This window comes from Lepidothrix coronata, unplaced genomic scaffold (genome assembly GCF_001604755.1).
Source record: "Lepidothrix coronata isolate B3197 unplaced genomic scaffold, Lepidothrix_coronata-1.0 Scaffold269, whole genome shotgun sequence".
NCBI lineage: Eukaryota > Metazoa > Chordata > Aves > Passeriformes > Pipridae > Lepidothrix > Lepidothrix coronata.
The window spans coordinates 439,822-511,757 of record NW_016690449.1 but is presented as its reverse complement, the minus strand read 5'-3'; the positions used below and the strand labels follow the sequence as shown (position 1 = coordinate 511,757).

At 42.5% G+C, this 71,936-nt stretch overlaps 1 protein-coding gene across 8 annotated transcripts; it reads right to left on the bottom strand.

The window, feature by feature from the left end:
• Positions 1 to 14,311: 14,311 nt before the first annotated feature.
• LOC108507803 (core histone macro-H2A.1) lies at positions 14,312 to 56,957 on the bottom strand. Of its 8 annotated transcripts, XR_001878270.1 has the most exons (11): positions 56,835 to 56,957; positions 49,074 to 49,274; positions 37,109 to 37,215; positions 35,479 to 35,676; positions 33,567 to 33,677; positions 28,218 to 28,317; positions 26,686 to 26,776; positions 23,386 to 23,487; positions 22,823 to 22,912; positions 19,467 to 19,641; positions 14,312 to 15,070 (listed from the first exon to the last, which is right to left on the bottom strand). XR_001878270.1 is itself a non-coding variant. In XM_017836072.1 (9 exons), the coding sequence occupies exons 2-9, from the start codon at positions 49,243 to 49,245 to the stop codon at positions 14,905 to 14,907; spliced, it is 1,119 nt and encodes a 372-aa protein (XP_017691561.1). In that variant the 5' UTR covers positions 49,246 to 49,274; positions 56,835 to 56,957; the 3' UTR covers positions 14,312 to 14,904. The 8 variants fall into 8 exon arrangements, 4 of the variants coding, with proteins under 4 accessions (XP_017691561.1, XP_017691563.1, XP_017691562.1 ...); XR_001878269.1 differs by lacking the exon at positions 23,386 to 23,487; XR_001878268.1 differs by lacking the exon at positions 28,218 to 28,317.
• Between the last annotated feature and the right edge of the window lie 14,979 nt (positions 56,958 to 71,936).

Sequence of the window (71,936 nt, the reverse complement as noted above, 5' to 3'; positions counted from 1 at the left end):
GGCTCCTCTAGGAAGAGCAGGTGGCTCTCATGGTTGGATTTACTGCAAAAATCTTCATTTGTGATGTGTTCTCAGCAGAGACTTTTAAGGAGAGATTGACTGAAGAATCTATGTGTTTGTTCCTTGGTTGTCAGGGAGAGGTTGATGTGTCCTGTCCTTGCAGAAGCTGGTTAAGTGAAAGTATTTCTTTATGACCATTGCCATTTATCCTTTAATTTTGGAGCAGCACTAATCTCTCTCCTTTCAGGGTGTGTCAGTGCACTTACAGACCATAAGTTGCCCAGCATTGAAGGTTTTACAACCCTATGTATATTTTTGAATTTTTTTGGGACACATATAGATCATGTTAAAAACCAGAAGTCCATTGTTCAATCAATCAACTTAATCCTGGTGCTCCTTGATAACTATAGCTATCACATTTCAGAGTGATTTTATTGGATATTACTGGGATTACTTGTAGTAGCCACTCAGTCTAGACAGGGGTTTCTATTACAGTGAACACAGACAAAAGGGTAAGAAATATTAATGCCCAACATCCATTAACCATGCACAAACTGCATATCAGAGAGTGGATCCTGTTCCCTTGGCTGTGGGTCTCCCTCCTTTTTGTTTATCTCTCAGGAGGGCACTGGCTTCTTAATTAAAAAGAAGCAGGTTGTCTTAATAAAGGGGTAAAAAAAAAGAGGAGCTGCTTGAAAACTTTGCTGCTTAGAACTAGTGGAAATTAGAGGTCTCTGACCAGCTGTCCCAATCCTGAAAGGTCTGAGTATTTTGCCCCAAGAGCTGTCTCGAGGATGCCTTTCTCTTCCCATCTTTCCGTGGGATGGGGGCAGAGTCATGGTGGTCTTGCTTAAAACTCGTACCTCCAACAGTCCCGTTGTGAGAAATGGGGTGAAGTGGATCTCAAGACTCACCAGGGCTGGATAAAATTAACTGCCCGTGGCTTCTGAAACAAAGCCTTTCAGAATGCCAAGCACTCCAGGAATGCTGCTCCCTGAATGGATGGGATGTGCCAGTGATGGTGTTCCCACCATCCCCTGGAAGACAATTCTGCTGAATTAGGACAGTTGGCTGATTAAAATTAGACCTCGTTAACAAGGCACTGAGTGAGGTAATAAACCCAAAAGCATTTCAAAATCTCTTTTTATGCTGCTCCACACGTTCACAGGACCATAACACACGGGCAAACATCATGTTTGCTGCCTGGGCTGCTTGTTGTGTCAGACTGTATTTTGGATAGGGCATATTTCAGATTGCTGTCAAACTGCCCATCATAACTGGAGGTGCCCCAGGTCTCTCAAAGCACTTTGGCAGTCAAGGGAACAGTAGAAATAATTACTCAGCTTTCACATGGCTTGCTGTCCTGCATCTGTGCACCCAAAGACCTGGATGTCCTCCTGTTCTTCACATCCTCTTGGGATCAAAAGGTAATTAGCCTGCTGATGGGAAGGGTCTGTGGATTGTGTAGAAGCAGAAGAGTCCAAAACATTTTTTGTTGGGAGTGGGGAATGAAAAACAAACAACTTCCCCAGTTATATAAGAAGCTTGCAATTTATTTCAAGATTGCCTTAATCTCTGGGTCATGAGGCCAATTATGGATTATATAGATACATAAATCAAGGTTTCCCTGCGAGGCTTTAGCTTGGTGGAGGCTTGGAGAACATGCTCTGCATGCCAGTGCTCTCAACCTCGTTTTATATGTGACAGCTGATGTTTGTGGGCTTGGACATGTCACAGTGGGAACCAGGGGCTGTGCTGCTGCTCCTCTCACTATTCCTGTCATCCAGGTCCTGGGGCTGAGCCCTGCTCATCTCTAATCCTCCACAGCAAACTGGCCTCTGACTGGGAATCTGTTGGTTGGTGGAGCACAGCAGTGGATCCCAGTTGGTTTGGATCCCTATTTTATAAATGGAAACATTGCCATCCTGGCACTCCAGATTTATCAAAGTGCAAATAACTAATTCTCCTGGATGTTTCAATCAGTAGTTATGCTCTTAACACAGTTATGTCTATGCCAGTAAGTTACTTGCATAAAACCTGTGGAGCAGGGCAATGCAGTTGGGTTCCCTCAGATTTTAGGCTCCCCAATGAACATTTTTTTTCTCTGTGTACATGTTTATCTTGCTCCAGCAGCTCCAGATCTGCTCTCCTCGACAACCCCCCTCTCTTAAACTTTCATTTCATGCTAATAAACCAGGAGTTTCCAGGGTATTTCTCACTGCAGTGGCAGAAAGGAGAGGGCAGCAGAAATTTCTGCCCTCGTTTCCAGGAAGATTCTCTTCCAAGAAGAATTATTGTTATATAACTCGAGGAACACAGTGTCAAACTCTGTCTATAATTTGAGGCTGTTTCTAATAGGCATTGTCTCTGGCCTGTGGTTCCCTCTGGTTTAAATGTTCTCAGCTTTTTGGTCAAATAAATAACAGCCTAGAACAGTATTTTTAGGAAAAGATGATGCTTGGCAATGGTTGGGAATTCTGTGGCTTTCCCCACCCTTTTGAGGGTTTGGGTTAATGTCTATACTTTTCAAGAAAATGAAAAAACCCTCCAACTTGGGAAGGCTGTAGCTGAAACACCATCCAAGAGAACTCACAACTTCTCCTTTGATTGTGTTGCTGATGTGAGGGTTCTTTTCTGAATATAACTGGCCTTTCTGAATCTCTGTAATCCTAGGTGTTTTTTTTTTTTCCTTTATCCTACTTTCCTAAATTTTTCTCTTCCTCCTTGCTGCTCATTAATTCTTTTATTTCTCTGTCTGTTCCTTCTGCAGTTCAAAATTACCTTGTCTTGAGCTGGTCCAACCAGTCCTGGAGAAAGTCAGTTCCTTGTCAAGGCCAAACTGAGCTTGATCTACACCAATGTCATTAATGACAGTATTCATCTCTGTGATTCTCCTGGCAATACTCTTGCTTCAACATTAGCTTTCAGTAAAGCTCTGCCATTTTACATCTCACTTTAAGCAGAAGAAATGGTTTTTAAAGTTTCAGATTTAGAAGCTTTTACAGAGCTGAATTAAAAAATCACTTTTTCAGGGGGGCAAAACACAGTAGACAAGTGTATTGGTACTGCTGGTTTCTATTTAAAAACATGTCCCTTTCATTTTCTGCATCTTGCAGCTGCTGAGATTCTTTGTTTTGCTTCCTCTAAGTTTTTCTTACCATCTCAGAGGCATCAGAGAGGGGAGCAAATGCCTCCCACATAACCAAAGCAGAGAATTTGATTTTATTCTCTCTAAAATGAGTCAGGTTTTTGTACTGGGGAATGATCTAGACAAGAACCAGGGATGCTGGGGAGAAGATGCTCTAATGCACATGGTAAATTGGGATGGTCAAACACTCCACCATGCTTTTAAAACTCCTTAAATGTGTAGGCAGGAGGATGGACAAGAGCACCAGATCTTCTTGTAGGAGAAATAGAACCTTAATCCTCACCCCTGCTCTTTGACCACCAGGTAACTGGGCAAAGTGCTCCCAGAAGACTTGCTGGGATGGAGGTTACTTGTTTTAATTGCACACAAAATCCTGTAGAGACAGCAGTGACAGTGCCCTGGAAACCCTGCTCTTGGGTTTGGACTGGCATTCAAAGGACAGCAAAACAACCCACAGAGTAACAGGGACTATTCCAAGAGAATAATCCGGGGGGGGGGGAAAATCACATATGAATTTACTGAGTGAAATAAGTGTCTGGGGAGTCTGGGATCTGACTCATCCTGCTGTCACATTCCTGGATGTCCCTTGCATCTCTAGGAAGAAGTCAGCAAAGTGAAGGGAAGGAAATACATAAAGTTAATCTCTTGCCTAGCTGGTAGCTGTATCTCTTTACCAGCTTAGCACTTCTGGGCCATACATCCGTGTAGGAACCCCAGTTGTACTTCTTTTTATGTGTGTTGACTTAGTGAAGTGCAAACATGTTAAAAAGTTCACTCTCTCCTTTATACGAGTCTATAAAAAAGGCTCTTAAAATGGAGTCATAGTGTTTCAATGAGACAAATGAATGATCAGCTGAGCCCCCACCAGTCCCTTCCCACGGATTAGGTGCTTTAGTGTGAGAAACTTTAGGATGCTGATCAGCCTGGAGAATTCTCATGCCTCCAGCACTATGTAATGACACAAAATATTGTGATGCCTCCAAGTTCTAATGGGATGCTGTAATAGGTATCACTCCTGATATTTGATTCCACTCAGAACTCCACTTTCAGAGGTCTCCAGGCAGCAGAGATTTCTTATGCATTTCTGGATACTGGAGTAAAACTAAACATATACATGCACCAGCCTGGAAATTTTTCTAACAGCTATTTGGACACAGCAATGTACAGAAATAATTGTAAACACGTGCACAAGTAGATCAGTGTGTGTGTTTTCAGTGCCTGCTTTTAGGAGGAATCACACATTAGCGTGTTTTCTGAATTTTGCAAATGCTCAATAAACGGAACTTTATGTGTTTGTCTGAGCTGATGACACCAGTATAACATCAAGATGTTCTCCTGTTGGGATTTAGGAAGCTGTAAGACATGACAGAAGTGTCCATAATGAGATATTTCATTACAAATTTGAATTTGCATGGAGTGGATCCAAAATCAGCTATTGAGCAAGGGGTGTATCTAGTTAAACACTTATTGTGGAAGAGATTGATGCCAGGGCAGTAAAACACACAGTTGCTGTGATAGCACAGAAGTGGGTCACAGTCTACCAGAAGGAATCACTTACTGTACAGAGCTGTTAGGCTTTATTTCTGTACATCAGGAATTTTTGAGTTATGCCCTGTCACAGTTGCGGGCGTGTAAGTGATGAGTTTATTTTCTGTGTTAGTCCCTGAGAAAATGAAGGAAAAAAAAAAAAGAGAATATTTCATCAGCATGAGGGTGGGGAGGCCCTGGCACAGGTTACCCAGAGAAGCTGTGGCTGCCCCATCCCTGGAAGTGTCCAAGGTCAGGTTGGACGGGGCTTGGAGCAACCTGGGCTAGTGGGAGGTGTCCCTGCCTGTGGCAGGGGGTTGGAACAGGATTTCTTTAAGGTCCTTTCCAACCCAAATAATTCTATCATTCTATATCTTTCTAGCAGGGGTATTGTTGTTTTGGGGATAAAGAGTAAGACTGAAGTGTTTGAAAAGAATCCTCAGGATTGCTGGCTCTCTACAGGCTTCACTGAGCACCAAAGGATGCACCTGAGCTGGTGCTGAAATGGTTAATTAATAGTATGGGGCTGGGAAATCAGTGTTCTGCCTGGCACTACTGCTTCAGGAATCCTGCCAGGAGCCAAAAGCCTCCCTAAAACCAACAGGACAACACTATTAAATGCCTGGAGTCATAACAGGTATGTGGTTTGTCAAGGTGACACACTTGTGGTCCTTGTGGCAGTGCAAGCTGAGAGACATCCCTGCTATTTACAGAAACATGTCCCCAGTGCAGTTTGGGAGTTCTTATGTTGTGATTACAAGAACAAAATGTTATCTGCATAATTACCAAGTTATATTCTGATAGGGATTCTTATTTAAGCCTGTTACATGCTCCAGCAAAGCAGAAAATCCCTTCCTGAGCACCGTTAATAATGGAGCATTAAGAAAACACTGTTTTCTTTTCTTGCTTTATATACATTTATTTATTTTTAAAACAACTGTTTGCTGCTGCTTTCTAGGATTTCTTTCCTGGGGGCTGGAGAGATCATTTCCCTGGAGCTGGCTACAAGAAGGAATGTCTCTACAGTCACTTCTGGTAACATTCCCTGTGCCTTGCTGGGACCAGCCCTCTCCCAGCACAGTCTGCAGCAGGGCCTGGGACAAGGATTTAAGTGGGAATGAAGTGGGGAAGGTTTGCCAGCTGTAGGGAAAGTGCCTGGCCCAGCAGAAGCTGATAATGTACATGGATACCTTTCTGTATAAAGATTAGACTGAAAATTTTTGTGCAAAAGGTAATGATATTTAGTGGTGGGTTGGCAGGGTTAGGTTAATGGCTGGACTTACCATCTTACATCTTTCAAGCTGTACAGACCAGTGAGGAGGCTGGGAAATATTAAATAACATTCTTTGAAATGAAAAGGGAAGGGAAGGAGTGTGAACCCCACAAAAGGAAGCAGCTGAGAAGGAAAGCAAGAGGGAAGAGCAGATGGGATAACTCCTGGCAATTAAGCCTTTCTGGGGTCAACCCCACTCCCTGGGCAGAGCCTGGATGCTCCTTCCACTGCTCCTGCTTGTGCAGGACAGCAGGACAAAAGCCAGTGATAATCAAAAGTGGCCACTATCACTGAGGCTTTGCTTGTTGAGCCACTGGGAATTTGCATCTGGAACTGGTGCTGTCTCCAGCTGAGATATCATGGTCAGTAGTCCAAGGAACCCGATTTCCTTCAGGGATTCCCACACTGCAGAGTCCTGCAGTGGGAGGATGGTTTAGGATAACCCAGACCTGCTCCATGCAGCTTCCTGCTGTGATCCATGGATGTATCTCTGGGGGCTGTGGGAAATGAGCTTGTCTTGCCAGTTTTAAGGCCCAGCAGTAAATTAAGCAGTGCAAAAAGAACAGGACTGAACCCTTTCCTGGGCACTTGTGGGACTGGAAGTGGAACACTGGTGTTATGTGGCTTCACTGTGGGCACCTGCACTCTTGGATTCCAAGCCAGTGTCTAGACTGGGCAAACATTTAGTGTGGATGGGAGGAGGAAAACATCTATTTTCTTGTGTCAGTACAAAGGATGACTAATTGCACCAAGAACAGCTGCAGTGCACTTGAAACTGTAGAAGACCAGCTGATCCCTTCCATGCTCCCCCAGCCAACTGGCAACACCTGAGCCCTGCCAGGTAAAAACCAGGCTCTGTGCTTTGTCCAGGTCATTAGAGTTCCACTTGGAGAGAAGTGAGCAAGGAACAAGCTTTGCTTCACTGCTTTAAGTTGCTCAAAAAGGAAAAAAAAAAAGTACCTGGAAGAAATATTTCAGTCCCGAGTAATATTTACTTGGGTGCTTAAAACTTTGTAAAATGCCCTGAAGGTCGCAAGCCATTCATCCTGCTGTGTATTTCTCTTTAAGAAGGTGCTTGTAAGTACTACTGGAACACATGTGTGATGAGGGGTTGCCATGGCAAACAGGTTTTGGCACTATTTAAGACAGGGTTTTATTGCACAGCAGAATAAATAAGCATGTTAAAGCCACATACAGTAACTTGTTGGCACATACATTAATGCTCCCAAGGGCTGCAATAACTTAAGCACCCTCCCTTTAAACATTTTTCAGTGTTTTTTCTTTTTTATTGACTACATGCATTTAGTATTAGGGCAAGGAATGTCCCACTTCCACCCTCTTTTGAAGTGAGTAATTGAGGCAAAAAAGGAGGACTGTCTAATAAATCATAAAGGGGCATTGTGCAAAGACAAGAGGGGCAATTTTCCCATTCCTGACATGCATGAGGATAAGCCAGTGTGAGACCTGTCTGTGTGCTAAATCCTGACTTGCTCCCTCTAGACCCAGGAGTAGATTGGTGTGGTTATATTTCTGATGGAGCCTGAATAATCAGAAATAGTTTCACCCTGTTTTCTGCAGTTTCTGTCTTGCTCTGTCGTGCCAAGCCAGGCTTCTCCCACATCACAGCCCCAAGCTCATTACTTGGGCTTTACCTGTTCTGTGAACCACCTGCTCTGTTCCCAGTTTGGCTCCCAGTTCACACCAGTGAGTCCCATCAGGTCTGGAAACACTCCCGGTGTTGAGGAAGTGCTGCAGGGAGGCAAGAGGCAAATCTGTGCCTGTAAGAGGGCTCGGGCTTGTGGTGCTCTTAAAGATGAACATAAATTACACTTTATAATGAAAGCTCTGGTTTAAGGAGAGTTATTAGCGTATTAGTCCGGGCTTTATTAGCTCGGAGGTTTCGGAGCCATGTGGGAGGTGTGACACTGGCTCCCTCTTCTGTGGGAACCAGTAACTTTTCTGGGTTGGAGAACTTTGAAGCTGCCAAAAGAAGGCAAAGCCCGCAAAACCTCCCCCATCCCTCCCACCTCGGGGCCATTGGTACAGAACCCACGTTATTTCGATGGGATCAGGCAGTGCCCAGCTGTGAGGCAGGGGCACAGCTGCCTCCTCCCCGGGCAGGGGAGGGTGGCCAGGGCATTCAGCTGGAGCTGGTGGTAACTGTGGTAGTTTAAAGCTGGGCAGTTGGTGAGTGTGATGGACCCGACTCTGTTTGGTTTACTGGGGAGGAGGGACAGAAATGAAATGACATCTCACCCTGAAAGAAGAGTGCAGGCAGTGCTGGCTTCCGTTATACTCAGAAGAAAAATCTGGTTTATTATATTATTATTATATTCCCTATGGTTTTAGGATGAAAGCTGGAACATATTTTATTCTTAGGACCCTTTTTGCCTTTTGCCTCATCACCAGGATTACCCCAGAGCCTTCAGTAAGGGTTGGGCTGATCATCAGAGCTCCTTTTTTCTCAAGGCCAGGTTGAACTGAGCAATTTGGTCTAGGGGAAGGTGTCCCTGCCCATGGCAGGGGGTTGGAATGAGATGGTTTTTCAGGTCCCTTCCAACCCAAACCAGTCTGTGATTCTATTCTAGGATTCTAAACTTCTCTGTACACTCAGCAGTGGCTGAAGCTGCTCAAGCTTCAGGAAATGGGGGAAGAAAAAAAGAGAGTTCATTATTTTATGAGAGGTACATGTTTGTAATGTCGCATCCTGATGGGTTCATTATGAATTACAATTTGCTGAATAAGGGGATTCCTGAGGGAGGGACAGCGCATGGAGAAAAAAGGAAGGGAAAAGGAGGGAGGTGATTTTTATGCCTGTAAAGGTGTCTCCTGGGCATAACCAGAGTGGAAGATGTACCACTTCCTTGGAGCTGTTTGGATTTGTTTGCAATTAAAGCCTAGTGGAGCTGTCAGGGGCTGTTGACAAATATATTATAACCAACTTAGGTTAAGCGAGTTACTTAAAATTAATCCATCCCTGCACAATCCTCCTGTTTCACTTCGGAAGAATGTGCCAGGAGGAACGAGTACAATCCTGACCATGTTGGGAGAACCTCCTCAAGGTGGAAATTTGCAAATAGGGCTACTGTAGTATGTAATGAGAAGCTGCAGGGCTTTCAATTATCCCACATAGTCTGTCTCTTTGCAACTTGACTGACAGCTAATTATGCCGGTGCCATTTTTTTGGCAGTGGAATTTAATCTCCCAGATGGAAAGCAAATCAATCTGCCCATTGCTGCAGCTGAGGCATACTTTGGCTCAAGTTTAATTTATTCTCCTAAGCCTGAGAAGGTTAGTCATTTCAAGGTACAAAAATATCAGATTTCTTCCGTTAACCAGGCCGGTGAAAAAGTGAGGAAGAGTTGGGATTTTCCGGGCTGCGCTGTGAAATGTTGTCGCTCCTTCCTTCGTATTAGGAAACAGCAGCATCATCTCCCCTTGATTCCTGGTGGTGGAATCTAACAAGGAAGGAGCATTTATGAGCAGGTTGCTAGTGATAATGGTTAAACATGAGTTGTGGAGGCATTAAGTGGGATTCTATGGAGGAACAAAGTAAATCTCTGAAGAACTCGACACGAAAAGGAATCGGTGGCAATTTTCAAGCACTTCAGCCAGTGTGCAATAGCCTGGTTCCCTTTGGGTTTCGTGCCAGGGATATAAATACAATCCTCCTACTTACCTGCACTCTTCAGGCCTATCAATTATGCTGCTCCCTTCGAGTTGCTGTTACAACTTCAGGCATTACTGTCCTCTGTAAAAGCAGCGCCGAGCAGAGTATGGGACTAGTTATCACAGGCTACAGTCCTCATCTTCCAGTATCTGCACCTGCAGCTCCTGTCAGTGCTGTCTCTCAGGCTAGAAAACCCAATTTCAGTCGGGATCAAGGGGAAGGGAGCTCACAAAAACTTGGTGCTAATGAATGCTGCAAAACCAGAGCCTTATTTTTCTGTAAAGTTTTGCCTCTTTGGTTGTTTCAGCCTGACTGTGGTTCTGATGTCTGTGCTATTTTCCCTCGTGGGTGCTTTCTCTGAATTCTTAAGCCCTCAGGACTACCCATTCCTGGAGATATTTAAGGTCAGGTTGGACTGGGCTCTGAGCAATCTGGTCTAGTGGAAGGTGTCCCTGCCCATGGCAGGGGTTGGAATGAGGTCAGCTTTTAAGGTCCCTTCCAACCCAAACCATTCTATGATTCTACTGTGATTTTTTTGGAGAGTTTACAAATAGAAAGGTTCCCAATTCCCCCTCTTACTGAAAAAAGCATTTCTGAAAGTCCTTTGCCCACACTTAATCACTCTAATTTCATTTTTCATCACACCTGTACAAAACCAGAGCCATTTCAGTGACTCTTCTGTAGAACATTTAGTGGCTGGAAGATTACAACCTCCCCTATCTAGCTATCAACACCTAACTCTTTATATTTTCATGTTATCCTCATGATTATGTTGACGCTGCTCCTAATGAGCCCTGGAGTGACATTGCACAATTGTGGTGAAATCCTGTACATGGAAGCATTTTTTTGTGGCAAATCTCTGGAGAACAGATGTTCTGGTGTTGTCCCAGTGCTGAATTCATTACCTGCTGCACATGTTCCTGCAAGCTTATGGTTAAGAAGGGAGTTCAGGCAAGAATGGGCAGCAGAGGAGAGAAATCATGCAATAGATGATCAGAGTGCTAATTAGTCTGTGGGACCATGATCAATACCTGGGAAAAAACAGTGCTGGAGCAAGTGAAGGTGGGCTCAGAAGGTAACATCCTGTGTTGTCTCGTAGCTGATGTGTGAGGTCATAATCCCACTTACAGGTGTTTCTTTGGAAATGTACATGTATTAAATGGAAATCCAAAATAACCTGGAAATAACCAGCTGGATGGAGCCCTGTGAGGAAGCTCAGCCCCCTCAGCAGATGTCAGAGCTCTTTGTAAGGTGCTGCAGAATACTGGTGTGTCCTAATGGCCAGAAAATGGGAGCTGTTCCCAGCAGGGCTGGCTTTACCCAGGGGATGAGTTTGGGTGTAGCTGAGGTGTGAAGATGGACACTGCCCTCAGGGCAGGGATGGGGAGGAGACAGTGAGGCTCTGGGATAAACTGAATACCTTCTGTGCTGTGTGATCAGCACAGAAACACCCTGGTGGGGAGGGACCATATTTAGTACCCTGGGAGCAACAGGAGTGGTCAGTTTTCAGATGGTTTGAGTTATTAATCTAAAATGAGATTATTTTAAAAATAAATCCATAACTTATGAAACAATTAGAACAGCTATTAGTTCTCAACTGTGCTATAAGTTTAAATGCTGGTAATAAAATGGAGTGTCAGACCTGTGATCTCAGGGCCAAACATGAGGAAGCAACACAATCCCACCTATTCCTTGCCCACTTGTATGAAAGTGGGAGGCAACAGGGACCAAAACAGGGAAGGTGTCTGCCATGTGTCTGTACCTCCTGTCAGGGTGGTCCTTGCTCAGCCACCTGACTTTTGCTGCTGTCCCAACCTCTGCATTTACCAAACTGCCACATCTAAACTTCCAGTTCACATCCAGAAAGGAGCTGAAGGAAGTGCAGCAGGATTTGCAGCTGAATCTCAAATTAAATGTGAAGTGTACAGAGGATGGATGTCAGTGGGATGTAACATGAGAGTGGAAGTCTCACCTGTCCAGCAGCACATCAACCACCCCAGAAGACACATCCACCATGGGTAGCAAATGATCTGCCCTTCCCAAATGGTTTTAGAACAGTCAAGATTGCACAAATGTTGTTCATTGCTCCCGTTTTTCATAATAATAAAAAAAAGGGACTTCAGGGAAACAAGGATTCAGAGGCAGAAGAGCATGGGAGAAACTCTGCAGAGGGGGATGTCTCCCAAACTTGCATTTTTGCTTTCACTCTGGGACACTGAAGCACTTCTGTCACAGCTGATTGCAGCTACAACCCAGCCTGGCCATGGATCTGGAGGGATAATTAATTATCCCAGCTCAGCAAACCACACAGGCTGACAGCTTACAGTGGGGAAAGCTCCAGGAGGATGGAGGGCTGTAAAATCAGAGGGAACTCGTGAAGTTCTGTGATTTGGTGCATCTTAAGGCTGGTATTACAGTGAATTTTCTGTTGTGGAAAAAGTCATGGGGTCAGAGGCTGGAAAGTAGTGCAGAGCAGGATTTGAAACAGTGAATTGAAAATGCTACTGGCCACAAAATGCTTTTAAACTCTGAAAGCACCAAAAAAAGTTAAGGGGACAACATCTGTTTTTACCTGTTGTGTTCAGGTAAGATCCAGAATGGACTTAGCAGTAAGAGAAGCAGCTGTAAAGGCACCTCACCCAGATTTTTCCATCTGTGGCCTTCCCAAAATGGGATCAGTATTTTTTTTTTCACAAGTGGAGCTTGCATGTTTGGCTCTAACAAGCAAAATGCCAGGGAGATTCCCAAAGTAATGTTGTCCCACAGCACACAAGTTAGCAGGAATTTCTCTTGTTTTTCATGTTATGTTGTGTAACCTGATATGTTACTTTTTAGGTTCTTGACTAGATGCCATAATCTACTTGGGCTACCTGAGCTCAAGCTTTTTCTGGGATCTCTGGCTGGTGGGAGAGCAGCAGCATCACAGCATGCTCTGAACACACACAGGGCTCTGGGATGAGTAAGGAGGAAAAGGATGCTCTGGTGTTTGTAAAGAAGGTGATGCCCCTCGTGAGACCAGTTCTGACACTGCAAACAACATTTTGGGGTTGTATTTTCTCACAAAAGGACCAGAATCCCAGCAAATAAAATGGCCCATCACAGGGGATCCCAAGGAAACCAGCTGAGCTATTTATGGAGCAGCAGCTGAACAAGCAGATGAGATGTGAGGCCAGAAGAAGCAAGTCCATGTGATTTGAATTACAATAGTTTGCTTTGGGATTTTCTAGCTGAAAGACAAAAGTTGGCCCTCCCAGCACAGTGTTACAGTGCAAGAGATCTGCTTAATGCCATTGGAGGCTGTACTTTTAACTACCTAGAAAATACCTGTGGAAAAACACTTCTCCTGTTGACATTAATATTTTGAGACTTTAAAAAAGTAAGAATTTATACAGTATAGTAAATTCTACAGTGCAGAGAGATCAGAAAACTGCAGTATGTACAGTGTTTGATGTGCACTTTCCTTCTGGGCTAAAAATCCCCCTGTGCTGAAAAAAATTAGGGCCCTTCTCACACCAAGTGTTTCCTCAGGTAGCTGCTCACCCGGGATTTTTCCTGTTTTCCAATCCTTTTAGTGACATCTAGTGAAATTTGGGGAAAGTGCAGGTTCAGTTTTCTTTAACTCCAAGGATCAGTGCAACTGCAGTAACAGATGCTTCACAATTAAATACTGAAGTACTGCACCTTATTGCATTTACTGCCCCTTGAGCTGCTGTCTTTGAGGAATGCACCAAATGCATTTTGGCCGTGAAAAAAATTTGAAGTTTGAGCCCATATTCTGGTCAAATACTTTATGTATTGAGGCACAAAATTAATTTACGCTTTGCTCCTTTTAACTTTGGGTATATATTTAGAATTACACTCTAATTTTATATTTTAAATTTTGGCTTCTGTGTTTGGTGCTGTTGCTCCTCTACACCTGAAGGTTCCAAGTACTTGGATTTCTACACAAAAAATCCAAACTATTGCAGGAGTTCAAGCTACACATTTTCAATACTTGGTATTCCTGAGCTTACTGAAAAGTCAGTCAGATTTGCTCCACTCATTGCTCTGGATCAACCCAGAGTGGGTGTGAAATACTCTTTAATCAGCAAATGAAGTTTTCAGCAGAGATGGAAAATGTATGTCCACTACCTAGAAAGCAGTTAAAATTTCAAAGGAAGAGCTGCCTCCCTCAGAGCAGCATCCACATGCACTAGCTTTTAAAAGAGGAACCTCTTTTTTTCTCAAAGCACAAACCCAAGTGGCTTCCATAAAGGTTTATGTTGGTATGGATTTCAGCTGTGCAAAGGATGTGGCCACCAATACAAACAGGGCTCATAAATATTTGGAAGAAACACGAAATGGCTTCAAACAGGCCAATATTAAATGACTGGAACCAGTTCAAAAAAATCCTAGGCCTTGCTTGATCTAAAAGGCTTCAACCTCCCAGAGTGAACAGGCAATTAGGGCACATTCTGAACAGGAGGATCTGAAGCAATAACTGGGGAAGTCGGAACACTCTGTGGAAAAAACGCAGCTGTTTGAGTGTCACTGGGCACACACAAATGCAGCCAGCACAGGGAAGAGGCTCAGCATCTCCAAATTTCCAGGTCACTGTTTGTGATCTGCTCTCATCCCTCTCATAGGTAACTTTTCAGAACTTACTTAGAAAACGAAGCCTTCGGGGAAAAATTAATCCAAGTACAGCAAGAGCAACAGTTCAAACATTTTACTAAATCAATTCACACAGTTTCAAAATTGTAAATATAATTAAGGACAACAGGGTTTCTGTATTTTTTTTTCTCTTCCAGATTCATCATTAAGACAATAAACAAACACAAATTAGGTTTATAGCATCTGTTCTTTTAAAAAATGAAAGGAACGCCACTCGATGTATTGATAAAGCACCACAACACAGTTACAAAATAGGGTTGGCCTGTTTCTTTCACAAGTAAAAGACTACATACTCCTATAACAGCTTCCTGCTTGATCCATACTTCATTAAAATAAAACTATAAAATCTCCTAGATTACACTAAATTCAGACGATGCCTGGGGTACAGTGCATTAACAGCAGTAATGCCAACTATCAGTGCCAACATAAAACAGTTTAGAAAGTAAAAACAAAACAAACAGACAAACAAACAAAAAAAAAATATTCCCAAAACAAAACAACAAAAACCCCCCACCTTTATTCCCCCTAGATGAGCAAAATTTAAAATAAGGGATGCTCTGCTTCTTCACAATGAGTTAAGGATCTGGGGAGGAGGAGGGTGGAGGAGGGGGCTGGTACTGCAGCTTTTGGGGCTTAGTTGGCATCTAGTTTGGCCATTTCCTGCACGTAGATCCCTATACTCTCGCTGTCGAAGAGCACGAAGTACACGGTCTTGATTGAAGAGGACATTGTGGACACAAAGTAGCTGGAGATGGCTTTCAGGATCAGCTGAGCAGCTGTTTGCTTTGGGAAGCCGTTTCTAGAAGGAGAGATTAAAAAAAAAAATAAAAAGAAAGAAAGAAAATCAAGACTTGCTGAACCAGCCTTTGGTGGTTTAACCTTTAAGGCTCCGGCTTTTCTCTAAGACCTTGTGGTGAATAAAGCTGCAAAGCCAGTGTTTACAGGCTGAATTAGAACCTATAAACTTGTTTGTTTAGGCAAGGCTTAAAATGTTCAAACAGAAGAAACACATTCCCAAAATACACCCACATTAATGGGTTGAACCTGATGGGTCAATTATTCTCATTTAACAGACAAGTAAAACAAGAGCCTGACGTGTTCAGGAAAGCAGTGCAGATGTTGGAGCTGCAGAGTTAAACCTGTCCTGAAAGTAAAGCAACCAATAAATAAAAAGGGACAGACAACTTGACATAGAAAATGAAACATGGAAAGACTCAAAGTACAAAATGTTCTTACCATTGTTAATGGTTAATTAAGCACAAGATTGTAAAAGTTACTTGTACGGCCTTGCTGCAGGTTGAAAAGGAAGAGAGAATGAGTTCTGCTAGTTTGGGGGTGAGAAACAGCACTGGTTACCCTGTTATCATTTCAAATGTGGGAGGGAAAGGGAAGCAGGCTGGATGATGGTGAGAATGCTCTCCTGGGTCACAGGGGCCTTGGCCAGACAGGGTCAGTCTGGCTGGACTGGGCTGGGGAAGCCAAAGTTGCTGTGTCGGGTCTGAGGACAGACTTCAGGGACGTTTCAGCAACACTTCCAACACTCCTCACATCCTGTTTAGTTACATCCTGTTTAGTTACAGGCTGCTCCAATACAAGTACAGTCCTAGGAAAATCACACTGACAGACATTGCTTGGTACCAACTGCAGAGATGTGAAACCAGAGGCTTTCCTGCTTCTCTAGCCATGCCTAAAGAAGAGGCTCTACCCCCTTCGTCTGGAGAAGCCACAGACAGAGAACCAACCTTGCTGCTTTCTCAGATGCCAAAACTCTGCATGACTGAATTTCAAAGCTCAGCACCTAATCTGGCAACCCTCCTTACAAGCTTCTTCACATTTTCATCTAACAGCCTTTGCCTGAAAGTTCCATCTAATCTTTAAAATAGGTCAAGTACAAGTAGGATGGTCTGAGCAAAGCCCTGACCTGAACTGTGAGTTTTACAGGTCATGGTAAACTGCTGAAATTACACCTGGTAACCTGAGCTTTGCTGCTGTGTTACACCTGAGTGCTGCTCACCCCCACCAGAGGTTTGCCCTGGACAAAGTGTGAGCCCTCCCCCAGCCCCAGCGACATGTGCTGCACTAACCAGTCTGAGGGTGAGGGGACAAGAACACCCTTAGGAGTAGCACCCAAAAAGAATTTGAGAGAGCCTGTTGAACAGCACCTGGTTCCTTGACATGTGCTTACAGATGTTCGATAGTCAATGCTTCCATTATAAACTGTGTACCATTAATACTGCAAATAATTTACAGATCACACAGATGGCTGAGTTCCTCAGAACTCCCTCAGCAGTTCAAAGAAGCTGGGCTAAATTCTCCTCTGGCACTAACAGGTGAGCATCACTCAGCAGTTGCTCACCAAAGCACCACACTGATAATGAAGCACTGTTGGACTCTCCCTCTCATTCTGGGCCACAACACACAAAATGAGAAGGGCAACTGCCTGTGTCATGGCCCACTTCCTGCACACTGCCTTCCCAGCAAATACTCTCTGAGAGCAATTCTGTGCCAGTCCTGCCTGTAATGTGATATTATACAGGCTGCCTGAAGATAATGCTTGTGGTATTTCAAAAATGATGGCATGCAATAGCTCACGCTGTTTTCTCTTTTCTGAAAATGCCCCATTTTTTTTCTTCTGTTGAAGAAGAAGTGAAAAAAACCTTGTATTCTTCCAGAGTCAAATGAGCTGGTCAGGGAGAATCAGCTGTGTGATAAGTTAATCAGCTGAGAGCAGTTCTGACACAGGAGCTGCTTCCTGCTGTCAGCTTACACAGAGGCAAAGAATCAGACTCAGCAGCCTCCACACCTGAGCACTTGCAGGTCACTTATCAATGCATAGAAATCCTGGCATAGACTGAAGAGATCTTTAGGGGTTTTGCTCCTGAACAGAGACTGTGATGCTGCATCACTGTTCCTGAATCATTCTTGGGGAACTCTGAAGTCACAAAACTTCTGAGTGTTCTGGCAGGGTGGTCACAACAGGGCACATGAAAGAAGAGCAGCCTGGTGAAAGGAAGGCACGTTCCCGGGAAGCTGATGACAGTACATTGCTCAGGACCCCTTTTCCCAAAAGAAATAGGATAGAAAAATCAGCAGAAAGGTGCTGGCCTGATGGCCACGTGTGGGCTGCAAGCAGCAGAAGCCTCTTGCATCGATCTACTGGTCTGAGTTAAACTCCTGTGAAAAGGCAGTTTGAGACTTCAGCCAAACCAGTGTCGATTCAGATCAAAGTCAGAGCCTCAGAATGAAATCCCTACCCCAAGGATGATTTCATGTTCAATCCCTAACTCTCCTTTCCCTTTTCTCCTGATGGCCCAACCAGACTGAACTCCAGGCTACCTCTGAACAGCACCCAAGTTGTGCTTTCCACGAGTTGGCTGTAGCTGAGCATCTGGCCCAGTGAATGCTGTTTTATTTCCCCCTGTGATTTATTTGAACTGCCCTCATGTAATCCCATTCCTCAACTATAAAAGAGAATGAAACTGTTTATGTGGGTTTATTGGGTGATGTCTGCTTGACAGATGTCTGTACTAGAACAGCTGCATACATGTGGTGTCTTTTGGCATTTGCTATCTTTTAAAGCTTTACTTTTATTTTTTTAAATGCTTTAGACTTCATAAAAACAAGTAGAGAGTATTGTCAGAATATAGTCTGCTCCCTCCAAAATTAATTTATGCTTGAGTATCTCTAATTAAGAGAAAGAAGGGAAAATACATACCATCATTTATTACTCAAGGCCTTTTGATTCCTCTCCATCTTTTAAAAGCACCACTTCAACTGGCTCCAGTGAGAATGACGTGCACAAACCAGGCTGAGAGCTCACCACAGATCCTGCCTGTCAGTACCCAGATTTCATAACAGAATGGGAATCTGCTCATTTTATTCAGGGTTTCATCATCTTCCAGTACCAATCATCTACTTCACAACAAGGGCTGGGAATGGTTCCTTGCTGGGAGCTATCCAGGGAAGAAAGGGCTCTGTAGAAGATACTTTCCACAGTTCCACTTTTACATAACCAATTCCACAGTTCCACTGCAGTCCCTGGAGGGAGTTTCTCCCAAAGAGTGATTCAGAGCTTCCCTGTGTCCTGACCAGCCTGTGACCCTGACAGCTAATTCACCAGCTTACTATGAACCCTCTGCTATATTTCTCCACAAGTTATCTCCTTAAAATGACACCCATGTAAATGAACCTTAGCTGGAGATTTGTCTGATGCAAGCTGCTTAAATCTATTATCTTAATGAAACTTCTATTTCTTCATTGTCATTCACCCAAAAGCTCAAATACTGATTTCTGCTCTAGCCCTCAGAATATGCAGGAATTCATCTACTGTTGCAACACAGCACAATGGGAAGAATATTCTTGCTGTACATCAGCCAACTTCTTTCATGGCACATTCAAGAGGGGCAGTTGTTCAGGGTTAGAGACACAACTGTGTAATTCAGCCTACACTGGGCCCTTGCTCTTCACACGGAGCCATCACTGAGGGCCAAGAGTTCCAAGCCTCCCCCTGCACCCCAAACCCAAGAGCCTCACATTAAAGGTGCAGTCTCAGACTCTTAAGAACACAATCCAACTTTCAAAGGCACCGAGCACCCTGTACAAAGCCAGAGGACTTGAACTTTAGGCTTTGGCTTTCAAAGACCTTGGCAAAGGTTTTTAAGGTCTTTTTTTTTTTATTTTAACTGAAATAGTCCCATGATGTAAACTGCATGGAATTCAGCTTACGGATTCTGGGTGAAAGCTTCAAGTGACTCTGCAAATCCTAAGAATCAAAGCACTTCAAGTTTGCTGCTTAAACAAACACTAAGCCATGTCTTTGGCCATCCTGAGCCATAAAGTGCAGGAAGTTTAATTATGCACTAAAACTAGGCAAAATAGACCCCTTTTTCTTCATGTTCTCCTCCACAAAATCTTCAATTTATATGAAGAAATCGACAGTCTGAAGAGAGTCTTTTAATATTCTCCTGAAATTTTGTTTTATGCTCTTTATCCTATTTGCACGCTTTAAGATTCTGCAGGGCAGAATCACTCAGGTGAACACTGCAGGCCCCACAAGAGAAGAAACACTTCTTTTAGGGAACTGATTTAAAGAAGAAAAGAGTCAGCATTGTAACAACAGGTTTTGTACATGGGAAGGGACTGGACCATGAGATGGCACTTAGGAAATGTGACCTCTTTGGCCCCAAGAGCCTTACCTGCCACTGCCAATGGAAGGGAAAGCAATAGATTTCAGCTTCTTTTCATCAGCCAGGGCCAGGCAGTTCTTCACTGTCTTTTCCAGCAGCTCCTCACATTTGTCTGAGCCCCAACCAGGGCTGTTACAGTGGATCACAAATTTTGCAGGCAGTCCATGGCCAGCACTGACAACAGCTGGGGAGAACCGAAAGTGAAACGTGAAAATTGCTTTCCTCTCCTCAGCATTAAAGGAGTGCACGTGTGATTAAAATAGCAAACAATCAACAGGCATTCCCTCAGCCCCTGGGAATGGTTTGGATTACAAATCACACAGCCTTAAAATACAACATGAGGACAGAGACTTTGTATTTTCCATTTCCAGCTGCACTTTGCTGTGATAATTTATGAATCATAGCTATGATAGAGCTTATTTTAGAGAGATCAAGAATTCATGGCTGCCATCAAAGGAAACACATTTATACTGGGGATTGTCTAAGGAAAAGGGCAGAATGTTAACCTGGTCAAGGGATGAACTTGCTTTGGTTTGGTTTACCCCAGGAAGTATCAGGATGGTGGACAGACACGTGGAGTTATGACTTGGGTGACCTTCAGCTACTCCTGGTAAATGCACAGATTGTTCAGCTCACTTCTGATCACACCACAGCCCAAACTGGAGCAGATCAGAGCTATCAGTGCTCTGCAAACCCCTAAGGAAGGCTGGAAATAAAGATTTTGGCTTTATTTCCACCTTTGTTTCTGAGCAACTGTAATGAAGACATTTTGTGTGATTTCAAGACTTTGGGCCTGGCCTTATCTGAACTTTTTTTTTGTCTAGGGGTCATCTAAGACCACTTGAACACAGCTGGGTTTAGTTTTGTGGTTTCTCTCTTTCATCACATTCTTGACAGACTGTTGGAGGGGACACACAGATTTGCAATGTTTGATTCACACTGTTTATGTACCAACAGGCCAGGCCTTCTGTGTGCCACGAAATGAAGAATTTTTACCATGCTAATTGTATCTTAGCACCACAACACTACTATGGACATGCAGGGCCCAAGAAGATGGAGCAGAACCTTCGACAGCCAGGGATTCTCTGCCTTCCCTGCAGGAGAACACGCTCTGGGTTCACCACTTCCCACCACAGAGCAACAACAGGCTGTGCTCTGCCTGCCAGAAACCAGGGGAGGAGGATCTCTGCCATTTCCGAACTCACAGGGCTGTGGTTGGTTGCAAACAAAAAGTTGTAGCTTTGGTTTGTCAAAAAACAAAAAGGTGGGGGGGGGAGGAAGGAGAAAACCACCCTAATGGCAAGCTGAGGGCAGAAAAACATCCAGCTGACATCTCACACGAGCACACAGGGAACCTTCACCAAGAGTCAGCCCCTAAAATACCCCACAAAAGGGTAGGTAGAAAATGGCAGCTTATGTCTTCAAAAAACTATAATAAAAATACCAGTAAGTCTTAAAAAAAAAAAAAATTAAAAAATCAGCTTTGCAAAGGTCTGAAAGCCTCCACTCCATTCTGGAATGTTTATGAGGCATTTTGTTATTTAAGTATAGTAGAAATAACTCTTGGCACACGATCACCACATATGGATACTATCCCATGGCTGCTGCAGGAAAGAGAAAATAGACTTTGTCATATGGCATCCTGACCAGGGGTTAACCAGAACATTCTGAAGGACAATGGAAGCACAAGCATTTATGTTCTTATGGGTTTGCAGAGTCCCAACATGTTGAATAGCCTCAGTGTTAGGCAATGTTAATTTGTCATAATGTGCAACTAAAGTGTTGGCAGATTCAGAATACATCATAAATCCAAGAAAAATCTATTAAAAGCAGCTGACATATCTCTAGTCAGATGTGAAATGTGGCTATCATCTTCATCCCAAAAGAATAGAATGCTGTATTGATACACATCACCAGCTTTAATATTTCTCAGGGATTGTTTTCTAGGGTAGTCATTAATTAAGTCATTAGGATTCTGATGAGGACAACTGTTCATTACCAGGAGCAGCTGTCCCTTACTTCAAATGCAAATGCTCTGGAAGGAGAAGTAGGAAACAGAAAGTGAGCCATGGACACATTCTGTGCTAGTTACCAGGTAGGGATCCTGGTTATTGGCAGGTTAAAGGAAAACCCCTATAACTGAGAAATCTGAAAACTGGATAACCACAGGATTGAGAAACTGATGTGCATCAATTCTGCTCTAGAGCCCTCCAACAAATCCCTCACAGCCAGTTTCTCCCAGTGCAACACAGAGCTCCCTGGGGTAAGACTGGAAAAGCAGCCCCCAGATCTCAGGGATGCACTGATGCCTGAGAAAAACAAACTTTGCTTTCCAACTTGCCACCCATTTGGAGCAGTTTGGTCTGGGCTGGTGAGAAATATTGTAGAGAAGTTAAAAAAAAAACCTGAGTAATTAATTCTACATATTTTTGCAGAATAAAAATTCCAAGAAAAACTTATTAAAATTTTTAAAAAGCAAGGGAAAAAAAACCCCAAAGTATTAAGCAGCAGAAGTAAACAGTTGTAATTTTTCCTGTCAGAGCTGAATTCTTACATCTCCCCTTCGGCTGTAGTTAGGATACGTTTACAAAACTGCACACACTGTATTTGTTTTTATAGCATAAACACAGATGGCAGAATCAGCCTTCTATATGAACAACATGGATCAGCAATTTCACAGATGGTGTAAAATTATATATTGCCATTATCAAACTTTATTACTCCTATAGTAGATTTTGCTCCGATATTACATAAATTTTGATAACTAGGCATCAAAAAGTCGTAAGCTTTTACAGTGATGGTTTTGGCACTGATGGAACCAAGCACCCAAGCAGATGCTGAACTTTAAGCACGTGCTTAAGTTCAGTGAAAGTCAGCAGCATTTCAGCAAAGCAGATGTTTAACAGAGTTGGGCTCAAAAATAAGCATCTCATTAATTGCTTTTCTAAACTGTGCCCTTAATGAGCAACATTCATTGTGTGTGCACATCCCTGTGAACAGCTTTTACGTGCAGCATTACATCACTGCCCCACTGCCCACATGCCCTGGTAAAGGTTATTTATGATGCAACGTGTGTATATGGAGAATACAAATACCATGGAACCCATAAAAGCTGCCTCAGACAGCAGGAGCTCCAGGGCTGGTGTAGAAGGAGCTTGGCTGTGTGAGCCAAGGTGGTGAAGGTTTGGGTTTGGGATGGGTTTGGGTTCAGGTCTAGGTTCAGGTTTGGGTTGGATTTGGGTTCAGGTTTGGGTTGGGTTTGGGTTCAGGTTTGGGATGGGTTTGGGTTCAGGTTTGGGTTGGGTTTGGGTTCAGGTTTGGGATGGGTTTGGGTTCAGGTTTGGGTTCCCGGATCGCAGCCTCACCTCCAGCAATGTCCAAGGGCCCGTTCTTTTTGCGGAGCTCAATGACAGCTTCCACAAATTCCTTCCCGCCTTTCTTTTCCAAAGTGCTCCCTGGACAGAGAATTGATAGTTTACTCCTCTCATCTCAGCTTTCCACAGACATGTGACTCATCATTAATTTTTATTACATCGCTCTAGAGTTTTCTGCCCAAATGTTGGTTTTTTTTGGGGGACTGCAAAGTAAGATCTAAACCTTTTGGGACTTGAGAATTAGCTAATCATTAAAAACAACAACAACAACAACAGAAAGAAAAAACCAAAAAGACAACCCTAACAACCCAAAAACCTCACCCTGGTATCCCTTGCAAACATTCTCAGACTTGATTTTACTGTCAAGACATCGGACATGACATCCCTACCTCCTTCCTTATCACGAGCATCTCTCAGTGTGCAACGTTCCAGAAGAATGTGCTAGCTCAAGAGTGGTTGAAGGTTCATAACTCCTTCACCTAGGATTCATTTCCCCTCTTCTCTTACAAATTGTTTTAAAGAGCCATTTGCCACAATAAGAATTTGAGACTCACCTGATCTTGGTCCCTGACCCCAACAGGTGGCCCCAGGAATGAAACAGTCTCGTGAGTGCAGCGGGCTGCTTTACTTGGTAACTGCCCAGCTTGTTGAGCCACCTTTAACCAAGAGGAAGAGCCTCAGAAATAAGGAGAATCTCTAAGGAACATATTCCTCCAATGAACTTCTCTAACTACAGCTAAGGAGCTGGACAAAGTCATTCTGGGAGGAGAAGAGCTGTGCAGTGTTTCAGGGCAACCCAAAGGTACGCTCTTTACAAAGGCAGTCCATCACTAAATGGTTTAGATCTTATTTTGCAGCTCTAGTTTTAAATATTAATATTAAAAAAAAAACCTCAAACAAAAACAGCCCAAGAAAGCATTTTCCTAACTACATAAGCATCCCACATAATTTTGCACTGTGCATATTAATTATAAAGGTAGATAAGTACAAGCAGTGATATCATAAAGGCTCTGATTTGAGATATTGCTTTGAAAACTGATTTCCAAAAATTCCCAACTAGGATCTCTAAAGATCTAGACATTTATTTGGTGACACCCCTTACTTTCACTGATGAAGAAAGAAAAAAATGCATTTTCTGATGGAAGTGCACATACTGTATGCTCAAGGAAGCAGAGCCCCTCCTCCAAGGTTCAGGTTACTAAATTGGGTTATGGCTCTAAGAACTAAGATGCTTTTTGTTCTGCTAAATTTCTTCCAAACTGAAGATGAAAAGTTGAAAACAATGCGTTTCTTTTCCATTCAAAAACTGACTCAGTGACCCTGCCTCTATTTTTCCAGTTGGAGTTTATTGCTTTTGGGGCACAAAAGCTGAGGACAATTACAAAACTTATGCCTTTTCTTTGGCTTTTTCGTCATCAGTTCAACACAGGGTTTGCCAAAAGCTGGATTGCAAGGTCAGACTGTGTAGGTCAGAGAGTAGTTTGCTCTTTGTGCTCATTTAAGCTCTTTTATAAAAACACTTCAGCCAAAGTACTTCTACTTATTCAGCCCAACTCCTCTCTAGGAATTTTCTGAGACTTAAAGTCACCAATCTCAGCGCAAGAGAGTGGAAGGACCATCTTAAAATCTCTTAGAGGAGACAATAATGGCTTTACTTGTAGCAGCAAGGGGTCTTAGGAGAGGGCTGGGAAAGGAGACCCACAGCAGCACTGAGGGGTTGGAAGCCCCCTGGAACCTCAAAGGCAGAGACAGACCCCCCATGCCCTTTGCTGAGCCCTTCCAGGACACGTGGCTGAGCCCAGGGCCTTGTAAAATCCCTCTGCTGGAGAAGGGATGGGGAGGCAACAAAGCAGTCTTCCATTCTAGTTCCATTCTTGCTGTATGTATTTCCATATCATTCCCATTGATATTTTTATATATATTCCAGTTATATTCTCCCTGAGTCCATGAACTCTGATCAGTCCTAAACCCCATGACATTCATAATCCTTAATTTCTCTTGTTTCAAGGGGAAACATAATTAAGCCTTGTGCAGAACCTAAGAACAGCAAAGATCTATTAAGTAGGTCATTTCTTTGCCATTGCAAAGCTGTTGTACATTTAATGGAATTTAGCCTAGTTTGGTTTAATTCAATCCAGAAGGATCAGCTTTTTCCCTTCTACTGGGAATTAATTTATAATTAAAAGCAATGAACAACCATGTCAGTTTATTTCACTGAGCTCTCTTCTTGGAGATCTGGTACAAAGAAGAGCAAAAGTATGAATCAGTGAGATATTCTGCATTTACTCCTCAATTATGCTCTTCTTCTGATTAATAGTGAGGGTTTATATTGAAATCATACTTGAGATCTATGTTGTAAATTAGCTTAATCTGGGAAAGGACAGACTGTATTTAACCATTTTCCACTACATTAGCAAGTTTCTTGATGGAAGTCTTGCTTCACAGCTTCAAGGTTAGTAGCTTATTTGCTCACAGGCATAAATATGTGTCACTCCCATGAGAACAAGATCATTATCTCATGCTTTCCAAGCAGGCATTGGTATCAGTGTGGAAAACAGCGTTAGCAGAAATTTAGGCTCTAAAATTCTCAGGATAAGCCCCCAGTACATTTAAATTGTTAGGGAAAAAAACCAACAAAAATAATAAAAAAAAATAAATTTAGATGGGTAAAAGTTAATCATTGGAAGCTAAGCATTTGTGCACTTCTATTCTTTCTTACAGCAGTCAGAGGCAACAGGAACCTACACTAAGGAATGAGCAGTCCAGCTTCGAGAGACAATTTTCTTTGCAGGGTAGCAAAGCACTTCCCTGTCACAGGGGAGGAGACAGGCACATTGGCTAAATGGGTCTGACAGACTTTGCAAGCATATTCTTCAGTTACAGGCTATTTAACACTTTTATTTTAATGTCTCTACATATTATTTAGCCAGCTAAGCCACAGTGCTCCTGCTCAACGGGCCATCCAGAGCTACTTTTCTCTGTGTGTTACTCAGGAAGCAGCTCCTTCAGGAAAAGCAGGGGGTGTAGGACGTGCCAGCACTGCAGCAGGACACGTGTCCCCCCAAGCCAGTACTGAACCAGGGCCTTGGGTGTGCAGGGAGCCCGTTCACATGGTGATGGGGAGTTCAAGATGAGATGCAGAACAGAGGCTGGGATCAGCTCACTCGATTTTAACAACTTCTGCATCCAGCCCAAACTGTCACTTGCCTTCTCAAGTTACCAAGGCAGTTCAGTGAAAGCATTGCTACCCTTCTACCAAATCCTTCAGAACGCTGTAAGCAGAGAGGGTACCACTTAGAGGAGTTACTCAGGGGACAGTTATGATGGCTGAATTAAGAGGTCTGTCCTGTTTTCTATCGTGCCTTCTCTCAGCAGTGTGGCTTAGATGACTGACCACCTGAAAAACGTGTCACACCACTGCGGGCTTGTGGACCATTGAGCAGGGCTGGGAAGGTCATCGGTCATCGGCTAGATCCAGCATGTGAATCCAGATGTGAACATCTGGCACGGAGAGGGTGCACTGGAACTGGTATCTAAAGACCAAACCACGTTCAGCCCAGGCATTGAACGTGTCAGGCCAACCCCGTGGTGATTCCTGTGCCCTGCTCACGTGCCCGCATTGAACGAACCGTTCCCGCACTTCCAATTTTGGCGGCGCGTTCTGGTGTTGCCCTGATTCGGTGATAAAAGCCAGAAATGCCTACTGGGTTTGCAATCCCTGCTTTCTTTCTCTGATCAGTCAGGACTGCTGGAAGTGAGAAATGAATGCAGATCTGCATAGCTACACCAAGCTTGTGGCTGCTGATCGACCATGCACACACATACAAACTCGGCAGCGCTGAACTTGCCATTACCTACTTCACCACCGGTGTAGAAGTCAGAGTTTGTCGGGTGAACGACAGCATCACTGTCGATCGTGGCAATGTCAGCCTGTACAACTTGCAACTACAACAGGTAAACAGATGGATATCAACCACGTTGGACAGAGACCCAGCACAGGCTCTACATTTACACATGTACCAACGTCCATATTTTCCTACCTTCACATCTCCAAACCTTGCGCCAAAATGCTGAGTTGTGTGTGCAGGTGTGTGTAGAGAAAGGGGTGTAGGGAACAGGAGGAGGAATATTGAGTATGACATGATCAAATAAATGTTAAAATGACAAAGTCAGAGCAATCACATGAGATCATTTTCCAAAGTTTTAAAATCAGCTAATGCCCCATTGCACTTTGCAGAAACCTAGAACAACCAGTTCCCCACAGAGCATGACATTAAAATACGGAATCTGTTTAAAAAAAGAAATTCAGGATCATCAAGCCAAACAAAATAATTAGTTTCTCCATTTTGTCAGCATCAATAAGCTGACAGGTACTAATCTTCAAATTCTAAAAATGCCAGTCTCCTTCACACAGAGGAAACCTTGTATTTGCAGCAAGGGTTGTACTGAATGTGCTTTAAAAATACAAGGGATTGTTGTTACAGTTTAAAGGTAAGGCATACTTTCTAATTATATGTTGGAATGGCTGAGACACTTGTAAAGATACACATATTTCTGAGAAAGGCTGGTTTAAAAATTAGCCTTCTTAAATCTTTTTTCTTGCTAAGTTACTTTTGTACATTCCCACAGGAAATGCAGCAGTAGTAGAATTATGGGTTGTATTCCATTAAGGAAGTTTAAAAAACAAGACAAGAGCATAATCAAATAAGAATATTCAATATTCAAATGAGAAGGGAATGCAGTACATAATGCTTGAAAGGTAACTTTTCTTTTGCTGAAGAAGGAATTTTTTGATTTCTTTTCAATCTGGAACAAGACAGAAGCTTTAAAAGCAATTCACCATCTACAGCAGTTCACTGCTGGTATATCAGTATTTATTTTCAGCTGAACCTGAGTGACAGGGAGTAACTGAAGCATAAAGGAAACACGATTTGATTAAATTAAATATGAAATCGAGGCAGGAAAGATTTGGGGACAGTTAATTATTTAATAATTCCTTTTAAAAATTTTAAGCCTACTCTAAGTATGAGAAAAAACCCCTGAGATTGCAGGTAGAATGGAGAAACTGCTTATTTTGAAAACAACCTGACAAAAAAGTATTTTAGTCCTCAAAGTATCCAAATAAGAAACCCCCCAAAATAGCTAACAGTCACATATGATCATTATGGAAAAGAATTTAAATTTTTGGTTTGAACTGAAATCAGCTTGAAGACAAGCAACAGCTGCGAGTGTTCGAATTCGGTGACGAGTATTTTGAATATATTTCTTCAACAAAGCAAGATTTGAATTTCTGCTCTTCCTAAAGGTTTTGAAGGCCTAGAGGGTAAATTCTGGGTTCCATAATTTCCATGTGACCGTTAGTTGTGTCAACCCATGCCCCATTTACCTAGGTCATCTTTAAGGTCAATGTCAGCATTGGTAGGATTGATAATGGCCTCCACCTCGAAGCCGGCTAAATTACTGATTTCACTGTGAATAAGGTTCAGCTGAAAAGAAAAGCATGAGGTGGGAAATAACAGGACAGCTGGGAAATCACAGAGAAGCTGCAGAAAAGTGAGCTTTGCAACACAGATGGAGATAGCATCACTGCAAACAAATATGCAAAATAAAAGGCAGGTTGTAAAAGAGGGTTATTGTCCCCAGAAAACTCAAACGCAAGACTCAAACGCTGTTCACACAGGGAGGACAGGAATGTACCTACTAGTGAGCTCTGTTGTGGTTCTGTGCTGATCACTGCTTGGGATTTTTATTATTATCTGCGACCTAAAGGGGGTTTACAACAAGGCTGGAAAGGCACTTTGCACGAGGGCATGGAGTGACAGGACAAGGGGGAATGGCCTCATGCTGAAGGAGGGAAGGTTAAGATTTTATATTGGGAAGTAATTCTTCCCTGTGAGGGTGGGGAGGCCCTGGCACAGGTTGCCCACAGAAGCTGTGGCTGCCCCTGGATCCCTGGAAGTGTCCAAGGCCAGACTGGACGGGGCTTGGAGCAACCCAGGCTGGTGGAAGGTGTCCCTGCCCGTGGCAGGGGAGGGTTGGAACGAGATGTTCTTTAAGGTTCCTTCCAACCCAAACCATTCCGTGATTCTAATTCTGGCATTAAAAGAAGGATTTTGTTTCTCCTCCAAGTAGAGATGAAGGACACCCTAAGCATTCCTTAAGCATTAATTACAGGAACGTGCTGAGACCATTCAGACTGAACTGGGATCAAAGCTGCTGCTCCTCCTTCCTTAAGCCAGCACACACGAGCCTATCTCTGAGGAAGCACACACTTGTCTCCAGTGATTCCTCCATCCCAACAAGGGGATGGGATTCTTTTTCTTTCCTTATCAGTGGTCAGCACATTCTGTATTGCAGCATTTCAGTTCTCATTACAGTTCTGCAGCCTTTGTTGAGTGCCTAGTGAGGTACCATAAGCAGGCACATAATGCTATGTGCTTATTGCTTCTAGGTTTTATTTTATTTGCTTCTGTCCCTTAGGAAAACAGAGATTTTAACTCCACCCGTTAATGCCCATTAACTCCTCTCACTGCACCCGTGGATTCCTATTCCTTTCTTGTTACAAAATCAGGAGGATTTCTCACGGGCACACAGTAAACTGAGGGAGGTGGCACAGAGATCTAGAGATAATTTCACATCTGCACTACATGTTCTTAAAAGACTAGAAAGAATTCATGGAACTAATATGAGGAAGTGCAGACTTTAACTTCTGGTAATATATTTTGAGCAAGACTTACAAACTATTCTATGAAATTAGAAGTCAGTGGGAAAACTCAGACCAGCCACGGTGACAAAAGGATCCTGTCATGCCATTCCAGTAAGGATGTTTTTTTCAGTAGTGCTCAGGGGTGAAAAGTGATAGTACAGATTGCCTGCTGCTGATAGTTTGGGTGTCTCACCATAGGATGTGACCCACACTACAGAAACAACTCCATAATTTGGGCAACCTGCTGGGAATGCCAAACTTGGCAAAGGTCAGAATTGCAGGGTTAGAGCAGGTTGTGACACTGCTTTGTAGCTCCTGTTGGGTAGTCTGATTTCACATGTACTAAGTTGATTATTTGAAACTTAAAATACTTTAAAAGTTTAAAAAATTTCCAGACTCTTTCATCTGAGGAAACATATTAATTACAGCATGGTCTATGCTTGTCTCTACAGGTATTTAAAATAATTGTTTCAGGGGCTGATTAGGTGATACAGAAAGCAACTATGGAAGAGAAAGTTCTCATTTGTTTATACAAGTCTTGAAACCAGCTGCAGTTAAGCCAGGCTTTCCTTCTAATCCAAAGCCCTCAACCTATGAAACATAACATACACCTTCAGGTATGGCACTTTATCTCATCAGTAACTCAATTTTTTCTCTTGGTTTGTAATCCACGTTCTGTAAACTTAACTCTTCAAACCATCTCTTTGTGTATGTTAATTTATTAACAGGGAATATAAGCCAATCCATGAAACCCATACAAGTGAATGGGTGATTTAAGGAGGCCACCATCCACGTATTTAGGTTTTATGAAAAAAATATTTCCATTTCATTCATGTGATTCCATGAATTGACCTTCTTTCTCTTTTTAAAAGCCTGCAATGTAATATCATTTGCATATGTTGCTTGAGTAAACTATGTTCCCTCAAAATAGGGTGATTTTGACTAAAAATGAGTGTAATTCAGTGTTTTAAGTATGGGTCTGTTTGGGAATTTGTAATAAAATCTAAGAAAGCTTCCTTTCCAAATAGCTTGGAATCCCTTAATACTTCACACGTGGCAAGTTATTCATACTTGAGTTTGAGTCTTGAGTTTGACTACAAGCAACTGCTGTTTAAAAAAAAAAAAAGTCAAATCAAATCAAACCAAAAATGTTAAAGAAACTTTATGAATTTTAAAATTAAAAAACCCAAAACAACAACAAAACACATGCACACACCAAAAGACTGTTTTGTGGAGATTTTAGTCTGCTCCTAAGCATATTTTGTTCATTCTATAGATGTTCCTCTTTCACCCCTAATTCTGAGTTCTACAGGTTTTTGCCCCAGGTCTATTAGCTGTAGAACATTTTGGTTTTGGACCTTAAATCTAACCCTGAGCCCACCCATATATGGGATTTACATCATAAACAGCTGGTAATTAAACTTTCAATTTAACAGCAACAACAAGATGCTTAAAAAGCTGCCCATCACCGATAGCATGAGTTGGCAGCTAAGTATTATTTTACTAAATTCTGCATTTAGTGCTCAATGCACTGTTAGACATCCAAGTGCCAGAATACAACTCAAAAATTAATCAGAATTAAATCCTCCAATGAGTAATTGCTTAATTTCACTACCAAACAACATGAAGCATGTATTAGGCAGGAGAAGTGATCCCCTAAAGGGCTACTTTACAAATATAAATAGGCACAATTTGCATATACATGTGCAACAAAGAATGGACAGAACTTTAGGTAACATTTCAATTAAATGTTAGTTGGATGAAATGCAGGTGGCATTTAGCACATCTGTGGGTATTTTCTGAGCCAAGCCTTGCATTTTTTATTTCAGATAAAATTACCTTAAAAGTCTTGGAAGTTTTTCTGGTATGAGTTTCATACTGAAAACTGAAGATGCCTGTTGAGGACCACAGGCTGAGGTCTCTTGCAAAGTCCAAACCCTAATGCTCAGGCTTGAGGTCTCACAACTCTGCCTCCAATCCTCTCAGGAAAAACAAACTACTTAATGTGCACAATACCACATTTCCATTGGGATGGCACTTGTAGCATGTGCAGTCATTTACATATTAACTAGATTTTAATATTTAATTAATGTAGCACTAAGACACTTGTACAGGTATAACTGAAGGGTTCTTGGCCATTTCCTGACCTCTAAGAATTTCTATCTGAGTGTCAGCAGTTACCTAAAGATTTAATGCAATAACAGGAATTTTAAAAACTGAACAATACCCAGGTTTGCAACATTCTCATTTGGTTTTTTAGCTATGTAAATCTGGGGATATTAGAAGGATGAAGAGTTGCTCTTGCAAATAAATCCCTTCCCTTCTGCAAACATGGAGCCAAGACTAAGATTTTTCCCATTAAACACTTAGGAATGGTGTGATACCAAAGCCAAGATTATTTTCTTCCCCCTCTGCCATCTAGCAAATGATTTTCTGACCTAGCAGATAATGGTTTTGCAAACCACAGAGATGTTGGAGAGGTGTTCAAGGATGTCACAGGAGGTTTGAAAGATCCTGCTTGATTGATCTCAGCAGCAATTCTTCAAATGCCTTCTCTAACACTCAGAACATGATCCCTTTGATTTGGAGTGTTCCCTCACAGGAGACAAACAGGTTTTCATTTTCCTTTCATTTTTCTTTCCATGATGTGTTACAACAAAAGGCTGACAGCTGGCCTCTCTCACATGCAGGGCTAAGTGACAACCACCCAGTGCAGGGATGGACATGTCACACCAGGGAATGCACTCCCAAAGGAATGAGAAAGCCAGGAAGTCCATTTCCCAGTACAAGGCACTCCCTGGGAAGCTCTAAAACAGACACTGGTTTTGCTCAGCACAGCTTCAAGCACTGCTGGAGTTGAGGATTCTCTTCCACTGAGCCCAGCAGCGAAGCCTCACTGATTCGCTGGGTCACTTTGCTGAACACAACACCAGGTCTTATCCCAGGTTCCCTCTGGTAACTAAAAGGAGCTCAAAATCAGCTCCAGAAGTCTGATGTTGCTTTCTTGAAACACTAACGTGGACTATAAATTTTAGGTTCTAAATTAGCCATCGAAATGTTTTTAAAGAACCACCCCCCTACTAGGAGTAAAATAAAAAAACCCTACCAACCCAGCAATTTAGCTCCAGTTGTAAAATTAAATGTGGAAAATCAGAAGTCTTGCAAAAAAAATGTTACTCTCATGCATGTTAAACTTGGCAAACAAACTGTGGCAGGGTAAATGGAGAACAACCTCAGTATGAAATAAAAATGAGTCAGAGGAGTTACATTCCACAATGGACAATGGCTCATCTTTTATGGCTTACAACACAATGATCTGATTACTGAATGACAGAAGAAAGATGCAGCTTTACTTAACAAAAAATTTTGTATCATGAACTAAAGGCAGGTTTCAGGATAAAAAACCAAATTGATTTAATGAATTGTCTCTTTAAATGGATCCTCTCTTTAAGCAGATATGTATTTGTTTTAAACCATCCCACGTCCCAAAGCATATTCACAGGGAAAAAAAGGATTGTTGACTTCTAGCTTTTCAAAAAAAGCATCATTCATTATTACACAGTCTGTAAACCACAAAACAGAACATAACATAAAACCACTATGATGAAGAAATGTCTAAAATAGGTTTTGATAAAAACCTGTAAATCATTTACATCAGCAATGAAGTGGGCTGCCCATTGGAAAAAATACATATTATTCTTATAATAATCTCCTCTTTGGCAGATGCTGAGCTGTAACAATTATGCTGTTTATCAATAAGGTGAGATAGATTACAAGCACACAGGCTTTCCTTCTAATTAAGTATTTAATTATGTAGCCACATGAAAAAATTTTTTATGTATTTTTAAAATGTTCTAGAAGTTTGTTGTTTGAAATTTAAAAAGCTAATATCATACACTTCCTCAAGTGCTCAGTGGGGAAATGTCCATTGTACCTGGATGTTTTATGGAAAGGGGGGTGGCAGGAGGGGGGTATTCCCTAAGCAGCATGGAAAAATAGGTATTCATTTGTAAAAATGCAGGATCATACCTTCTGGCCAAGAAACAGGCTTTTGGTGGACAGGACTGTGAAACCATCTGCAGGAGTTCCCTCTGTTGTACTGTCAGCACTGGCTGATTTGCTCACTTCTCCCTGCTTCTTCTTCCAAAAATACAGTTAATTAGTTAACTGAAGGCTCTGAGAAAACCAGTTTAATGACACTAAGATACATGACATGCACTAAATGCTTAGCAGGCAATAAAATGCCTGTGCAAACACCGGGGTTGGATTTTATCCTCCAGTCCAACCAAAGTGACTGATAACAGTGAAGGGATCAACAGGAATAACGACCTCGGCACCTGCAGATCCACAGGTGCCTTTTCCTGCCCATGACAGGGCACACTTGAGATGGGAGTTGTCTTAAATGCTGCAGGAAAACACATAAACAGCCCCAAAATATTAACAGCTTTCTGATGGCTTGTGTGGACAAAGATAGTGTATCTGCACGTGTGGGCAGACGTTCATTTTAAGGTAAAAAGTGACTTGTTGGAGAACAAATTTTCTTTGTGAAGGGAGGTGCTCCCAGGTTTCACAAACTTATTTTTAGAAATGCTCCTTTGTAATGTGTCCTCAGAGATAGAGTCAGAAGAATACACCTACTTTCTACCTGCCTGGTAGCAGGAAATGGGCTGAAAAATTTTCTGTCTTATTTAACATCACCACCCACTTTTATCTCCAGTAAAACTGTTGCGAGAGAAGGAGTTTCCCTCAACCACCATTCCCTTTTTCAACTCTGCATTCACTGCAGGGCAATAACAGCTCTCAGGAATGAACAAAAATGAGAATTAGGAACATTTTGAAAAAGGCATTTCATGAAGACAGTGAACTGACTGATGTGGTCAAAAACTCAATTGGTGCCAAAAATAATTTCATATTTTCAATAAAATTACTACTTAGGGTTTCATATAAATATTTGGTGCCTCAGCAATATCTATGTTGAAGCTAAAAAGCACACCTTAAGTATTAAGCAAGCCACTGTCTCCCTATTATCCCTTTGCAAAGTTTAGTTTGTAGTTATATAAACTAAATCCGAGGGTGAACAACTGAAATGACTTTGATGCAAGGGTATATTGGTGCTTTTAGAAGCTGTAACCATGCTTTCCTTTACACAAATGTTTTGAAAATTAGAATTTCATGGGTCCTATTTCAATTCCCCAAGAGTTTGCTGTTAGCCAAATACCAATATAGTAAGCAGACAATACAGTTTATTGTGTGGAAGAAAAACAGAACCCCACAACAGACTTCCTGCTTTTGTAATCAAGCAGGGGGAAAAAAATTCCAGATTTAGGGAAATTATTAGTGCATGGTTATTGGAAGCATTGCACTTGAAATGTCAACTACTAGGTGTTCTGGAGGAGAAAACAATTCAACAGCTCAAAAATACCAAAAAAAATCAGCAGAGTGACCAAGTAAACAGTAACAGAGACACACACAATGAATAAAGAAGCTTTGTTTCACCCAGAGGCAATTTTGACATTCCTTGTCCACTTCATGAGGAATTCCTGTCCTTTTCTTCCTACTTTCATAACTTATTGCTTGACAGTAGTTGTTTTGCAAAAGAAAAAGCCATCCTTGGCTACACATGTGCAAAGATTCCTTACTCCTACAAACTGAAACCTGTAAGGGGTGACCAGCACAGCCCCCAGACACTTTCCTCTTCTATCTCCTGGTGCCTCCAGCCTGTGCCCACTAAGAATGTTCCTTACAGAGTATTTATGGCTCACCTCCCTGTCCTGCAGACTCGAGTGACCTCTGAGGGTTTTCAGACTCCCCCTTCCTTTGGTTGTTGTGACTGAAATCACTGTTGTTAACAACACATGGCACAGAAAGCTGCCCCTGAGTGGAGCTCCCTGCAGCTACTGTTTGCAAGCTCGTTGGGTTTAAAATAAACACATTACTCTACCTTGGATTTCCTCGCTCCTTTCTTGCCGCCTGTTTTCTTTGATACAGTTTTTTTCTGTGAGGGAGACTTTGCCTTCTTTGCTGGAGGTGGAGTGATGATGGCTTCCAGTTTTCCTTTTGATCCTCTCTTCTTTGCCAACAGCTCTGGGTGAATATTGGGTAACACTCCACCACTGGCTATGGTGACCCCTTTCAATAGCTAATAAAAAATAAAAGAAAGTTGTAGAAGACAAATTCCAGCGTTTACTCACCAATAAATAGAAAATGGCAATTTACTGCAAGCTTTGTACGTTGCCCTGAGTTTCTCAACACATTTACCCTTGAAGAAGAGAGACATGAAATGTATGAAAGGAAGCTGACCATGTAGGAGATTTTAACTCGAAAAGGAATGTGTGTTCTTCTTGCAACACATGCTTGGCACTGTCAGCATCTCCAGGGCTCACACAAGATCTGTTCCTCTGAAGCTGTGCCATGAAGGCTGTTACCCAACCAGGAGAAAACAGGACAGTCCCAGCCACACACATGAGGGCCCTGGAGGGCAGCCTGGGAGAGAGAAATGGGGCCCCAAAGTCCAGGGGGTGACACTGCAATGGGTGCCACAACCCAGTGTATGTCCCCAAGTGCTGAATTCTCTTGAAAGTGCATTTTTAAAACAGGTTTTTCTTTCTTAGAAAAAGCAACTTCAGAATGGAGGGTAACATTTATACAAGTCTCTATACCCAGAAGTCTTTCTTCAAAGAAATAGGCAGTTGAAGATCAATATTCAAAAGTGTGTGGTTCATTCAAGCCTTTAAAAGCAGAGCTGAAATACACCATGTTCTGTATTTAAAAACACTTCAACCCATTTTTATACATCTAACTGGGACTAATTCTCTATTCAGGAGGATACAAAAGGTGGCATCAAAGTCCCCCAGTCCCACCTTCTGATTCATGTTTACTGCTCCCCAGTCTCTTCTCAGAGAGGCTCCAAGCTTACAAAGGGATGATGAATGGACAGTATTCCCAAATTTCACACAAAGCCAGAAGAAGGGTGGTTTGGGGATATTGTTTTGTTTTTTTTTTTCCTGCTCCATCATAATACATAAGTTTGGAAAAAGTCTCTTTTGAGATGTGATTTTACAGCACCTCACACAAAGGTACAGTAATCCCAGTCACTGCCCCTGGCTGATGCCACAGCAGTGTAATAATAATACCCCAATTTTTTGTGGTACCTTGAAGTCTGCAAAGGACACAGACTTGCAAGAGTTCAGAGCTCTTCTGTGGTCACAATAAGAGACTTCAGTGGGAACAGGTAGGGGAAAACAAAAACAAACAAACAAACAAAAAGCATCTGAAAGATTTTCTCTGTGTCCCTGTAGAGTTTAAGACAACGTCCCACCCCAACAGGAGAGGATGTAAAGGGTGTGAGCAAAGGTCAGGTTACATCTCCATTGCATTCTCCCACATTTTAAGGGTGCTGAAATACAGAATGAAGCTGAGTGCTGTAGTTACACAGTCAGGGAGTGATGGAGCTGTTTCCTGCTGTGCTGCTCAGTAAGCAGAGGTCTTGAGTTACAATTCAGCTGGATGGAAAGACAATTTAAAAAGCCCCTGAAGGAAATCCTGGCCCTCACAGGGCAGGTTTTTCTTACCTGATTTAATTCTTCATCATTTGCTACAGCCAACAGGATGTGTCTAGGAGTGACTCGACCCTTCTTGTTGTCCCTTGCTGCATTTCCAGCCAATTCCAGAATTTCCGCTGGGGAAAAAGTAAACCCCTTTTAATTACAATGTGATCATTAAAAAAATCAATGTGTTATTTAGCAAAAAGATATGGGAACTGCATCATGTTCCTCCTAAGTGCTGTAGATACCCTCAACAGACATCTAACTCTAAAATTACCATCTTCTTTTTACGTGCCTAATCACTGAAGCACAAATGCACCCTTGAAGTCCTGTGCTCTAAACCACAATTCTTTTTTTTGTTCTTTTGAAGCAGTTCCTTCAGATTCTTCACCTTTCAGTGTTCTTCTCAAGGCTACTGTCTGCTCATCTCTTAGGATCCCTCTCCTATCAGGTGACAGTACTAGATGTACAAATTCTATAGGTTTTTCTTTTCTCAAATCAGTTAAACGTGAGTCTGGCTTGCATCACTTCTAGTTTTTTACGACTGGAAAAGATGCTCTTCTCAATGTCTCATTTTTAACATTATGGAAGCATTTAAGCACACACTAAGTTAGGACACTAAAAATACAAACTCTGCTTCTACAAACACTGAAAGATCTTTTTTCTCTGCCTGCCAAAAAGTGTCTAACCCAAAAAAGTAATTGATGAATGACGTTTATTTGTTCCTAATAAATTGTCTCGTTAAAAGACATTTCCAGTCCTGACAAAATAACGTTTAACAGCTATGTATGGGATGGTTTTTACTGCAATTAGGAAAGATTACCTTGCTCCCCTGCAAGGATCTATGATGTGAAAGGCTGGAGTGTTATCTGCAAACTTATCTGTCTTCAGCTCAACAAGCCCTGGGCAAGGATGTAATTAATTACAACAGAGTCTGGGGAACAATTAAAAAATGACATAACATGTTTATCTGACTTTGTAATTATGTGCTGTTGCTGTCACCTTCCATCTCCCTCTCTACAATCTGTGTTTCACCATTACTTTCTGTATAATTCCTTTTGCAAACCCGGTAACGTTTGGAGAAAAAAAAAAAAAAGGAAATGAAAATGTCTTTTTTTACATCTATTACACACCAATATTAAAATGGAACATCACAATTAGGTATGAGATGCATTTCACATTTAATAACTGAATATAGCACGAGAGCTCTTCCATAATAGGGAGGCAAACAGAACTGAATTAAGACATTAATCTGGAAATGAAAAAGACTAAAATCAAAGTCCACATGACCACATAAGACACAACAGTACATCTTAAACAATACTGTACAGCACAGACTGTGGTTTCTCATTAGACTGAATTTAACATGATTCTCCAATCATTTTTCATCCTGATTCTTATAACAAGTAAATTATGATGCTTACTGGAAAGCTTACAGCTGCTCCTGGATGTTCTACAGTTAAACCTCAGTGAGGATTTTGGTAGGTTTTCACTATTTTTGTGTTCTTCAAAGCACTCAATCAACTTTATTACAGGGTGAGACAGAATATTAAGTCTAAGGCCGCAAAACTAACTCAACATTTCACGCTGACAACAATTGCTTTAATTTATTTTTAAAGTAGGATTAGCAGGGTAAGGTCAACCTGCCTATGCTTTCCACACCTCCAAAGAAGGGAATTAAGCTGGCATAATCCTTTTCATATACTTCCCCAAAAGGCCCAGCTCAGACACGTGAGGTTTAGCTGCCTGTCACGACAAAGACCTGGCTCCCATCCCTGTGGACACCCCAGACATCCCCAGGGAGCTCAGCGAGGCTGAGGAACACCAGCATCTCCTCCTCTGAAGATCAGGAATGGAATTGTTTGTACTCAGACATTAGTCCCAGCTGAAAAGCCAGGCTTTGCTGCAAACAGCAGGCTGTGTTTCTTGCTTTGCCTCTGCTCCCCCCGTTTACTGCAGCAGGCCCTGGAACAGTCAGGCCGTGTTATTCCCTGTGACTGAGCGGCACAACTATGCAGACAGGTCATTTTGGAACTAAAGGCTCTAAGAAAAGTGCTATGCCTGTAAAGCACAGAGGAATGTTTTATTTGTTCCTCATAAAACTCAAATGTCTGCCTTGTACAGTGGAGAACTGTTCTGGTAAGTGCTAAGCCCTCTTCCTTGGACAGGAAACTCATTTTGAAATTACAGTTTTCTAATGGTCCTTTAGGGAAGTTGAGGTGCCCCACTTCCTCCTCAGGAACAGAACGCTTTGCACTGGCCTTGAGGACCACAAAAGAGGAGCTTGGGGAGGGGGAGAGACGAGGAGGAGGCCATGGAGGGTGGAATTTCTCTTCTGGCCTTCTCAGCTCTCCAATAATAACCAAGTATTGCTTGTGCACACAGAGAGACCCACAGCACAGAACAGCCAAACTCAGCCCTGCACACAAGGCTGGTCAGAGGGGCACTCTCCTGATTAAAAACAGAAGATCAGGAGGAATTTGAGCTGAAGCCAATACAGGCAACAGTTTTTTGATTTAGCACTGACCAAACCTAATCCAAACCCAACAGATCAGAGCACTCACAAACGCTGGAAATGAAGACTTTGTGGCTGTGGATGGCATTTGGAGTACTTGCCTTGGGTTTGCTTGCAGCCAGCTTCACTTTCACATCTGTTTTATGCTACTTTAATTCTAAAGACTTAAACAGTGTTTCACCCATGTATTAAACTGATTTTAAATGAGATGAAAATCTAGCTCTTTCTATAAGGGAGCTGACTCGAATTTCCAGAAGAATCACTCTGGCTTTAGCTGGAAAGAGTAGTAGGTGGGAAAAGGTATCTAAAATTGAGACCAGCTCTGAATTCTTAGGTCAGACCCACCTTTGGAAGCAGGAGGCTCAAAAGTTTGAGTCACTGAAGAGTTCTGTCTCATTAATCTTCCCACAGTGGGAAAAAACAGACATTGAAAAATCAACTCCTGCAACTGAGCAGGGCCAAGAGAGAAGACTCTGCTTAGAAATTTTGAGGCAAAAGAAAGTGTTAAGAGCTTCCATGACATCAGGTTTCACTCAGCTTGTATTTATCCAGCCAGAAGACCAAAACATTTTACAAAAATGAGGCCTCACAGAAAGGATGGAAGTTGCATAATGTCTATTCCATTCGTTTCTTATATTTACTGAAGGCATTTCCCCCCAGGAGAATAATTACATCACCACCACTCAGGCAACAGAACGTGAAAAGCTCTATTTTTTAAAACATGAAGAAAATATACAAGTTTTTCATTATTCTATGCTTTTGAAGGTATATTTTTGCAACTACTATATACTGAAATCTTAGCTTAATATGAAGAGATACTCTTATTTGCACAAATTACTTTTTCCATGCTTTTGGATACTTTCAAACAAAAAATGTATCGCTTTAAGTGCAGATATAAAACAATCCAGTGAAAAAGCTGTGAGAATATACAATTAGGAAAAAAAAAACAATTAAGTAGGAATGCCATCTCAGCATGTGATATATTCATGTATGGACAGCTGTTAAGTAGCAAAAAAAAGGGATGGAAGGCTCAGAAATCTATCACGAACATATCATTTCGATTTAAAAAGTATAGTTATGATTAATATTTTTCTTCTTTTCAGTCATTATTAAAGAAGGTTGTCACGAATACTTTTCTTCTTTTCAGTCATTATTAAAGTAGAAGGTTATGATTAATATTTTTCTTCTTTTCAGTCATTATTAAAGTAGAAGGTTATGATTAATATTTTTCTTCTTTTCGGTCATTATTAAAGTAGAAGGTTAAAGTGGGAAGTGAAAGCCTTAAAAGTTAAGACATTTCCTCTTAAATTTTAACTCAAAGGTAGTTTTCGATTGAAAAACTCCTTTGTAACATTTAGAACCAGGATATGGGTAGTGAAAACTGGTTCAAGCCTGTTCTGAGCACTTGAACCAGAACCGCTTTTCTTCAGCTGAGGTTTTTAAAAACTTCAGTTAAATATTTTTAAAGGAGAAAAGAAAACCGGTTGTACATCTTTGCATTTAAACCTGAGATAAGACCACAGGAAAAGCTGTTCTCAAGGCATTTCCTCCTCAAACACAACCAAGAAGTGTCAGAAGTGTCCACAGAAACCTCATCCTGAAGCAAGTTTTCAGGGTGAGTTCCTCATCCTTTCCTTTCAGAGACTCTGGTCATGTCCTGGACATCTCCTGAGTTTTTAATTCCCTACTGGCATTTCCCAGGGGGGCTCCTCTCTGCCTTCAACACCTATTTCACAACACTTGCAAATTTTGGAACCAACACCACAAGGTTCAAATGAAAGGAGTTACTATGAAGATGGAAACAAAGCAGGCACAGTAGGAACTGCAGACCTGGCTGGAAACAAAAGCAAATATGTTCTTCTCCCACTCCTGGAGAGTGCTCTAGTTCATTTATCCCCATTTCCAAACAAAATCTTACTGGTCATCACTGACTAAAACTCCTTTCAGGCCTTTAGTTTATCATGCATTCCAGGCTGTAATACTTTCTAAATGTTAATAGTCAATTTAATTGGTCTGAGTTCATCCCAAAAAAGGTTGGTTTTCTCTCTTTTTTTGGTTTACATCTCAAGCTAAACCACTGCTGTTGCATCAAATCCCCCTGTCCACCTTCTCTTCAGGGAGATGAAATCATAGCTTTGAAAATTAAACTCTTAACAACTAACAGGTGATGTGTTGACAAAAGGCCAAGTCCTGAAGACTCAAATTCCAACAGGAACAAGTCAGAGGTTTTTAAAAGAATGGTGAAGCCTCTCCTCCAAAGAAAATTGGTGTCCAGGAATCAAAGAGAAATGAACGTTGACACAATTCCACTGAAAAAAAATATGTATTTGCCACAAAGCCAACTACATGACAAGGAGTCTGCTTATTGTACTTTAAATTAATCATCTTCCCATCAGCATTTTATTGACCTGAGAACCATTTTACGTGATTCCAGAAGGTTTTAACCCAATCAACCCCAATCAACCAAGAGTGGTAAGAGTTTCCTGCATTCTTCTCTCCATGTATTCCACCCAATCCCCCTGGAATCTGCAGTTGCAAGAGGGAAGGTAGAGTCATTTAACAACACTTTCCCTCTTATGCATCCCAATAAAACAGCTCTCAGCCTTGGTTCAAAGTCATGGAAATCTGATGCAGTGAAAATCAATTCAAGCAATTTTACTGCTTTGAACAAGCCTGGATGAAACCTCAACTCCCAGCAGGGCAATCATTCTCTTAGGATGTGATAAAAAACCCAAACCTTTCAGTCCTGAGTGTCTGAGCTGTATCAAAACTAGGCCCCTTAAAGGAGAAACTGTTAACTTTGCCAAGTTATTCTAAGTTTTGCATTTCTGTGAGGCAGATGACAGACTGATGTTTACATAAAACACAAGTTCAGGCCACAAAAGCCACTTTTCAGTTCTCTATTACACTTTATTACCATCCTTTTTTTTTTTTTTTTTTGTTTTGGGTTCTCTTGTTATTTGTTTTCTTCTTTTTTTTTTTTTTTTTTTAGTTTTTGGGTGTACTATCGATCTGTAAAAGGTATGAGAGTTCAGTTTTCAGGGAAACCTGAATTTCAACTCAAATGTTATTTATTACAGCAGTCACACCCTGAATAGTAATTTACAGAGATAGCCTAGTTCTTCTCCACTGACTTCAACAATCCTGATCTAATTCAAATCAACCTTTATCCTTTTCCAGTGGAGCCTCCTCTACCTGGCAGGACACCTTTGCTGTTACTCATAACAGCTTACAAATGTTTTAGAAATGCTCAAACGTGATTAATGGAACTGCTGCCAGACATTACTTGATCAAGTGGAGCATGTGGCACTTGGGGACATTGGTTTCCCATCTCGGAAATGCATCTTTTTGTTTAGTTCCCCAATGGATTTTATTTCCATGGATGTGTCTAATTGTTTTCTGGCCCCATTCAGAACGGTTCAGAACCCATTTTTAATACCCATAACATCCTGAGAACACAACGCTCGCTACACCACAGACATTTTTGCAGTTTGGAAGAAAAGCACTTCCTGTTTGTTTTAGAAACCTTGCATTTCACTGTATATCCCCTAAATTTATTTTTCCCCAACGAAGTTTTATATTGAGGATGGAGCATTTCATCTGACTGCACCGAAAAATCCACGTGGAATTTCATTTCTAAACGTAACTCGGGGATAAATGTACTGTGGAAAAAGAGACTGAAGACCAAAGACAGAACATTATCTGAACTCAGGCATTCTAAATAATCCTCCCTCATGGAGAAAAAAAAAAAGGGGGGGGGGAAATTATGCTCACAATATTGATGTAGCAACTTCTAAAAGTTGAGAACATCTGAGCTAAACACACTGTGCTGCTCTAGAGAGTTAGGATGCCTTCCTGCTTCCCAGCCATTTGTGCTGGCATTCCAAGAACAAAGGGCCAAAGAAGAAAAGACTTAAGCTTTATAGATTCTTTTCTTCTTCTCAACAAGGAATTCAAGATAAGGCAAAGATAAGGGTAGAAAAAAACGTGTAGCAAAATCAGCCATATTTGTTTTACACTTCATTTACACTCCACTCTTCAAAACAAACGCTGACACCAACAGTAAATTGAGCAGCAACAGACAGTAGAAGTCATTACTCTCTTGCAACTTAGCCAACTAAACAGATGAAATGACTTACCAGAATAAAAAGTATTTAATTCTAGAATAAAAAATATTTCATTCTAGACCTAAGTGCATTAAAATATCCCTAAAATGTAACATTTTCAAGGGATGAAATAATTTGCTGACCGTGATGTAAAAAATACAGCAGGACTCTGACGGGGTCAGTAATTTTGGAGTGGGGTTGCTTTTTTAACTTGGGGATCCACTGAAGTTTATGGCACTACATGATAAGAGGCACATGTGTAAGTGCTTCCAGGGCTGGAGCCAAGGAAGGGCTTATCAGTGAAAGAAAACCCTTCACTTCCATACATTTGAAATGCACTGATTCATGCATTTATAATCAGAAAGTTGGTAAAAACATAAGGTTTTATATCTAAAGAGACAGTTCTTACAAGTAGAGCAATTTTAAATTGTGACAATCTCTCTTCACTTAAGAGCACAACACAAATCTTACGTAAAAGGAATGTTACAAAGGAGCTTTGCTATGCTGATATATTCAAAATATTCTGCTTGTGAGGGTACTGCCATAAACAACTCTGCTGTATTTTAGGTCCAGCATTAATCCATATTGAACCCACAGTGGATATGAAGAGTCAGCTTTGTGCTTGCTCAGGTAAGGCACAGGTCCTACCTGTCCCACCCCTAATTTATTTTAAACCTCCTTGGGACACAGTTTGTGGCACATCACCATAAAAGGGAGTAGTGTTTCCAAAGCTGCCTGTTTAAATAGAAGAGATGCATCTTGGTAGTGAGTACACATTTCAACAGCATCAAAAAGATACTGTCAATTAATTATCTTCTTAAATTTCATTACTCCCTAAGGACTGTTATTTAGAGCAGTCTCAGAATGCCTAGAACTCAATTTTAACCTAAAGCTTTTTTCCTGTGGACCCCTGAGCTCCCTCTGCTCCCAGGCAGGAGTTCAGCAGTACATCTGACAAAGAGGGCAGATCATTGTCTTCCCCTGTGACCCTGTAAAGATTTTTGGGCAATGAGTAGGACACCAGAGGGGAATGGCAACAAAAAAACCCACCTCACAGCTGAGGAAAAAAAACTAATGGAGAAAACAGACATTTAACATTTTCTCGTTCCTTCACTTTGTACATAACAAATATAAATCAGGGTCTCATTTCTTCTGTATTCCCGTGCTCCTGCTGTTTTATAAACTTCTCCTTCTTCTTATTTGCTATGACATTTTGGCAAATGAAAATTATTTACAGTGTAGAACAGATGATGGGGGACAGGGGGAGCAGAAATCACTTGCAGGCCTGGTTCTTGCTGCCTTTAAATATGCTCAAGAGACTTCTATTTTTCAAGGGCAAAGGAGTATCTTTTTCAGCTCATAAGAAAGTTTGGACTGTACTGTAATTTGGACAAGCTCTACATCTGAAAGGACCAGACCTGATTAGATGTGTGGCTGGATCAGTTCTGACAAATACAAACCATCCAAGTTCACGTGAGTGGCTGCAGTGCCCCAGATGAAGTCTGGGGCCATTCCCTTGCCTGACCTAGTGTTCTTTTTTGACATAAATTGATACTGATTCACTACTTTGCAGAGAAATTAAGGAGTGGATTGCAGTTTTCTGAAGTCCACATTAAGGAAGATAAACAGGCAAGGAACTATTGTGAACCAAGTGATGCAATAAGGAAAGGAGACAAAAGGAATTACCAACCCTGAACCTGCCAACATAAAACTGTTGATAATGCTGATAATGCCTGAAATTAGTTCTGCAGCATAAGAAGTTAATCAAATAATCTGATTATTCCCTACAAGACAGGCAGCACTGCATGAACTGCTGCTGCAAAGAAGGAAAAGAAACAAGAACCATGTATTATAGTTCTTCAGCATCCACATTATTCCTGCACAGTAAAGAAAGGAACTGTATCCACTTGCTTTGATATCAGTAAGACTCAAAGGTACTTTCTGCACAGTTCCCCACAAAACACACACTTGCACCCTATTAAAGTGGACATAACACATTATTTCCTTAGAGAAAAAACAGGCAACTATAAGGAAGTTGGCTTAACACTGGGTGTGCTGATGAGACAATTACTTTGTAATATTATTTCTAGGTAACCTCTGGTGAAGAAGTAAGAGAAGGAGAATATTCACTGGGCAACCTGTTTCTGTGTCAAGTATATTGAAATCTAAGGACACAAGAAATGACAGAATGTGCACCTTTACTTTCTGATGAGTAGTGCACATACATGATAAAACTAAATTCCTTTCAAAGTACAAAGTGGATAAAGTCATAACTCCACATGAATCCAGAACAGAACTCCAAGCCTAAACAGCAGCTGGAAGCATTTCAAAAGTTCAAATCTCAAACTGAACAAAAAATCCCAGATCTGAGCACATTATGGGCTAATTTCAGATTTACATCAAAGTTAAACTTTAGCAAAGGCCAGCAGAATTTATCAGCTTACCTTCAAAAGGACTAAAGTTGAGTCCAATACTCTGCACTGTTGAACAAGGTTTCAAGCCTTAGTGGGTTCCTCTCTGTCACATCTCTGTCATTTCCCCTCCTATTTTTTTCTAAAGTTTCACTTTCCTACAACTGCTTTTGATATTTTACATTTCTCCTCTCCTTCCTGGATGCCAAGATTGCTTTTTTTCATTTAGCCAGTTTATTAGCAGGCCACTTCACATGGGCTCCTTCCTATTATGTCACGATCCTGCTTTTACTTTGAAATGGTTGAAATGCTTTGATTTAGTCTCAGACCATGTGCTGACATGATCATCTTTAAAAAAAAAAAAACTCTCCTGGAGAAGAGTCAGGATTTCTCTGGGTTTGTGAAGTAATAACTGCCAAGAGGTAAAAAGAACACAAACCAAAAATCTCCAAGCATCCCATTTCAAGGAAGTGTGACTGAATGATGCTGGAAAAGATGAATGACCTCAACTTCAGAAAACATACAGAGCACCAAAGACTAAAAAATTATACCAAATAGAGTGGGAAAAACTTACAGAAAGACAAGGGCAAAAAAGCCCCACCAGACTGAAACAGTCACAGGACTGCAAGAAAGCTGGAGAGGGACCTTTTACAAGGACTAGTAGTGATGGGACAAGGGGGAATGGCTTCAAATTGAAACAGGATACATTTAGATTAGATATTAGGGAGAAATCCTTCCCTGGGAGGGTGGGGAGGCCCTGGCACAGGTTGCCCAGAGAAGCTGTGGCTGCCCCATCCCTGGAAGTGTCCAAGGCCAGGTTGGACAGGGCTTGGAGCAACCTGGGCTAGTGGAAGGTGTCCCTGCCCATGGCAGGGGATTGGAATGAGATGAGCTTTAAGGTCCCTTCCAGCCCAAACCATTCTATGATAAAACTATTATTAACTCTGGAAAGAAAAGTATATCTGTGCTTTTGAGGTGCATCTATGTACAAGAATGAAATAAAACCCTGAGGATATTAGGATTATCTACCCAGCCTTCATTGGAGACAAAAACCCCATAACAAAACTACTTGCAAATATTTAAAGGCAGAAAACAAGAAGGTACTTTTACCTTTAGCTCTCCTCTCCCTCTCCCTTTTTTACTTTTCTTAAAGCAACGTGTGTAACTTTTCCTTGGCTTTTTTTTTGTGGTATGAATGTCCTCAGACAGTTTCCCAGGATCCACAGCAGTTAAAGAAACACCTTTATTTCCCCAGCCTATTCTCAGCTGCCTAAACCATCCCTGCCTCAGTAAACACTTTAAACCAAAGAGTTAACCAGCAACATGTGCTGCTCATTAGCAGTGCCTTAAACTCACCTGTATTGCTCTGCTTCTTTAAAAGGGCAGCATTCAAAGCACCCCTCACCCTAAGAAGCATTTTATTTGAGTTGTTATTGCTGTAAGCAGGAACCCAGCTGAAGGAAATGTGAATTTTTTAAGGCCATCTATGAAGTTTAAAAGCATTCTTTTAAAGAAAAGGCCCAAATAAAGAAAACTGAAGGGGGGGGGAAGGATATCTGATGAAAACAAGCAGTTTATTAATTATTCATTAATGTTACCAATCATCTTTAGGGGAAGAAAAAACTTCATAGAAAAAAAAAATCAGCCTCTTTCTGTTCTTCATGTCAATATTCACTATCAAGTGTATCTAAAACAGTCCCAAGGGTCAGGTTGATACAGTTTTAAACCCTGCCAGGAAAGTTAAATCACACCTTGGTAACTTTGTGCTTAAGTCAAAGAAAGAACTGTATCTCTTCCTCAGAGGCTCAGCACACCCTCAGAGCTTAAAGACTCCTGTCCCTTCAAACCCTTGAACCTGCAGCAACCACAACACTGACAGAAGCAGATGCACTGAAAAAAGAAACACTGCTATGAGAAATAAGATCCAATTCAAGCTTCTCCTTAGTCGTGCTAATAGACTCTGTCTCCAAACAGCAATCCATCTGGCACTTGTGCTTTTTGCTACACCCCTACACCACAGGTAAAGTCAACCTGCCCACACAAAGGTGACTGAGCTGATGGTTTACTCTTACCTCTTTTTAATTTTTATTTTAAGCAAACCATTATTGCAAAAAGCCCATATGTTGATGCTGTTACAGCTGGGCTTTTCCATCAGAGGACTGCTTTTGTAATGCTGTTTGTGGGGTAAACCTGCAATGTCTCAGGTCTCATTTGAGAGAAGAACTGCTATGTAAAGATCTTTACTTGTATGTTTTTGGGCAAAACATTTTCTTCCTTTGAAGCTTCTTTCTAAATGGAGGAAAAAATACTTTGGTCCTCCAAGAAGGGACTGTGAGGATGAGATAATTGTTTAAGGTGTTCTCATTCTGATGCAATGAGAGGAACAGAATAAGGACTACAAATGGAAGCAAATAAGCCATGTAGATCCAGGGCAGATGAACAGTGTGCATTTATACACAAACTCAACCAAATGAACTGCAAACAGCACATGCAGTCTCAAAAGAAATCTGTAAATTGAACAAAATGTATAAACAAGGCTGTAAGCAATCTCAGCCCTGTGTAAACACTGAGAAGCTCTCTATTTCAAATTAATGTATATGTTTAACAGGCAATTAGTGGGCAATTATAATCCAAACAGAGTCATCAGGCACAACATCAAAGCAAGGAGGGCAGCAATGCAGGCCCAGTCCACACACACTGGTGTCAGTGGGAACCCTGCCTGCCTGTGTAGAAGGAGAGTTTTTACAACAGGTGAAAGCAAACCCAGCACTGGAATGAACAAAAACCACCAGGGCTCTGAGGCAGCGTGGGGGTACCTTGAGTTTGGCTGAGATGTGTGATCAGCATAGCACACACTTCACTTTTTTTTAGTCATTTATCAATCAGAGGATTTTTTTGGGGCTTTTTTCTGTGCAAATTAACTTTGTGTTTTAACTTCCCTGTCACTCAGCAACACCTACCAGTGAGATATTCCAGTACAGCAGCCATGTACACAGGAGCACCAACACCAATCCTGTACTTTGGGTGGCCCTTCTTAATGTAACGGAGCATTCTTCCAACAGGGAATATGACTCCAGCCTTGGCAGAGCGGGAAGTCTTGGTTGACTTCTTCTTTCCACCCCTGCTGGACATCTTGTCTGTCTCAGGTCTGAAACAGCACTCTACAGATTAGGAAGAAAAACAACCAAACAAAAGATAAAAGGTTATTAATCAGGACTGATGCTATAGTATCGTATACTGAATTTCAACACAAATCAGTATTTTGGGTAGGCAATGCATTAGAGTGCCTAAAACATACAGACAAGTTGCCTTTTTAGAGTACACACAACAAGAACCTAAAATATTTTTCCACAGAATGTTTACATGCTATTGCAATCTTGGCATAATTTTATGTAGGAAATATGTAAGATAAACTATTTCCTATAAATCCCCTTTTCTGAAATTCCTAACAGATTAAATCCAGTACCCAGAATGGAGCAAAGAGTGAAGATTACCAGATTTAAAAGAGAGCTCCTGCATTGGAGCAGAGGATGCCTTCTGCAACAAGGAGGCTGACACAACCCTCTGCTCTCCACAAAAGACCTTTGGTGGGACTTTTGATGATTTGAACAGCTGTGGTAGGACAGTTATGCTCCTGAACAACTACATTTCTAACTAGGAAAAACTGTGTCCATTAAAGCCTTCCTAAAGTGTACTCACCCTCTTTAAAAAACTCATTTTTCAAGAAGTGTGAATTGACAGAACAAAAGCTTATGGATGGCAAAATACATCTACTGTACACTAAATGTCCTATTTTTAGAAAGAGCTGAAATGACCCCCTTGAGATCTGAATCTATTGAAGCCCAACAATCTCCACACCGAAGACTGTGTTGTTTCAACATGCCCTCTAGGAATGTGCTGAACTTCCATCTGCCACCTTTCCCTCAGAGCACAGGGGTCTGAACACCCAGCAGACATCTGACAACTGTATCTCAGTTTATCTCAGGGAGGAAACCTACTGCTGATACAGCTGTCAAACATTTTCTGTTCTCTCTCTGATTTCTGCTCAGGCTGTAAATAGAAGCTGACAAACCCAAAGGGGTGGAGGGTTCACAGGCTCTCAAGGTATCTGCGCAGGCTTAGCCAATTCACTGGGTTCGGAAATTCCCTCAGGGGCAAGGAGACAGTGCCCATCTCCCCCTCCCTCCCAAACTCTAGGGAAACCAGTGGAATGCATCAGTGATACCCAGACCTCTGTGCATCCCAGCTCTTCCCTGGCTGCACAAATGCTGCCTCATACACATGCAAATTCACTGGTGTGTTCATACACTCCACAGTGAAGCCCCTTTAAGCCTGCTCTCCCATCACACCATTGCTCTGCTTCCCTTTCCACTTGTTTATCCTGAATTCTCTTCTTGCCCTTATGAACCTGACTGTATTTGCTACATGTCTGAATCCACAACTGAGGGAGCTCAGTATTCAGCAGAACAGGTTCACCAACCCCACTTTTAAGTTTTGCAATTTCTGTTCTGTGCTGACACATCCTGCAGTCCTCTAAATCTCAGTGAGTCACTGAGATTCAGACTCCTAACTGCCAAATGAAGACCACTCAGGAGAACTAAAGAAGCACAAGTATCAAACATTTCCTTTCCACTTCCATATTCCACCCATCGGATTCCATACCTGCACAACACATCAGGTAAATTAAATGCAACGGGCTTAACTGCTTGTTAAAGGTAAACAAAATAACCCCCTCTCTGCAGCTCAGATGGAATTCAAACTACATTTAGGAAATTTATGTCAAAACCCAGCCAGGAATGTAGGGAAAGGAGAAGCCATCAAAAGGGCTCCTCCTCCTTTCATCTGCTGTGGGCTCAGCTCTGCAACCATCATTATTCTGTGAAGAAGAGGACAAAAGCCAATTTTCTTGCCTTGAGAAACTGTCTAACTGGAGCTCACCAGTGATTTAAAAACCCATCCGTTTAATTGCATTTCCTCATCTAGTTACCACTGGCTTTGTTAGCAGGAAGGCTGGGTGGGGCTTTGAGTTGGCTATGGACCTTCTGCCAGAGATTATTTTCGTATTTCATAATCCATTTTCGTCAACAGCACTACAGATGTTCAATCTCACAAATGTTAAGCAGTTCATTGACTCGAACACCAGGGAAAAGGGTGTGAGAAATACCTGTGCTGTCCCACAGCACCTTTGGTTTGTTACTGATGGGTGAAAAACACGCTTTTCCCAGAGAAAACCTGCAAGCCTTAAGCAGTAAACTTATATTAACCATTTAGCTAATGAATTTATGGGATAGTCAGAATAGCTGGGAGAGAATATGGAAATCCTTACTTCCTGATGTTTTTGGGAGAGTGTCAGTCATCAGCTGTTGTAACATTTAGATCAAAACATTACTAAAGGAGGTACCAATACAGACTAACACTGACCCATATACAAATTTTATAACCTTAGTTTATCACCTCTGCTAATTCTACAGGTTATTCTCTCCCTGTATTTTATACACTTGGTGACATTCCTTACATTAATATTTAGGATAACCCTGGACCTATCTTGACACTTAACCTGGTCCCTTCATACAGAACATTAAGGACCTTTCCGTCTGTAAGTTTATTTGTAAGGAAAAAAACTTAGTCTGAATCAGAAAGGTGGTGGTGAGGGGGGCTGCATATTGAAAAAAACAAGAACTTCTGGAACTTTTAGTATTAACAGTGAAATGTGATGATGAGTTTCAGAGCTTCCCATCTCAAGGATCCCATTCCCACACCTGGTGAATCACGGAATGTTTAGATGTTGGGGGTGGAGGGTGGGAAACTTAACTGGGTTTCAAGTACCACGTTTGCTGTTGCCAACCATGTAATTTGGGAGGTGAAAGTGAGAGCCTGGCATGGCAAACCTTTTTCAGAGCTTCGTTGTGTACTCAGCATCGTTCCTTTGCAGAACCTGTTTGTCCTGCCTTTGAGCTGAGGGATGGCCCAAAGGAGCTCAGAACGTTCTCCTTCTCCACAGAAAAAGGGAAGGGAAAGAGATTTCACTTGCAAAGGCCACAAGAAAATGGACTGAAGTGAAAAGTGAAGAGCAAGGCAACAGATCAAAACCCAGAGAAAGCCCTGTGCCTTCCATGCTCCGAAATGGTTTATCTTTGTAACACCAGAAACTCTGGACTGCTGCCAACACTAATGAACCAGAGCTGTTTGCTGAGTCACCGGGAGCCCGCAGATCAGAGGCAACCAAAGGTACCTTATCACATGAGCCACAGTTCACACAGGATTTGAGTGGCATAATAAGTAAATATATTTTTAAATGAATCACAGCCAGTGACAGTCAGTGGACCAGTACTTTTCTTTCTTTCTTCTCTCCCGCCTTTGCAATGGAATTACTGAGAAACTTTACCAAATACGTTGCAAAGTCTCTGAACATTTTGACAATAAAATGGTTTTGTTTCAATGGGACAGTTCACAAAATTATCACTGTGATAATCAGGGGATATCACTGAGCAGTCAAGTATCTACATTCACCTTTCACTTCAAATCAAATTTCACACTGTACTCTTCAGTGGCTCTGCTGTGCTTGGACACAGATTGCCCTTGGTGCAGAATTTAGCACCTGATTCACAGCCTTTTGAAAACCCCTTAAGGACTGTAGCAAGACTCACACTGCTTTCTAAGATGTCCAAATGCACACAAATGAGATTTGGTGGTTACAAGATTCAAGTTACAAGGCTCCTCTGCTGCCACGTCTTTACAAGCCAGAAATACATATTCTAAGAAAACGTTAAGGTGTTGTGATGAAATCACCATAATTAACATTTTTCTGGTTGAAATTGGCTGTAGGAACTCTGGTTGGCCATATTTTCCTGCGTGAAGATACTCTGCTAAACGACACTTTTAAATACCATCTTCCTAAAATGCACATAGGCATCTGTTTTTCTGAAAGGCTTAACATCACGTAATTCTGCAAGTACAGGCTGCACATCCTGGCAAAGTGATACCCAAATTCCAAACACCAGTTCTTTATTAGCTGAGTCGATCTGCTACTTTGATCAAACAGCAGTAATAAAACCACCCTGCTATTAAGAGTTTTCAGGTACAGGTTCTTAATGACTAAACAAATTACTATGAATGCTGCTGCTGTCAGGCAGGGACTGTTCTGCTCGTGGGCTTGCACTGCTGTATTAACTGCACTCAGCAAAGAGATGATTAAATTTAGATCTACATCATCATCTCAGTAAGTGTAGTGGAATCCAGGAGATCATTACTACAATAGGAGAAATACTAAGACGTAGTAATTATTTTTCTCTTCTTTCAGCACAAAGACTACGCTGGGAAGTTCACTTTTGTATCACAAAAGAGATTAGCTGCAATGCTATTTTCTTTCCATTGTTTCAAAAGATTAACAATATAAGTGCTGCCATTCTCTCTCAAATCTCTTTATGTACTATAATAATCGCCGCTCGCTGAACTCTTTTTGAAAAGGTGCATTTGAATTTGCTTTGACAACTAACTTGCTCTGTTCTTGGCTAATCAGAAGCTAGTCTGGCATATTTATAAAATGCACTGCCCAGAGTGGGTATAAAATGGGCTCTAACAGTGCCTGCCTAGCAGAGAGGGGCTCAGCCTGGCACTGTGGGTTCTAGGTACGAGAGCACTGAGAAGAGCTCTCACTCAGTTATCATTTGATCTCATGTGATTTCAAACTTCAGCTCAAGATCTTCATCAAAGCAGTAACTCTGAGGTCTGAAATGGACAGAGGAGTGACTGGTGTGAAACCACTGAAACATCCGTTCCAAAACTACATTAATTTATCATCTGAAAAGGCAGCACCAAACATACATTTATTTTCACTTGGCAAGCTGAGAGAACACTCCTCATCTAGGAATGCTCAATAGGTGCACTTGCTGTTGAAGATTAAGAGGACTATTAATTCCCAAAACATAAAGGATGGGAGAAAGAGGAATAACATTTTCATTAAATCTGTGTGCTAAACAAAACACTGTTGCACAATTGTATTCAACTGGCACAAGTCCCTCCCTCCCCCAGTGGGTCTGAAACACCAAAACAAACACCCCTTAATGTGCAAACCTCCACACTGAACAGTGCTGGGAGGGTGACAAGAGTTTCAGCTGGGCATCCTGCCACCAATACTCAGGAAAACGTAAATACAATTGTCTTCATTGACCACTGCTGGGAGAACTGGCCCAAAATAAGCCCATTTGTACATTATAGGTTTTTGTATACTTGACAGGAAGCAAGAAAAAAATTGATACATGGCCTTAAAGCACTGGATGGTTTGTGAACTCAGTGGTCAGAAAAACTGTTTTAAAGAACATTTTGAAAACTCCTTTGCCCCTAGACATTTTTGGAAGAAACCAAAAACATAATAAACAATTCACGTGGATGTTTCCAGGGCAAAATCTGGATGCAGAATGAAATTTAAGATAGATGCTACACTGCTGAGGGAAGGGAGTGCAAGAACTCAACCCACTGAGGTCATGAATGGCGTGATTCTCACCTCACTCCTGGAGCAAGGACCACGAATCCTGCCCATCCTGTCTTTAGAATGGGTCTGGGTAATGCATAGCTTCTTTATGCATTGACAGCATCTTTCCCCAACAAGCAAATAAGCCAGGCCTGCATTCTTTCCACAAGCACTGCATGATTCTTTTCCAATTTTACCTCTTGAGTGGACAAAAATCTAATGCTCACAGCACTGCCCACTGGGCCAATATTCCCTCTCCCAGTGGAAGATCTACCTGGAGCCTCTTTTCTTTTTTCCTCTTGTGGCATCAGTTCCAGATTCCTCCTCTTGTATCCTTACTTTATAACCTTTTCTGTGGAACAGATAACAGGCCTTGATCCCACTTGACAGAGTTGTACAAAAATACTTCTGAATTTCTTTGAGGGCTCAGGTTCGTGATGATTCTTCCAGAGTGTGATTATATATCACCTTTCCTATCAAGAGAATATCTTGTATCAAAGCTCACTGCTGTGCATTGGCAGAACCAGGCCACTCCTAAGGACAAATTTAAACACACCAATTTCTTTTAAGTCTAAGCTTGCAGTAGTGGACTTCTCTTTTTGCTAATGTTGATGTACAAAATAAGCAGTGCTTAAGTACTCTTCCTGTACTACTGTCATTAGGCCAAATTCTAGTCTTGCTACTAGTTTTCAGATCAGTTATGGCTTAATCTACACTGTCAACATTTGGCTTTGCTGGCAATCAGAAGGGTATGCAGTACAAACAGCAAAGCAAAGCTACTCTTTAGGGACCCAGGAGATTTCGGTGTGAAAGGTTATGAATCATAATGCAGCAAAATAACCTGCAACCATTACTGAGTAAACAACAATCTAATTCCTTCCTTTCATAACACTTGGGGAAAAAAAAGCCCCCAAAACCCAAACACATTGGGTAGTTTTCTAGGAACCACTTGATACAAAATCTCTGATACCCAACTGCAATAAAATCTAATTTTCAAAGCAACTCTAATTGTCTTGTTCCCACTTAAGTATTTCAACTCTGGGCTGTACCCAAGAACCCAGGTACTGTTTTTATTAATTGCACTCTTGCTCCTTAGCTCATTTATTTCTTCCACTCTTCAGAATGGGGGAGGCAGTGGATCTGCAAAGTTCCCTACAGACCTGTTGCTAAGTGACAGCTACACACGGTCCTGGGGGGGGGGAAATGGTTGTTCATTTGTACGGTCAAGAGACAAATAACGAGCCTCATCCAAATATATTTCAACAACAAGCCTCCTTCCATCCCCAGTTTTCCACCACCCTGCTCGCACTGAGCTGGCTCCCACTGCCGGCTTCAGACGCGATTTCACGGGCCTTCCGCAACTTTCTTTTAAAGATTACGGGGAAAACAAAAGGACTGCGGGAAGGTGCAAGTTGCAGGAGGAGTTTGCCGCCCTCGCTGTCCCCCCCCGGGCCGATGGCAGCGCTCCTGTGCCGTGCCCGGTGCGGAGCCCCGGGAACCCGCATCCACCTGCAGTGCTGGCGGTCCCCTCGGAACACCCACACCCGGGCGGTCCCCACGGGCTGCTCCGAGCCTGCAGGCAGACATATTGCGGGCTCCTCGGCAAGTGACACTTCCAAAAGAATAGCGAGCCCCTATTATTCTCCCAGCCGAACGTTTATTTATTTTATTTTATTTTTTTTTTTTTTACCGCTCTCCGCGTGCGGTTTTAAGAAGCGCCATTTGGCTTTTGTTTTTCATTAAGTCGTTCACGCGCCGCAGGTAACTTTTGCGCCGCGGGTTCCTCATCCCGAAGTGAAACGCACGGGGGAAAAGAAAAAAAAAACAAAACAAAACAAAACAACGCGTCCTGCTGCTTTTCCCTTGCGCTTTTCGCAGTGTCCCTCGATCACCCTGCGCTGCCCGGCGGGAACGCCGAGGAAGGAGCCCGCCGGTGCCTGGAGCAGCAGGGACGGGGGCGGACCGAGGCCCCGCACCCCCGCCGGGCTCCCCCCGGCCCCACACCGTCATTCCATAGCGGATTCCATGGAAATACGGCCCCGCTGCCACCATTTCGCTGGGCGCGGGTGGCTCTCCGGGATTCACCCGAGACAACAACGAGAGGCAGCAGAGCCGACCCCCGGGCTCCCCCAGGGGAGGGGACCGGCCCCCCCCGCGCCCCCCCCGCCGCCGGTGTCACCGCGCCGCGACAGAGCCCCCGGCGCGCCCCCCTCCCTTCCCCGCTCGGCGGGCGGGCGCGGCGGGCACTTACGGCGCGGGCAAGATGTCTCCCGTCGGCCGGCGGCGGCCCCGCTCCCTCTCCCGTTCCCGCTCCCGTTCCCGCTGCCGCTCCCGCCGCTCCGCTCCGCCCGCGGGGCCACCGGGATCGGCTGGACGGGCTGGCGGAGCTCCCACAATGCCGCGCGCGCCCGCGCGTCACATCCACCACCCGCCCCTCGCGGCGGGGGCGCCTCGCGCTCCCTCACGGTCCGTCCCCTGACGGTCCCTCACGGTCTCCTGACGATCTCTCGTGATCCCCTCACGATCCCCTCGCGGCCATCTCCCCGGGGGGCCCGGGGGCTCCCCCGCCTCGCGGCGGCCGCCGGCGGCAGCTGCCCCGGCCCCGGTGCCTGCGCGGGGCTGAGCCCTCGGCCCCGCGGCCTCCGCAGCTGCTCCCGCCCGGGCCATTGTGTGCAAAGGCGTTCGCCCCTCAACCTTCAGGGCCCGGGAGGACAGAGCGAGGGGTGCGAGCCGCGTTCCTCCCGGCGCGAAGTGTGTGGTTCGTGGAGGGGAGAGAACAGGCGGCCGGGTCGTCACGCGAGGCGCAGGCACTCTGTGCTTCGTGCTGTACAAAAATGGCTCGGTGCCATTTTCCAGAGGCCCCAGATGGAGCCTTTGGAGGGGTCTGTGCGTGGGATGTCCTTGAGTTCACCTTGCGGGGGTGGGAGCCCCGCGTTGCTGCTGCCCCGACCAGGGTTCGTCCCTCACCACCCTCCCCTCTGCCTTCTCCAGGTGCCTCGCCCGCCGGCTGCCAGTGGGAAAGAGGAGCTGCCACAGCGGATCTTGGCTGCAGGACAGACAGTTCACAACAAACTGCCACCGCCTGTACAATGGTGGGACTAGGGGCAGCTGGAGTTTTGAATGTCCTGAAAGATTCCTGGCTTGCCAATGTTCCCAGAGTCTTCCACTGCTCCCACCCGAATGGAGCATCCTCTTTCTTCAGTGCCCAAAGCGGATGCCAGCCCATAACCTCCTCCCCAGTGTCCCTTGCTGTTCTTTCACGGGTAGAGCTGTAACAGCTGACAGTGACATAATATCATTGCAGCTGCAAACAGCTACTGGAGGTCAAGGAGCTTCTCTCCTGCTCTTCTCATCAACCACCCTGCCCTCCAGCTCTCCTTATTTTGCTCAGTATCAGCACATCATCACAATGCCTTTGTCATACAAAATAGCAGAAAGAAGATGGTTTAAAGGAAGAATGAAAAACAGGGGTGGGGGGACAGCCTATGTAAAAGATGTGTGGCTGGTCTGAGAAGCATCCCTTCGAAAAGTGTTTCAGGCATTATAATTGTGCTCTCATCTCTCTAAACAGCCAGACTTGGTCTGTGTTTTAACGCAGCCAAACTCAGTGTCTCCCAAGACATCTCTCATTACCTGTCAGTGCAGCACACGGTCAAATGCAGCCTCGTCCTGACTGTGCTCCCTGAGTGCTAATTACACCCTGAATGCCGTTCAGTGGGGCAGTTTTGCTTAACAAAGACTCCCTGCTGGGTAAGTACCCTATAGTCCCTGATTGCCCTTAACCCAAGGATATGGATACAGTCCTTACTAGGCCATCTGCCGTGGTTCCTCTTTCACAGCTGACACGCTCTGCTTTCCTTGTGTTCTCACCCACACACATCATCTCCCTCCCACCTCCTCCTCTGCGTTCACATCGCAGTGGAGCTCTGCTCCCTTTTGCCTTGCTGGTGGTGCTGCCCACACAAAAACCCTTCCCATGTGCTCTGCAGAGCACTCAACAGAACTGGTCCTCCAGTCCGTGACTCTTCCCACTCTCTTTTACTGTCACACACACAAGTTTTATATAAATACCCCCCCAATATCTCTGTTGACATGAGCAACAAAGGCCCCTGTGAAATTTAAAGAACCCACAACATTGTCTCCTGGGGCTGATGGAAGGTTACAAGGTGTAGGGAGCTGGGGGTTGGAACAAGATGATTTTTAAGGTCGCTTCCAACTCAAACCATTCTGTGATTCTATGATTCTCCAAGGGCAGATAGAAGGAACCATCTGGGAGAGCAGTGTAGGTAACTTTCTATGCTCTGCTACTATCATTGCTCACTTTGTCTGGTTTGAAGGGAATCTCCATATTTTGTGCTTTTGAAGAAAGCCTTCGAAACACCAGTGGTGAGAATTTCTGGAGTGGGAACTGCCTGAATTTGCAAAGGACCTGAACAATTTGTCCATGGAACAGGAGACTGCTGTTGATCATTTTTATTGTTGACATTGACTGGCTCACCTCCCACCAAAACACAGATTTATCATATTGCACATCTGCTGGGTCTACAAAGAACACCCATTTTTAAAGCACACAGTGTGTCACGACTGTCTAGAAGTTGCTACAAAAGCCTGAGAAACTGCACTACGTGAACTACCTCACTGAAACAAGCCTTGGCTTAGATTTTATTCCCTTTGCCTGCTTTGTGATTTATTTATTTATATGTAGTATGATAAAAAGCACCTTTTCAGAGCTCCTCTGTCTTTGTGATTAATGTAAACAGTTCATATTCTTACATTTTTGTACTCTTACTTCAGTTTGACACTCTGACTCTGTAATCAATTTTAGCAACCTCAAGAGACTATTTGCAGAAGATATTTCTGAGTGATTGAGAATATAAACACTTAACTTGTTTATGCAGCAGTGATGATGGAGAAGGAAATATTGCCTGGGAGGGGGCAGAGCTGTGTGGGAAGGGTTGTGGCTGGTGATAATCCTCTTAAACTTCGATAAGTGTTTTCACTTTGGGACAGCTATCTTAATTCTGAATGCGTCACCCCATTTGTCACTGGTGTTTATTTGTTGTTTTGTGTTTATTGGATACTGAGAATGCATGTCCTTGGTTACTGCAGCCTTCTGAAATATCCCTGTAGGACGTCTTGTGCCCTGCCAGCAGATCCCTGCTCTTTTCCTTCCACCTTCACCTGGTCCAAAGAAGCACAGATTCCTCAGACATGGAGTTATTTCTCTGAAGGGTCTATCTGAGCCTCCTTCAGCTGCTCGGCCTCCTCTCTCTTTGCAGACTATATGACCAATCCATGTTTCTGAACTCCCTGCCCTCGGGGTACAGTCACACACATACCTGTGCTGTGGGTCATGCTGTTGGCATTCTTGCCTTCCCCCTCAGATGGGCAGTGACCTTCTACCAAATGCACTCAGAGCTCATCTCACTCTTAATGCAACCACAGCCCTGATAGAGTATTAGCTGAGTAGTCCCAGCAGAGTATTAGCTGTGATTCCAGAGGGCTGACCTGGCCCTCAGGGATTGCTGTAATCCGCTGTCACCGTTCCCATCTGAGAGATGACTCACTGCAGCACTGAGGGGGGTTTGGGCCAGGTCTGTGCTTTCACTTGCTCTGGTTTCCAGCCACCACAAAGATACTCAGCTTCCCTGTAATTCAAAATTAGCCCATCGAGATCAGGAACTTCTGAGGTTGACCACAAACTGCTGCTGGAACCTAGAACCACGGTGTGTTTGATACCTGTTTTGTGCATTGATCTTACTGATCCCCCTTTATCTCCTTAACCACCAGAGACCTGCAGTTTGGTTTCAGCACAGTTCAAAACCTGACTTGGTTGAACCGAGCTGCTGTTTTACACTCAGCCTTTATCTCCCACAGGTGAACAGGATTAATTCCATTTTCAGTCATTCTTTGCTTTGACATCCAAGTCATGACAACTGGGATATTCCCCCTCTTTTGAACATTTCTTCCTGCCTTGACATTCTCAAGGCACTGGTGACTCCATATTCATTGCCAGGCGTGTTGTTCTGTAGCAGAGGTGCCAACTGGTGCTAATATGTTATGGTGAGATTAATTCTTCCAGGGCACAAGAAGTGGATGTCTGGGATTCAGTTCCCAGGCTGGTAGACAGAGATAATTTAGTACCAAGAATTTACTTTGTCCCAAATCTTTCTGGTCAGACGACCTCTTATTTTCTTCCCCAAAATTATATTTGTGCCAACCAACTTTTTCAAACATGTGTGCCATTTTAGTCACTGCTTTCTTCTAGAGAAGTGCCAACTATGGAAATTTTTATCAGTACTTATACCCCCTATCAGAAAATGTTCAATTGCTTTGAAAATATTTTAAATAAAGTGTCACTTTTTTTTTTTTTAAAAAAGGCAACGTTTTTATTTTAAAACTGGAAAACGAGAGCCACTATGATAACTGCACCTTTTTAACCAAGTTGTGACATCGTTTATACATTCATAATGGATACTGTGACAAAAAAAAGCCAAAGTCTGCAAAATCATTATTAATCTGTAGATAAGGGATAATATTAACCTCCAATATAATGCATTTCAAAACTTGCTTCTTCTAAATAAAATCTAAGTGCTGTTTTGATTTATGAAACCAGTAGCCCAACAGCAGTATGACACAGTGACATCAGGAAACATAATTGGTTGTTTCCCAGCAATATGGAAGAAACGTGATATAAAATAGGCCTGGACACACCCTGGAGCACCAGGGAACAGGCAGACCTGTGTGGCCACAGCTGCTCCCAGCACAACCTGCTTCCAGGTTGTCCATTAAGCAAATCAGGCCATTCCTTTTGGATATTCCAAATGCTGCATTTTTAATGTCAAAGTGGCTGGGGAAAGTTCTGCATTACAGTGCAAAGAAAATATTAAATCTAAGAGCTATGATTTATATTATTAAGTCCAGGAATTCAAAATTACATCCCGTGCTGATCAGTTCAATGGCTCCTGGTAGCTGGGGTAAAGCTTGGCAGATAGTCATCTAGTAATAACTTACATTTCTTATATTTAGTTATTAAATCCCGTTGCTCCCCAACATTAATTTTCCATGTAAGCAATAGCTGTAGTTGCCAGAGGGATTTTATGTAATTGCAGATGGTAGGAGACATAGTTGGTAATTGCAGAAATGCAGAGGGAGATGTCCAGGAGATGATCTTCTATTAAGATGTGGCTGTTGCTATGGAATACTTTCCTAACTGCTGTTCTGCATGGGAGTGCTATGATGCATCATTTCATATAAGAGGTTATTTTTAAAGCAGACCCATTTCTTTGCCTGCAAAAGCAAAATCAGATCACCTCTCTGGGGAATATTAATTAAAAAAGCTTGTGTGCTGGACAGCAGACATTATATAGATTATGGTTCATGAAGGAGTCGAGAGAATTAGAGTCCACCACAATACCAGGCAGCAATGAAATCCGAGGCCTTCACATCCATCTCATGAGACAAACCCTTCTCTTCAAATTAAACAAAACTTCTCTTGCAGATATGAAGATCATGGGCTGTCATAGCGAACAAAAGCTTCCTGGAGGGTCATGTCCTCAGTGTAACCTGAGCTTCATAAATTCGTTCCTATCAGAGACAGCCCAGCATTCCTTGTGTTCATTTGGAGGTGTGTGGAGAGAGGATAGAATGAGGAAGTGATGGTGCTGCATGTTTGTGATGGACACAGAAGTGTGTTCATGTCACAAGTGGTGCCAGCTGATGTGGTCAGCCTGGGGTGTGCTGAAGCACCCGAGGAGTTCTGGGAATGCAGTAGCTGCCCAATTGCTTTGTAAGAACAGTTTCCATCTCCATCCCTCTTTGGGAACTGTGGAATCATGGAATAGTTTGGGTTGGAAGTGACCTTAAAGCTCATCTTGCTCCAACCCCCTGCCATGGGCAGGGACACCTTCCACTTGCCCAGGTTGCTGAAGGTCTCTCCAGGCCAGATGAACACTTCCAGGGATGGAGCATCCACAGCTTCTCCAAGCAACCTGTGCCAAAGCCTCCCCACCCTCATAGGGAAGAATTTCCTCCTAACATCCATTCTTAATGTCCCCTCTTTGAGTTTAAAACCATTCTCCCTTGTCCTATCACTATCTGCCCATGTAACAAGTTTCTCTCAATCTTTTTATAACCTCCCTTTAAGTGCTGAGAGTCCACAATAAGGTCTGCCTGGAGCCTTCTCTTCTCCAGGTTGAACACCCCCAGCTCTCTCAGCCTGTCTCCATAGCAGAGGTGCTCCAGCCCCCTGAGCATCCTCATGGTCTCCTCTGGAAAGGTTAAGAAAAGAGTGATAAATTATAAGTTCAGTAATGCTGGCTCAACAACTGCCGTGTCACTGCTGGTGCTCTGGAATTCAATGGAAACACTGAATTCAGTAATAGACAGGGCTGACAGGTTCTGGTGCATGATTTGCTCATCTTAAAAATCTACATGTCAGGAAGTGCCTGTGCGGTGACCGGAGCACGTGAAGTTTTTCCCATGACATGGGCAGGAAAACTTTAAAATAAGGAAAAAACAAAGCAACATCTCCCTCTATGGGAATCACCTGGACTGCACTGCTCTTACTAATGCCTCTGATGACGTTTTTGTCCATAAAAAAATGGCTTATTGAAAGCACTGGGGTGAATATCACTGAGAAGTGGGCCAGGATATTTGTTTGGAAGTGCTTAGAGGGTTATTCTGAAGCTTGTGGATTAACCAGGCTAGCAGAATTAGTCTCAAGTGTCGGTTCACCTGCCCCACAAATTGAGCCACGGAAAGTAAAGCATTCTCTGGGTATCAGTTGTGGTGAATACTTTCCAAAGACTTCATGTAATGGAAATATGGTCACAATAACTGTATATTGGGTAATAAATGAATATGAAATATGAATATGAAGCAAAATGAAAACCTACGTCTTTCTATGTACTCTTTCGGAAAGAAAATAGTGTTTGATGACTTCCTGAATGTACTGATTGTTGTCAATAACCCTCATAGCTTGGGAATATGCCCTCTTAAATTAATTTTTGATTTCCCTGTATGCCATGCACCTAATTCTCAGAGGTTTCTGTCTCATTAATATCATAACGTTTTTCTAAAGTCTGGTCAGTTTTGAGGAAATAAAAGATGTATAGTTTTATGCTAAATTACCCTTATCACACATGGAAGCATTTACTATAGCCCAAGATTTCTCCTGAATGCACCTCATATTCTTAAACTGCTCTTTAGATTGTTTTTCCACTGAAGTTGCTTTTCAGGTACTAAAATTAAAAAAAACAAAAAACAACCACAAAATCCTAGTTTTCTTTCAATGTATGGTTTTGTGAAAAGGAATCCCAATAGAAGTAAATGTCAGCTCTGCCCCAATCCCATCACCCTCATTGTCACACGTGTGCATCGTGTTCCGTGTGTGTATGTACAGTTATTAAAGTCCACTCCTCTGCAATAACTTGAAATATACCTCTGGAAACTGGATTTGGGAAACAAAATACAACATCTGGTCACTCAAAACCCTATTTCAAGCCTTCTTCATGAAATATATTCCCTTTCTTTAAACTTTTTTAACGTTTTTTCGCTTCTCCTTAGACCCATTTGCGTTTCAGAATATTTCTGGGCTGTTGTGGCCAGCGCTCAAACCTGATTAGTGATTTTGCAAATCAGATCTCTTAGACATGTTTCAATTAAACAGAGCTACAGAGATCATTAATCACTTTAGAAACTCTTGTCTGGTATTTTTCTTAATGGGATGAATCATAGATCTTTCTTAAGCCCCTTACCACTGGAAGGGGAGCGTCCTTAAGCCCCTTTACCATCTGTATGTGCAGACATGATGCCATTAAGGAGCTCAGCCAGCAGGTGGAGTTTAAATTGCATTTAAACAGCAGTTTTAGGCTTTGGTTAAGGCTTATCTGGAGCTGTGCTACTGGAAATGCCTCTTAGAGACACTTCTGGGAGAGCATTGGGGTTGTTAAAGCTTCTGTCAGCTGTCAGACTGTTTGTACACAGAGCACACTGCAAGTGCAAAGGTGCCACGTACAGTTCATTAACTTGCTTGCCTCGACTTTGGAGTAATGTGGAGTGCTAAATAATTGCCATTATGTGTAAATTAAAAAAAAAAAAGTCATCTGTCGTTTTTATATCTACCTGAACAGACATGAAGAGAGAAGGAGCACTCAGATGAACCCAATTCCCAATTTAACCTTTTTTGTTTTTTGCCTCGATGGCAAAAAATAGGATTAGGGCAGGATTAGGGTAGGATTTGATGGCAATGCTTCGCTGGAAGCTGCATTAAGCACCAAAAGAGATGAAAGGGTCAAGAAATCTCTGACAAAAACCATAATGCTGCGCTGGTAGCAATGGGAGGTAGATGGAGAAGGGTTTATTGCATCTGTCACTGAGCTTTATTATGAACCTTCTGCTGAACAACAGCCAAAGTGAGAGAAACTGGAGCTGGCCAACCCTTCTGAGCAGGATCTGGCTATGGCTGGCATGTGCCTGGGAATGGAGCCAGGCTCCAGGGCTGGTACCTCCAGCTCAGAGATGAACTGTGTGGTCTGGCACCCCTTTATCTTCCACTCTGAGTTCTGGACAGTCAGACAGGAACTGATTGATAAATGCTGCTATAATAAGTTGTTCTGCTCTGGAGGCAACTTCTGCTGTTATCCAGAAATCAGTGTAAGAAGTGTGTAAGAGTGGGAAGAAAAACAATGATGGGGTTTGCTTTGGCTGATAGAGTTGTAACTGGTACTGGCATCCAGGGAAGTCCTTATGGCACAGTTTTCAGGGGGAAAAAAAAAGAAAAAGAAAATGTTACACTATGCTGTGTTGATTTGAAGGGTGAAATTTTTGCAGTCTTTTGGCCAGGAATGGTTTGCAGAACTGGAGTCTATAAAATCTAGAGTCCTGCTGGACTCAAACCCAGGCAGAAACACGCAGAGAGGAAAGGGAAAGCAAAGCAGACGGGCAGATCAGGGCCTGCCAGGTTACCCTGCCTTCCTCTGAGCTATGCAGGAGAAGAAAGGGAATTGGCAGCCACTGAAAGCACATGATGACACAACTCTATTGCTGCAGAGACAATGTGGATTACAGGCAAAACACCGCAGAAAATTATACAGATGGAAATTTCAGTTGTAGAGGCTACGGAAAAACTACAGCTTTAATCTAAACCAGGTCACTCCTGCCCTGGTGACACTAAACCTGTGACAAAGGACTCAAAGGAGAGGTGCAAAGCACCACAAAAATCATGTTCAAAGCAGATGACACAGGCTGGAGAAAAACTGCTGGAAAATGCCCGTGTGTTTGGAAGCATTGAAATATTTTTCATCTGAAAACACGCTCATATGCTCAAATCAGTGAGCAGAATGCCCTAGGAGAGAGAAGGGAATAATGGAGCTGTTAAATGAGTATGTCAGCACCCATTAAGGGATGCAGCACTTGGGAGCAGATGGACAAACTGCACCACACCCAAGTAACATTAAATACAGCCTGACTCAATTTACTACCAAATACCCTCAGTTCAGTGAGTGCGTTTCACCTGGCAGAAAGGAGAATTTTCTCCACAGTAAGTGCCAAAGAAAGGAAATTTGGCAACTGCAGCTGGAGCAGGAGGGCTGCTGTGGCCACGGAGGGTGTCATAAATAACTCCAGGAAGGGTTCCAGGAGTCAGGTCATCCCTGTCTGGGTGGGCTCAGACAGACAGCCCTGCTCTGTTCCTGCCGTCTCCCAAAATTACCGGCGTTTTGCTGGCCCCCCTCAGCAAACCTCAGCAATCCAAAGGCCTGCCTGGTGTGCTTTCTGCCACAGCACGAGAGTGACTTTGCTGAGCTAAGGCTCAGTTCCAGCGCTGGGTCTGGTGCTGCAGTTTCACACCATCACCCTCTCGTGGCTCCCCCGGGAGCCGATGCTGAGTCAGCAGCTCGCTGCACAAAGGCTTCTCAAAGAAAAGCTGCAGAAAGCAAAGAAAATATATGGCATTCCACCCTGGGTATGCTATAAACTGCCTTTTCATGGTGCAGTGCTTCATGCCTGATGGCAGCATACTTGTGTGCTTGGGTGTTTGCAGTTCCAGCATCATTATACCTGCCAGTTTGGGAGGGAGTTACAGACATAAGGGAAGAAAAATATGCAAAGGATGAAGCTGAGCTACTGGCAAGCTATAAACCTCCCTCAAATACAAGTGGAAAATTTTGCCAAGATCAGGCTATTTCTTTTTTAATTAAATAAACTTTTCTCATATTTCTGTTGGACTCGATGATCTTAGTGGTCTCTTCCAACCTAAACCGTTCTATGATTCTGTATTATTTCTTTTTTCTTCAGTTTCTAAACAAAATCTCGCTGCCAAGGTATGGGGTATGAGGTCAATGGGCTGCACCTGAAATCAGATGGGATCCCACGAGCAATGTGCTGCTTGGATTCCCACATACTAACTGCAATATTTCCAGCACAATGGTTTTTATTTCAGACATCAAAAGAAATGAACAGGCATAAAAAAAAAAAAGAGGAGAGGGAAGGAATTCAAAGTCAAGGACGGTGATTTGCTGTACAAGATTAAAGAAGGGATGGTGAAGTAACACAGGATTTCTCCTTTTGAGTTGCATCTGAACCTCAGTCTGCAATGAACTCTGGATTTATTTGGATTTGCTGTGTGTTCTGTGTGATCTTGTCCTTTACTGCCAGCATATCAGCCACTGGGAGAAAAATTGCTGCTAGAGTATTGCAAAACTGGCTCTATTGTAATATTTTTCAGTGAGGGTCAAACAAAGTTTGGGGATTTTACATTTGCCAGGGTTGAAGACTGTTTGGACTGTCACAGACACTGCGAGGAGAGGCCAGTGTTGTTTTATAGATGTGCCAAAAAAATGGCAAATTGCAGGGGGGCTGGGGAGAGCAAACCCTCACTTCATTAGTCACTGAATTACGACAGATGGTTTTAAAATGACTTCATCAGCAGTGAGGCTTTGTTTGGTGCAGAGATCCCTGCCATCACCTCAGGCCCAAGACAAAGCAGACAGTGAGTGCTTTATTGTTATGGTGTTTTATTGTTATCATGTTTTATTGTTATCACGGCTTTGCCGACTTCTGCCAGTCAGAGGGAATAAGGAGGGAGGAGTGTAAGGTGGAGAAACGGCTGTGGAAGAGGATTATAGAGGATCATCACCTTTGGCTTCTTGGAAACTCTGGGTTTTTTCGTTAAAGGACTGTTGTTTCTGTGCAGGAGCTCCTGCTCCTGGATCATGTAGCTTTAGGTGTTCAGGAGACCTGTATTTTCTCATTAGGCAGTACTTACTGTGTATCACATGAGGCATTTCTTATTTTGCTTTATATTGCTATTTGTCAGTGCTCTGGATTGTGTAAAACATGTTGGAGTAGCACATTCTCCCTGGCTCCTGGACTCCCATTATCCAGACAGCATTAGCTGGGCTACATCTATTTCTCCAGAAGGCATACAAGAGACAGGGAACTCTATTAAAACGTTTAAATGTACAACCCCAATGACTGTACTTTGGTTATCAGAGAAGCTTTCAGCTATAAAAGAAGAATTAATGTAATTAAACAAAAATTCAGTATTAAGATAATAGAGAAATTTGCAGGGAGTGTAGCAGAATGTGAGGACACGGGGCAGTGATGGAGTGTGATTGTGTCTAGGACTTAGTCTGTACTTTCAAGAAGAAATAAATCCTGAATGTAGCTACAGAGCTGGCAGGGAAATGGGAATGAAGGGATGCTGGAACAGTTTCCACAGGGTCAGGCAATAAATTGTAAGAGGGTTAGAGAAACTGTGAATAAGTCCAGTATTGTACTGCAAGTTTAAGGGTGCAGGAGGGGAGAGTGGCATGACATAAGGTCATGTCTCATGCACAGTCAACATGCCAGGAGGTCTCTGGTTTGCTCAAGATCTTAAAATATTTGGGACCCACTCAGATCTTTCTCTTTTCCAGTCCGGAGAGGCCTCACTGCATGAGGTTTTGAGTCTCACCCATTTCACAGTTTGGCTGATGCCCACATATGAAATTGTTAGGGATGTGAGATGATGCTGTCCACAGCCAGCTGGTGAGTAACAGAGGTGGGATTCTTATTTGTGGGAGATATCAGCCTTCCCTCATGAGCCAACTCAATTCCAGGCCGTGATTCCAGGAGATGGAGCCGGTGCCTTTGGCATCCCAGAGACACTCCTGGTTTTAGGCAGCTGATGGCAGGATAATGCACGTGCAGCAAAGATTTTCAGATGGCTGACAAGAAAATACAGGGGTGAACTGAGCTGTTAAAGGAGCAGAATTAGTCCAAGTCTTCTCTTCATAAACCTCTCAGCTGTGCTGTCATTCAGTGACAGTTTAAAGCAAACGTTTCTCTGAGGACAGGAGGGAAACCAAGCTGCATTTTCCTAATGAGAGAGTCATCTCCTCGGTGAATCTGGGGAGACATGCTGCAGTTCCACCTTGCAGGAAGCAATGGTTTCAAGACACAGCCTTTTTATTCACTGTGGCTTGACAGCCTTGCCACACATCATTGTGTTTTTCCAGTTTGGGCTCAGGAAGACTAAAGTAAACCAAAATAAGTCTAGAGAACAAGAACACTGTTTTTCCTTTTTTTTTTTTGTTTATTTTTTGTTGTTGTTATTGGGTTTTTTGTTTGTTTTGTTTTTGTTTTTTGTTTGTTTTTTTTTGTTTTGTTTTGTTGGGTTTTTTTGTTTGTTTGTTTTTTGGTTTTGGTTTGTTTTTTTGTTGGTTTTTGTGGGGTTTTTGTTGTTGTTGTTTTAGTTTTGTTTTTTTTGGTTTTGGTTTTGGTTGATTTTTTTTTTGTGGGGTTTTTCCTCTGTGTTTTTTGTTTTTCTTTTTTTGTGTTTGGTTTGTTTTGGTTTGGTTTGTTTGGGTTTTTTTTTGTTTTTGTTTTGTGGGTTTTTTTGTTTTGATTTTGATTTTGTTTTGTGTTTTTTGTTTTGTTTTGTTTTGTTTTGATTTGATTTTGTTTTTGTTTTTTTTTCTCATTCTTTCCCAGAGGCATCTACATGTTCCATAGAAATGGCAAGTGTAGCAGAGAGGTAAAACTGTTTCAACTTAAAACAATTAAAGGCCTTTTTGTGGCAAACCTGTGCTGCTGTACTGAGCAGGTATCTGCCTCTGAAAGGCACTTGAGCATTAGCAGAGGAGTTACTTTATGATTTTTTTGCTTTACTTCAGGCCAAATTTTCCCTCCAAAGAGTCTACTGAAATTTGAACCCAAACATGCCAAGGTTTCCATTAAATGCTGGAAACAAGTGAAAGGCAAAGCAGAATAACGTGAAGGTTCCCACTGTGTGTCTGCAAATGAATGCTCATGAATCCCACGAAGGCCAGATGTGCTGTCCAAGAGGTGGATCTCTGCAGCTGGACTCCAAGGTTTGAACCCATCAAAGTCTAAAGCTCTGGTAAAAATGGCAATAAAACGAGTTTACTTTGGTGTGGTCACATTTTCAGGCTGAGAGCAAAGAGAATGTACAGCGAAGAGGAAAGAAGTTCCAAACTGTCTTTGATCAAACTGGCTTCAGAAATATAAATAAGCAATTATACTCATTGGAAATATATGGCACTGGGTTATCCATTTGGGGTGAACTGGCCCAGCTCCACAAAAACAATAGTTCTGCACCCTTTTTTGACACCAGAAAACAACGTGCCCGTGGTGTTTAACCCCAGTGACACTTTGGAGGTTGCAAACCTCTGAAGGGAGATGTTTTGTGCTTAATAAGGGGCAGATCGTGCCTGTTCCCACTGTCATTTCCCTGTCCTGTCCCGTTGACCAGTGCCTTGCCGTGGTGTGAAGGCACCAGAACTGCTGTACTTTAGTTGCGTGACAAGAAAATTACAGCCGGGGTTTTTATTATCACCTCGCCACAACCTCTATTTCTATGATTCATATTGCTTTAAGAGATTAGTTTTCTTTACCATTTAACCTTCCTCAATATTGCTGCCTGAACCAAATTTATGTCTCGGATAAAGCTATGTCCTCTTTTTATTGAATCCAGGTACTTTTCATAATGAAACTGAGGTCACGTGATCTTTGATTGCGGTACTTTAAATTCTTTATTGAAAATGTATATTACATATTTTTATGACATTAATGAAATGTCTCAAAATAAATGACAACATAAAAAATAATTAATGTCTCTGTTTGGCTCATTATCTCTTCGGGTTTGATTTGTGTGCAGAGCTGGAAGTTCATCTGATACATTATAGATTTAGGTATTTCAGAGCGCTGTTTCACAGCAAAACTTAGGACTGAAGAGAGATTTCATGAATATGGCACTGTGTTTTTTTATTTGCTTGTAAGTTCCTTGGGTAAATTGCATTCTTGTCTGTACAGGCTGTTATTCCACCTTCATCACCAGAGAGTATCTGAGTGCCTTCCAGCCGAGCATTCTGTGATCCAGCTGACATCTGCCATGCTCGTTCTCTCTTTCATCCTCACCCCAACGTGTGTGTGTTTTGTTGTTGGGTTTAGATCTGCGTGCTGCCATGTGTCAGTGTTACAGAAAGTCATCTGTGCATCAAACACTCTTCTAAATAACTTGCATATTGATCCTGCAAGACCCCTCTGGTTTATGGCCTGAGATTCTGAAAACTGAACTGGAGGTATGAAACTGTTATAATCTTGCAAGACAGAAATAATTATAAAATCCATCAGGATTTCATTATCTCTGTGTATATTTTTATATTATTCCAGCATCTTGGAGATCTTTAACCATGAATTAGACCATTTGTACTAGAAGCTGTACAGTCTGTACTTTCAAATCATTTACAATCTAATTATAAGACAACAGGTCTTGTCTTTTGATACATTAAACCATCTTAATATAGAAAAATGATGCAATTGACTATTAAATCTAATAGACAATTTCTGAATGTCAGCAGAACCAGATTTCTGCTAAGCCTTGCGAGTAATTCCTCTACGGGTATTATTATTAATATTAATATTGTTGTTATTATTCTTCAAAACAATAATGTGCCGTACAAACGGTGCCCAAAGGGTGTTTAAAAAGCCTTTCTGGTGCACAGCAGGGAGTTCAGGTGCCATTCAGATTCCAGTTCAAACCCTGCTTAGAGAGCTTCATGAGAGAAACCATCTGAGGAGGCCTTTCGGGGGAATATGGAAGCACTTGAGAGACAAGTCCGGCGTTCGAGGAACGATTGACGTTTATTGACTTCCTGCACCATCTAGTGGGGATTAAAATTAATTGCTCTCGTTTTATGAAGACTCTAAGCTGTTCAGGATGCCCGTGGCTTCCTCTCCCAGCGCTGAGAACAGCACTGGAGGACCCAGTTCTTACCCTTTGCAGGACCGGGCTTTATTGGGATCATCGGTGCCACCAAAAACAGGGAATAACCATCACATCCAGGGA

What these genes read in the sequence shown, in the direction of transcription:
- LOC108507803 (XM_017836072.1), bottom strand. Translation starts at nt 49,245, where the DNA reads ATGTCCAGCAGGGGTGGAAAGAAGAAGTCAACCAAGACTTCCCGCTCT. An exon ending in AAGGAGCGAGGAAATCCAAG is followed by an intron (nt 33,678 to 35,478) that starts GTAGAGTAATGT and finishes TATTTTTGGAAG; the next exon opens with AAGAAGCAGGGAGAAGTGAG. An exon ending in CCTTCCATTGGCAGTGGCAG is followed by an intron (nt 15,071 to 19,466) that starts GTAAGGCTCTTG and finishes CTCTCCTTCTAG; the next exon opens with AAACGGCTTCCCAAAGCAAA.